At 36.2% G+C, this 72,089-nt stretch overlaps 2 protein-coding genes and 1 long non-coding RNA gene across 5 annotated transcripts; 2 read left to right on the forward strand and 1 right to left on the reverse strand.

Moving 5' to 3' along the window:
- Positions 1-4,198: 4,198 nt before the first annotated feature.
- On the reverse strand, positions 4,199-36,107 carry LOC121411450 (carbohydrate sulfotransferase 11-like). The gene is made up of 4 exons (XM_041604198.1): positions 35,940-36,107; positions 11,847-12,065; positions 9,074-9,208; positions 4,199-4,605 (listed from the first exon to the last, which is right to left on the reverse strand). Exons 1-4 carry the CDS (start codon positions 36,009-36,011, stop codon positions 4,243-4,245), a joined length of 789 nt encoding a protein of 262 aa, XP_041460132.1. The 5' UTR covers positions 36,012-36,107; the 3' UTR covers positions 4,199-4,242.
- On the forward strand, positions 13,353-18,007 carry LOC121411451. The gene is made up of 4 exons (XR_005969468.1): positions 13,353-13,717; positions 14,966-15,143; positions 15,784-15,940; positions 17,667-18,007. It is a non-coding gene; the product is annotated as an uncharacterized LOC121411451 (long non-coding RNA).
- LOC121411449 (histamine N-methyltransferase B-like) lies at positions 25,050-57,574 on the forward strand. Of its 3 annotated transcripts, none has more exons than XM_041604197.1 (5): positions 25,050-25,701; positions 47,612-47,816; positions 50,035-50,210; positions 53,402-53,564; positions 55,435-57,573. In XM_041604197.1, the coding sequence occupies exons 2-5, from the start codon at positions 47,633-47,635 to the stop codon at positions 55,866-55,868; spliced, it is 957 nt and encodes a 318-aa protein (XP_041460131.1). In that variant the 5' UTR covers positions 25,050-25,701; positions 47,612-47,632; the 3' UTR covers positions 55,869-57,573. The 3 variants fall into 3 exon arrangements, with proteins under 3 accessions (XP_041460131.1, XP_041460130.1, XP_041460129.1); XM_041604196.1 differs by lacking the exon at positions 25,050-25,701 and adding an exon at positions 35,054-35,328; XM_041604195.1 differs by lacking the exon at positions 25,050-25,701 and adding an exon at positions 43,430-43,528 and having other exon boundaries at positions 55,435-57,574.
- The last annotated feature ends 14,515 nt before the right edge of the window (positions 57,575-72,089 follow it).

Raw genomic sequence — 72,089 nt, forward strand, 5'->3', positions numbered from 1 at the left:
TTCAAAGTGTAAACTTTTTTTGATACGCACTGTAGTTAGCCACTGTCTAACGCGGCCAATGGCCACTTATTTTGCGTCCCTTGGTCAATATCCCACCTTCTATAGTGGCCACTGAAAATCAGCTGCACCAGAATTTATGACTCCGGCAGTAGTCCTTGCACTTGCAGCTGCATCTTAACATAAAATCTTACTCTTAAAATAACAATTAAACAATATAAGTGTATGGTGGATTGCAATACATGCAATAATATAAAAAAAATAACTCATTGAAACACATACTGTGCATGCATTTTCACTTCATTGCAAAATATCTCCAATACAGGGTAAATCTAAGATGCCCCTAACCTTTCTATAGTGGCCACCTGTCTATAGCATTGACCACTTTTGTTGTTTTCCTTCGATGGCCACTATGCACAGGTTTGACTGAATATCATCAAGACTTAACATTTTTTAAGCACATGCTAACAGTGCTACCCTATTAAAATCAATTTTATAAAACTTTAAATTTTGCTTCAATAAGTACTTATTGTCCTGTTTGATTTTATCATTTAACAAAATGTTTACAAGAATTTATATCCTAATTTGAACTGAGTATTCAGATAATCAGGAAGTCGTTATCATTAAACGTCTGAACCAAAGAAGGGGTTTATATCATCGTATCAGTTGCAAGTGCCTTTCAGGTTTTTATTTACAAAGAATTGAAACTATGACGAACACGTGGTCGTGCATATATGCATTAAAACGGATATTGCTGAAATGGTAAATCAATAATTTTCAGTCATAGCCCTAGAGCATTTTTACAATGTTTTTGAAAGCAAGTACGCTTTCCTTTTGTTACAGACTTTCGGTGGGCTGGCAACTTATCAAGAAATTTTCATCATAACAATAATATGATCAATAATGATAGTTAGTATTCATAGCAATAATAATGATACTAATCAAATGCGGAGGGAGCTTTATGCGGTTGTTTCAAAGGGAACAGGTGGGCTGACTTTTGAAAGTAAGTACGCTTTCCTTTTGTGACAGACTTTCGGTGGGCTGGCAACTTATCAAGAAATTTACATCATAACAATAATAATATTATCAATAATGATAGTTAGTATTCATAGCAATAATAATGAGAATAATAATGATGATAATAAAATGCGGAGGTTGCTTTATGCGATTGTTTCAAAGGGAACCGGTGGGCTGACTAATTAATGTAAACAATAATTCAAATAATTATGAATTTGAAAAAAAAGGAGCTAGTGTTAAAAAGGACAAGTTTTAAGTGAGGATCTGAAATATACACTCGCACATGGAGAAATGGGGCTGTATTCTCATACGCATGAACCAATAAAGGGTCATGTTAACGATAACCTTTTTAATAACATGATTTTTTTTTAATTGCATATGAAGTTAAGTTCAAGGTAGGGGCGGGGTGAATCCTTGTTTGAAGAAAATAATTTGACAATACCTATACCAGGATGGGATGTAGCTATTGTTTGTGACCCCTCCCCCTTCTAGCTTCTGACATAGCGACTGTGTATGAAACCAAATGGATTTTCGGATGCATGCAGTGAAAACTTATTATCAGATAGAAGAACATAATTATCTAAACACTTTTTTTTCGCTTGTCAATTTTTTTCGGGTACGAAACATTCTTAATTTATGGTTGAAAACCTGTTTATTTTGGGGGGCTTGTCAAAATTTTCCTCTGAAAAATTTGCTCCCCCCATGTTTTCGAGAATCCTGATCCGCCCCTGCTCGTCGTATTTTATACTTTTTGTTGTTACAATATATCAATGCTTTATACTAACAATAGGCCCCCATTGGAAATAAGCCTTTCGGCTTTCATGGGCTATCCTGTCAAGTTATTTTTCAATTTCATTGTAATCACCTGTGATTTTTTGACGAATATTTCAATCAATCAAAAAGACCACATAATCTAATCAGGGCTTTGTAACATAAAGCTTAGCGAGTGGGACTGATTTTACGATTGATCGTAAATATTCATTGCAATCAATCCTAGAAACCTGCCCCACGATCAATCGCTAAGCTATATGTTACAGGAATCGGACCATTCTCTCTATGCATACATGTCATGTATGCATAGACAGAGAATGGTTTAAAGGATCATTTTCAAACTTTGCTCATTGAGCAAAGTTTGAAAATGATCCTTCAAACAGTTCTCCAACGCTGTCCCTTCCAATATTGAACCGTGATTAAAGATGACCCCTCCAATCATGCTAATGGTTCTTCGGTTATTGACAGAACTGAAATATTTCAATATACATGTATGTAATGACATCTGTGACCTTTAACTTTGACCGGGACTTTGACACCCCTAAACCTATCAGATCATCGCTAGTCACCGATATATACATGATATATGCATATTGGACCAAGCTCAATGTTTTTCAAGTTATTGTGAAAACGAAACAGGGATGGTTAATGCGAACAACCTCCGGCAACCTCAGAGAGTGGACGGAGGTATAAAAATAATCGCGAGTGAAACTATAATGAACTTCAATTTATAACACGTTTTAGAATTTGATTTTGCAGTTTAAGGGTCTGTGACGTTAAGGTTTTACTATCAGAACGCTTACCGACCTAACTATAGTAAATACCCGTGTGGGTGTGGTGACATTTCAGGGCGCGGCAAAGTACGCCATCAGCGTCAGTTCCGTTATATCAAAATCAGTAATTCTTGTTGAATATCGTCGCCTCCTGATCCTGATCAAGCCATTCTTGCAGTTTCCTCAGGTTGTAGCCAAAGAGCTGATAGTCCAGGTGGTAATACTCTGAGAGTCGCATGGTGAGAACAGGATCCAGGTCGCCGAGGACTTCATGGGCGATATCCTCAGAGTTGGAACGACTGGCAGGGAATGGGAAAGCATCTTTACTGAGACCAACCCGGCGCATGATCTCCCGGGCGTCAGTCGCTATCGTCTCATAGTGTCCGATGTAGTCGTATTCAACCTAAAGAAATGGTAAATAGATAAGATTTAAAAAAATCATTTACATCCTTTTGGCTTTGATTATCAAGAAAGGAACCTCCCATTCAGAGGATAAGTTACATAAAGTTTATCAGTACATTGGTTTATCGCACTCGTGGTTGTATACGATGTGAGCAAAACAAATTTTCACACAATGTGGACAATAAAATGAAATTGAATTGAAAATGTAAGTGAAAATTATGTCACATATTCTCTCCATTTCAAATGAGTTGTAAGGGGGTATATAATTAGGGATTAATAATACCTTTATATTATTTGATTTTATTTTATTACATTTCATAACAATAAACATAATGATAACAAAGTGATTAACACATTTTCTCTATTTCTAATGATAGTTTATTTGGGTAAATAATTAGGGATTATAAAAAACCGATATCATTTTATTTTATTATCACATTTCATGGCAATGATAATACAATGATTAACATACATGTAGTATTGTTCTAGATCAGATGTCAATGTTGAAACATGTATATAAAATTATAAACTATGAAATAAAATGCATAAAGTATCGTAGATTATAAATGTGGGAGACCGCTTTAAGCTCGGAGTTTGAAAATGATGAAGGCATTGAAAGGAAATGGGGGGGGGGGAGACCAGACTATACGAGAGAAAACCAAGCGAACTTGTTAAAAAATGTCATTATTTCTTCAAAATTAGGGGTACAAAGAGAAAGAAATTGGCACTTATCAGGAACAAAAATGATATTTCAGAAAAGAAAAAAAAAGGAACAAGATGTGTTACATTTAAACGTGCAAATGTTAGGATGGACCAGTTTGCCCAATCAACACTCATGTTGATCAGATGCAAGATGACAAAGGAAGAGTTTCATCGGTAAATGAATTACCGATCACGGTGCAACGTATAACTCGGATATCAAAATATCAAGTCGAAATTCGCACACAAGGATGCACTGCTATAAATTGATTCAGTGAACAGCCCAGTTTCTTGGACGGGTAGCTGTTTGCCCAACATTTCAGATAGAAATGAGTCTCACCGTCGTCAAAAGGAGAAGAATTAAAATTCTTTGGAATGTATATTTTGTATTTTAATACCTGAAATATATATTTTGCTTTTTTTAAAGAATAACCAGGGGCCGGTAACACAAATTTACTAGCGATTAATCACTAGTTAACAATTCTGTTTGATTCCTAAGCAGTCTAAGCAGAATGTGCGAGCAACCGTTGCAACGATGATCTTGACAGGCCGTTTCACTGAGCAATTAACGCTAACCTTTTTGTTACGGGGCCCACGAGTGAAAACTTACCTGACACGGCTGACAGCGAGAGTGGTAAGTCTCCCAATGCATATCGTTCTTGATAGCTACCGGTCCGTTGATCAGGAACCGCGAAAAGTCCTCGAAAGATATCCTCAGCCTCCGACCTTCTCTCAGTCGTGAAAGCAAGTCCGTTCCTGTGAGTTCGCCCTCGTCGACGTGATCGTGTCTGCAGAGCTCGATGTCGCTGACGTTCCGACCTGCGAGACGGGCGATGTCACATCCATAGCGCATCAAATAGTTTAGGTGATCTCGGTCGTTTGTTCTGACGAACTTGTCGAACCAACCGGAGACCACCCGGAGAATGGGTTCACGCACGAACATGATCTGACGTCACAAAGATAAATGAGAATAGGTGAATAGATATTCAAAATAAGCCAAACGTAATACGTAGTATGCCTATCAATTGAGCCTTCGAAATCATTTTTGGAATGCTCCCCAGGGAGTGGAGAAACTGCATACATTGTGTGGGCATGTCGCATGTCAGGAGCCGATGACTGGGGTAATTATACTTGCAATGTAAAGTGCTTAGAAACTGAGGACCTTTTCACACGTGAATCTTGAATCATCATCGTAATGATGATTGCAATTCGTATTGAGAATCATCGGACCTTTCACACGGAAAATTCGTACAGTAATTTGAGAGGAAATCCCCTCCGGAGTAGAAGTTGAATTCGTGATTGTGATTAGCGTTTGTGATTCTAGTTTGGTTTCACACGTGCTAAAGAATCGTCATTAGCCTTATTTATCACTGGAATGATCATTCAAATTACAATTTTTTTACCGTGTGAAAGTATGGAAAGTGTATTAAGCGCTGTATAAACCATTATTACTATTATTATCTAATCTGAGCTACCATAACACAGTGGGCCTTTTCACGCGTGAGTCTTGAAATTCGTCTTTAGTATCATCGGACCTTTCACACGCTTACTCGAAAATTGTGATTTGAATTCGAATTCCCGAGCAAAGGCGATATGTGTCCTTAGTGACTTGTCAATCAAAGCACTGCATCGATACGATGAGTACATGACAATTGTATTATCTATGGAAGTGCTTGAAAAGACACGTAAGCTCCGCCCCAAAAGCTGTTTTGGAGGTCAAGCCTTTCACACGTAAAACTTGTAGGGGAAGGCGGGGTAAGTTGTGCCAGTTTTTGCTTTTTGCATGTTAGAATTGATATGATTAATAATCTTGTCGAAATAAGTACCTTGCCTTGAAATTTAATTCTTCTGGAATATTTTCCACCTATATATAACTTTCTATCCCCACACTGAAAGTCATCGTGACCTTTGAAAAAAAACGATGTCAAATGGCTCAACTTGCCCCATATATGGGGTAAGTTTGAGCCACCTTCTGGGGTAAGTTGAGCCACAAAAACTATGTACAAAATGAATGGGGGAGAACCAGCATGTCAATTTTTGTTTAAAGTCATTTCACTTGCTAATTCTCTATAAATACTAACATCCTGTAAAAGGAAAAGAGCAGTCATGTAAATTTGCTCCTTTCAGCCTGCATTTCAATCGATTTTTATGGTTTGTTTTTTTTTTAAGATACATTACTATAGGAATTACCATGGCTCAACTTGCCCCATGCTGTTTGGCTCAACTTACCCCAGTCCGAACTTAGTGCGATAATTTTGTATCCACACATTTATAATGCATCCATCATATAAAAGACTATGACAAGAATGAAGATCCATACCTGGACTAATAATGTTTTTATCATGTCTTTATTATATTTAAAGACGTGTGTGTTTATAAAGCACTTATCTATTTCACACTCTTTTTTACTTTTTGGGCTGAAATTCATATTTTTCCCTCTAAAAAAATACTTTTTGTTTCAAAGTTGGAAACAATGTGGTGGGGTTAGGGGTTATGCTATGGGTCATCAATACATGACACCACCACAATGTCTGACTCATTCATTATTGGCCTGGGGCTGGTGGATCAACTTGCCCCTATGCTCAACTTACCCCGCCTCCCCTATTGTAATTTGAGTGAAACTTAACTGGAATTCACAAACGGAGTAGAATTTGAATTCGTGATTGTGATTAGCGTTCGTGATTCTAGTTTGGTAAAAAAAAAATCGTAATTAGCCTATATTCATTGGAATCATCATTCAAATAACTATTTATTTTTTACCTTGGAAAGGGCGGAGTATAAAACACATTGATAGTAGTTTTTGAAAATTAATGTTACCGCTGATCATTAAACACAGACGCAGAGGTCTCGATTTGGGGGAGGGGGTCACCGCTTATTTAATGCAAAGGTTGAAGTATTGGAGAAAAGTAGATTTAGCATTTGAATGCTCCAAAAAAAAATATTTCTAAATTTGTCCATTCATGCCCCACCATAAGATCAAGTCCAACTTTGTGTTTGATTTAATTTTTCGGCAAGACCCTCCGTATTACTTTCAAATACAAATGTCATATTAGGTTTTTTTTTATTTGTTAAATCATGTTCCTTAAGTCTAAGATTATGTTATATATATATTATTATGTTTTGCAGTATTTTTGACCTTGTCATGTTATATTTATCATTCTTATGTTGTGAAACGGAAATCAATTAAATCAAATCAAATCAATTTTCTTTTGGATATCGATCGACAGTAACTCTTATAGTAATAAATAAATACATTTTTTTCTAAATACCCTCACGGCAAGAAGATTAGGATATGATCTTAATTCAATAATCTTCTATCCAATATCCTTTCCTATTCCCTCCCTTCGTTTATCTCTGCTTTCATTATTTTTTTTCGTCTCTTCTTCTTTCCCGCTCTTTCCATTCTCTTACCACTTTTACCCACTGGGGCGGGGGGGGGGGGGATTGCTCCTTGTTCAGCTTATACTGATGCCAATGTCCTCTTAGTCTCATGCATCGTCTTCTATTTTCATGTTATCGAGAGTATAATTATTTGGAACCAAAATCCACTTCAGCGTTGAGACGAAAGTAAACACTGTCTCAATTGGAAAATATGCACCCGACATTTACCTACCCACCCCCACATACGTGGTTCATTTCTCGTTTCACGATTCTTAGACAAATTTTCTGGGAAGTATTTGATTAGGCAGCTTTCCTTTTTGGGGAAGAAATAGCAAGGATCATTTTCTTAATAAAGGGGAAAGACCGTAATAACAGGAAACGTTTCGCACGCAGAACCCACAAATGTTAACGGATATGGACTAAAAGGCTTGATGCCAAAAAGGCTGGACCTCTAGAAAGAACAGAGCCATAATATCAATGGCTCTGAATAGAGTGATCCATCTGTACCTTTTCAAGTGTTTACATATTCATTTTTGAATAATTGTACAATGTATTTTGTTTTTATTTTTACACGGTGAATAGAGCCGAACCAATCATTTATCTTTCATAACTTGTTAGAAAGAAAATCAGCTAAGCCTGTCTAATTCTTGAGAGAATATTTGTAATTTTAACGATGAAATAGTCAACCACCCAAATTAATAGTAATGAAGATGAAAATGATCCAGATTACATTAAAAAAAGACAAATTCATACATATATAAGAGTGAGAGAAACAACAAAATGGAATCGGCTGGATAACTCATATTCAGCTGCGACAGGCACGACACTGCTGGTCTTCCATGGGGTCCAGAAAAGAAGCTAATTAGAACTGTTATATTTACAAGCAAAGAATAAAAATAAATAGAAAGATATGAGTGTACATGAGTAATCTATAGAATCTTAACGATAAAAGACATGATCATAACTATGCTAGCAATATAATGATTAAAAAAAGTATTGTTAAATACTGTACTGTTAAATATCACAAATGAAAAAAAAAAATGAATATGTGGAAGTGATTAGATGAGAAATGAATAAAAATGATAAATAACGTGTAATAAAACATCGACGTTCATTTAGTTTGTTATAATTACATAAATTCATAGCAAAAGTCTTCGTTTCGTTAGATTGTATTCGTGTCAAAACTTTCAAACAGCCTAACTCAAGGGCATGGTGTTAATATGTAGAAATTGCCCTTCAGTTTCATTTTAATCATGTTAATTGTTTGATTTTTTCTCACTTCCAATAAAGAAGAACTGATCTTTACACTGTAAAAAACGAAGTGCTAATTTAGCACTTACAGCATTTGTATAGTGACTGCACTACGAGTGCTGATTTTCTTGTTCAAATTTAAACCAGAAAATCAGCACTCGTAGTGCAGTCACTATACAAGCACTGTAAGTGCTAAATTAGCACTTCATTTTTTACAGTGTAGTTTCATGAAAATGAACAATTAAAGTGGAGCACGTGACATATACTAATTATAGATTTTGAAACTAAAAGCAATCCAGCTTATGCGAGCATGTATATGTATGTTCAGATAAAAGTTAATCATAATTGCACGTAGGCCTACATGCATATCTATGTTTCCTTTATTTTTCAGACTTCTTTAACATACGATTGGGTCTTTTCCATTGTATCTTGTAAGTTAGTTTTGAAACCAATAAAGCTTTAAGTATCTCAATATGAACATGTACTCCTTCATGTATACTTTTAAATAATTTATGTAATCTACTTCATTATACTAATATTGTAACACCGTCAACATGCATGAATGAATAAATACATTTATAAATCAATAAATGTGTAAATGAATAAACAATTGTCAGTACATAAATACATGTATACTAAATCAGTCGATATATAAATTAATAAAAAAAATGAATGAAACAATGAATAAATTAGTAAGTAAATGAATAAATAAATATATTCGTTAGCAACCAGGTTCATTAGTTTGTATCATAACCATTGTAGTGAGCCCTCTATGTTCTCACCTTAGTATAATGTTTAAGTCTGTAATTTCTCTCTGTTGCTGTGTACGTGCTCAGTCGTTGAATCTTGTGACTGCCTTTCTTATTGGCTGCTTCATCAAGGACTTGACGCCAAGTAATGGAGGCAACTTTGCGAATCTACAACACAAATTAAATGAAAAGTTCCGTTAGAAGGTTATTTGGGATTTAACTGCGCGTAATTTTTTTTCTCAAAAGGAGAATCTAAACAGTGCAATGGACTTTCACGCTGGAAAACCTTGGTTGTTAAAAATGGACACCAATTGATGTCGGACCACACTCAAAGGTGTTGACATTACACCCTACAGTTTGAACATAACACCAACGGGTGTTAAACAACCATGGATGTTGTTTAGCACCATGGTGTGTTATACAAACGTCGCAAATTTAGCACTGGTGTAAAATGTTGTCTTCGCCACAGTTATTACTGTGTAATGATAATAATAAAAAAAATGATTGTACATATGGTACTCAAATGCGCATAACATCAATGTTATTATTATCATTAACATCCCGGCTATAGCCGTGCTGCCGACAGGCGCTCTATATAGCATTCGAGGAATTTCTTCCTACTGGGTATCCATTCACCTTACCTGGGTTGAGTGCAGCATAATGTTGGTAAATTTCTTGCTTAAGGAAAACACGCCATGGCTCCAAAATCTAATAATAATAATAATAATTGACATTTATATAGCGCTTTATCAATCTACGACTGTTCAAAGCGCTTTACAATTATTATTACCCGGTCACTGGATTCATAGCAAATTCATAGCAAATCTTCAAGTAAATGCACTGTGACTCTAAGTTTGGAAGTTATTGATTCTGAAGATCAGTGCCATCAGGCCTATTTTTCATTACCAAATGTCTAATCTAAAGTGTGATGTGGAAAATAATAGAGTAAAACATCAATGGCGTAACAGGCAGGGAGCAGGCTGTCCACCCCCCCCCCCCCCTCCCACCGGCGGATTTCACCGGGAAAAGTTAAAAAAAAGGAAAAGGGAGAGGGAAACGGAAAAGTTTAAAGAAAACTATATGAAAAAACATAAAAAAGGAAAACGGAAGAATATTGAGAAAAAGAAAGATATATGTGAGAAAGAACAAATCATCCCGAAATTATCATACATTACCATGATAAATAAGAAAGGGAAATAAATTTTAAATATGATAAATTAAAAGCAAAGAAGGGAAATGAAGATAGAATGCAATGAATCAAAAGCTAAATTGGAAAATAAAGAAAAGGGACAAGAAAGCAAAAACGAGGAGAACTTAATAATACGACCGGGCTGCCGAGTATTGAAATTAAAGAACGGAAACTTTAGAAAGATGGATGGCATATAACGTTTTGTACATCGGTGTTTGAAGTCTATTAAAAGCTTGCTATAAATGTTATGCAATAACAGTCGCAATCAGGACAAAAAAGTTCGTAGCCAAAGATATGTACCTGAGTAAAGCTACACGCTGTACCGTAAAAAGTCTCTTAATTTTCACTTTGGCTAAATCTTCAAAGCTACCTAGGGATCTGCCCAGGCCCCATGCAGTAGGGGCTCTTAATATGTAACCTCCAAAGGGCTATATAACGGGGTGGACCCTATAACGGACCCTTCCTGCACTAGGTTTTGTGCTGGGGGGGGGGGATTCCACAGAAAAGGAAAATCAAAGGAAATAAATTAAGGAGGCAATAAAATGAAATGAATCATTGAAAAAATTGAATATGTTATTTGCTGCATAAAATGTAAAAATATGTCACATAATTAAAATGTCATTTTAAATGGCAAATTTTTTCTGGCTCGCTGCTATGTTATGCACCCTCACAATATGTGGTTTATTGCGCAACTGCGTTAAATTGTGTAAAAGCTGTATGTACATACCCACGATTTGATTAAAAATAGCGGTCATCTGTAAGGTTTAAAATGGCTTTAATATATCAAGAGGTTTCGGGGGCTCCGCCCCCGACCCCACCAGCATTGCATTGGCATACAGATGGAATGGTTTGGGCTATGGCCCCCAAAAGTTCTACAACCAAGATAACAAAGAATAGGAGGAAAGAAAGAAAAGCAAAGTGCAAGATATGTTATTTTCTGAATATCATATAAAAATCTATTTTTTAAGTTAGATTCTCATAAAATGTAATTTTTTCTCGCTAGCTTCGCTCGCTCGGGACTTACATTAAGCAACTTTTTACCACACTGTGTACCCTCTTTTCAATATTTTTTCTTTACTCATCAGGCTACTGCCACGTAGAATCCTAATGCTCGCGCACAATCATAATTTGTTTTTTTTTTTTTTGCCTCATTACGCCACTGCCTGTTCATGATATGACTGAATTTTTTTTTGGCTCTGCCCCCCCCCCCTCCCTGGCCACCGACCCCTATAACGCCCTTGTAAATTAAGGAATTCCATTCCCACAAATCCACAACGTTACAAAAATGTTGGTATTATACCATAATAATGCTCAAATGCATTTACATACATCTCTATGAGGAAATCTTATGAGCAGAATATTCGAAGGTTCCCTTGTTCTTATTCAACTTTGTAATTCACTTGACGACATAATTAAGATTAAATGACAATCACATCGAAAAACAACAGAGAAATGTGATGAAACACAAGCAAAGAAAAAAAAGACCCCCCAAAAAAAGAGAGAGAAAAATATATATATACACGTATATATGAATAAATAAATGAATACATAAAAATGAATAAATAAATGAAATGAAAATCGTTCTCTCGTCCTATCAAAAAGGGTGATTATAGATACCTGACAAAAGATGAGATGGTGATTGTCATCAACGAGGAGATGTCCGGGGATCGGGGGCTTGGCCCCGTATGCATTTTCTTCAAATAAGGTGCAAACATTGGCTACAACGTTCTTTCGTAGTGACTGTGCTTCATCGAACGGAAGCAAGGGCTTGTTCATCGGGTACATCATGGCGTGGTAGTTCATTCGAATCAGCTTTGCCTGCTGCTGACGAAGTTTCTTCGAGAAAGCAGTAAGTTATCATAATAATAATTATGCACACTCAGACAATAACTAAGCGGTCAAACCATTCAAGTTAAATAACCAAAGCTAACCTTCCAATTTAAAGGGGTAGTTCACCCTGACAATAAGTTTATCAGAAAATTAGTAGAAAAAAATATTATAAATATTGGTGAAGGTGTGAGAAAAATTCATCAAAAAATTAAAAAGTTATTAGAATTTTATTTTTGTGACGTCATGTGCGAGTAGCTTTCCCTATATCGTACGGTAAAATAAAGTCAATGAACTGCTAATTTCTCAGAAAATGGAAAGGTTTTTTTATCGTACCTTCAACATATCATTAGACAAATCATTTTACACCTGCTTCTGGAAATAAAAAAAAAGAAATGTGAGTCATCACGAACCATTAAAGATCTGGAAATTTGTGCATTTCATAATACATAACATATGGGGGTGCTGCTCGTGCTCGTATATGAGGTCACAATTCAAAAACTGAAAATTATAATTAATAAACTTTTTTAATCTTTGATGGATTTTTCTCAAACCTTCACCATTTTTTACAATAAACTTTTCGTTAGTGTGAACTTCCCATTCGAAGGGGCACCCTTGACTAAATATAATATGATTTTAACAGACAGGAGAGCCTTGAGCACCTGAAGAAAGATGGATACGTGCAATATACAAATATATACATGAATTGTCGTTATTATTATTTTTTATTTTTTTGATATCATTTTTTAAGTAAAATCAGACAAACTATAAACACTGAATATTGCATCAAAATCGGACTATGCTGGAATAACAGTTATGACATTTCAAAGTTTTGCATTACTTAAGTGAAACAGTTCTATGCATGTCTTATGCAATGAGGAAGATACCACCACTTATTCGTATGTATTTCGTATATGAAATTAAGTTTACTCAAATTACTTTTAAAAATCCATTTTATTTTTATTTGTCATGTCTTAATCACGACTAAAAAATAAATCAACGTTCATATTTGTGAAAGCCACTGTTGTATCGGTCAGGGGATTGCTGCGACCATGTAGGTCCATGCTATAAGGATGGACGAATATTTCAGACCGATGCGTTCCAGTCGGGCGAGACTTCTAGATAGGCCTTCGGGTCAGTGGATTATAGGTGCCACGCGCGTAAAACATTCTCCATAGACTTGGGTGTTAAAATGGCACTTTTGAAAAATTCATAAAAAATAAAAGTGAAATTAGAGGGTGGAATGTTTACTACCATTGGATAGGATATATATCTGACCAGGAAAGGACACCGTACACAGTAAAAACGCTGTACAAAATATCGCTGTATAAGAGGTGCTGTATAATTTTTTGAACAGCACATGTTTAAGCTTTGATAAATATCGGTATAAAACACGGCGAATTGACCTGTTTAAGGTCCGTAGACAGAAGGCTTGAACAGGGGGTTGTACAAGATACCGGCACATGTAAAGCGCATGCGTACGCGTGCGCAGTGCTATGCTAGTGGTCGGAAGATGGCGTTGAGTATGTTCGACTCGGAGACTGCTGCTGCAGTGCACTGGAAAAATCGTGTTTAATCTCCGTTTTAGAAAATGAAAGATTTGGGGGTGACAAACCTGCTTCAGGAGTGGGACCTTCCACATTTAGTTCCAATCTTTAGAGGTAAATTCATTGCTTGATTTCGAGTGAATGTTCATGAATAATCTCAAAAGTCAATGCATTGTTACCGTTGTTGCAGTGCTTTTATTGTGTGTGCATGTACGTGTGTAACTCTATATGATGGTCGCCAAGTCAGAAATATAGGCCTATGATTTTATTGGAAAAACCTCGGCTCGGCCGGCAGTCATTTTGAGATTGAAAAAAAATGGTGCCCCAGTCTGCGCACCCATTCACTTTTGCACGTGATTTGGAGATTTTGATGAGAAAGGCTGCATTTTGAGGCTGTCATAAGAAATACCCAAATTTCATTATTTTTCCACCAGTGAGTCGGATTTTGCAATAAATATCTGTCTATGCATTAGATGTGTAAAGTTTGCATTGCGTATCTTAAAGATTCTACTAGAATTGCGCAGATACGCATGTGCGCAGACTATGGTACAAGGCTTGAGCGAAGTTCGTGCAGGATCCACTCCACTTAATTACAAGGGCCTACACCATGCTCAACTTACACGAACTTCGAGACCATGAACTCGATCTGATATTCTGAGTGACAAAAGGTGGGATTTTATGGGGGTGAAATAAGAAATTCATGCAACATCACGATCTTTACACAAAGTTTCACTTCTTTCCATGCTTCTATTAGTATTAGTCTCAAAATTGGTGATTTGAATTATAGCCTACATGAACTGTGATGATCATCCTCACACATAAATAATTCACTGCCGATGATCGCATGCGGATGCGATATGCGCGAGGTACCGGGTCCGGTACAAGCTCGGGCCGTCCTCAAGCACATAGCCTACGTGTAATGTAGGCCTGGCTAGATCTATTTCTAGTCAACTTTATTCAATTTTGTACGTCTACATATGTGTATGTTAAACCCCATTAAAATCTAGGTCTATACTATAGGTCCAAACCTAGATCTAAATCCTGGCCTAGCTTGGCCAATAGTCCCTTATTGGCCAGCCTAGCGAGGACAGGCTACATGCAAATAGCAACAGATCTAAATGTTACATTGTAATTGCAGATGTATGTACAGTTTGTGAATGATCAGAAACTAATTTTGAATCTGAGATACAGGAATTACATTTAGGTTGACTTCATGTAAATTCCCACTGTGCACAGGGGAATTTTTTATTGAGAATTTCTACAATTTATCCACTTATTCCATCAGTTCTCTATAGAATAGTCAGATAACTTGTGTAATAATTAATGTTACTATTCTTGATCTTTGATTCATGTTTATCACAGTTAAATGTTGCAGAAGATGAGCACGAAGAAGACACCTACTGGATGCAATATTACTCATCACCTGACAACATTGTTGTTAATGTGACGAACCACGGTACCTAGATATGAGTTGACTAGAGGAAACCCGCGACCAAGCACAGCAGAAATTCTTGACAAATATCTACAGCTTTTGGGAATGGTAAAATAACTTGATTAGTGCAGTGGATTCGCATTATGAAAAAAAAAATTAAATTTAATTGTTCGAAGTTGAACGAAGCATTTTTGGTTATGAATTTCCAAAATTATTCTCTTTCTTGCTTGAGAATATAGTGCAAGATCTTAGGATCACTTACTCGATCTGCCTCAGTGTTAAAAATTCAGTTGCATCTTAGTTGTCATATTTCTATGATTAGTGGAAAAGTTGTTCTGAAATCCGATTGGAAAGATTAAGTTATGTTCTTTCCATGAATGTCAATCTCTGGCGGGGGGGATATTAATTTCCCCACCTAACCCCCCCCCCCTCATTTTGCAAATACTAAGTATTTTTCTCCAGTGGTTAATTACTCCAATAGTGATCAATATTTAAAAAAATGTGATAAATGGTTAGAAATAGAAAGGTCAATGTCAAAGCTCACTAGACTTTACTTGATTTGTGCAGTGTGTGCATGTGACCTAGGGTTTTTGTTACAAACATTGATAAGTTTTATTTTTTTTATTTAATGAGCAATATTTAGCATGACTTTAATTACAATGTACCGGTAATGTATGAAAACATGGTATTGCTGGTAATTGTATTATGTGTTATACAGCTTATATATAAATACTTATTTCATTTTCAGATTGATCAAGACTTTGATTTAACAATTGATGCAGCTCCTGGTGCCCTTTTCACAATGTGGCCAAAGTTGTCCAGGCAGACTTTGGAATTTGCGGAGAAGATTAATCCAGGGTATAGAAAGATCCTAGGGGCTGGAGTGGACCAGAAAATGACGCAGAGTAAGTTTTAGTCTTATAGTTATACTCAATTCAAACTTACAGTAGCAGTGCGAAGACTTTTACAAAGCTGCATCAATTAGCATTTAAACTGCAAAAGAGGATATTTCCTCTCCAGGTGTGTAAGAATAACAATGCTTACAAGTGAAATCAGTGTTCTTATGTACACCGAATCCTGTCCAACATAATTAGTATAGTTAATGGACCTCATCGAAACAAGCAAGTGATGTTCTACAGTAACATACACCAATTCAGAGTAATGATTTCTGAAGAGGAAGTAACACAGACCCTTTTTTTACTATCGTGTTGCACAAGCCATTAAAGAGAGATAATTGACTCTCAACATAATACCAGCTGAACACTGCGCACAGCATTATCAGCATTATTCACCATTATTGCATTATTGTGTAGGGGGGGGGGGGGGGGGGCACTCAGTATATAATGCATAGTGGGTATGTGCAGCGGAGGGGACCCCCATTTTTACACTCAAATTTCCGTTCCAAGGCATAGCATTTTTAGCCTATTAAGAAAAAGAACAAAGAAAGCCACTCCAAGGCATAATATTTTCTTCTCGTGAAAAAGGAATCCGCTCCAAAGCTTCGCATATTTTCTGTTATGCCGTTCCGATCGATCTGCTACAATGAGTCGTAATTTTGAAAAAGCAGCCGCTGCAATGAACGCTGTCTGACCATTGCCTCTGTGCTAGCGCACCCGCCGCCCATGCTGCCGGTCTAGCTGCATGCACGTATGCCCGTTCCATAGGGATGCATGAAGGCACTCACATGCAGGCGACTCGTTCCAAGGACCCCCGATTTCACCAACATTTGTAGTTCTGAAGCCCGTTCCGAGGACCCTCCTTTTTACAATTAGCCCACTCCAAGGCCCCCGTTTTTTGTTTCGCCCGCGGCACACCCCCACCAATTTTGGGTCGAGTGCCCCCCCCCCCCCGGATTGTGTAGCAGTAATGCATTGCAGGAATTTCAAATGGGAACACTGACAAAACTTGAATAACTTTGTACTCAAGGCTTTTAATCCAACTTGCAGAGAAGCATGGTTATATGCAAATTTATTTCAATTTTACCAAACATGAGGGTCACGTCATGGGTCAGGCTGATGATGAGCATGGGTCAAAGTTAAGCCTATTAGGGCAAGTTTTGTATTACAGCTCATAACGTTTGATCCATGTACAGTGTATGCCCATTTTTTTACCAAACTTGGATGGTAGATGTCCCCGGGGAGTGGGTTGAAGGTCACCTCCAGGTCAAATGTTACAGCAGGGGTTGAAGAACTTTTGGAGCTCATTGTTAGGATTTTGGTTTGTTTGTTTAAATTTCTATCATCACTCATAAATTGTTACCAATCTAAGAGAGATGATGTTCTTCAGAGATTTGAAGGTCACCTCCAGTTCCAAGGTCACAGGCAGGGGTCAACAAGCCTTTTGAATATAAAATGATTTTGTTGTATATTAATGGGTGATACACATTTTGGCTGAAATCACCATGGTGAATCCCTTTATTACCTTCAATCCTTATAATATCTCAATTATATACTTGTACCCATTCCACTTGTAAGATTGAATCTCACTTGCAGGCAAACACATTTAGTTTGAAAATGCTGATATCTCCTCACCTTCATCTTTCTTTCCTATTTTCTTTGCTCCCATTCTTATTTTGTTTTCCCTTCCTTCACCGGTCACTTCTTTGCTCAAACCGTATTTTCATTTATACAGGTCAACAATGAAGAAAATTTGGCTTTCAGTACTTCCTGGGATTTTGATCGGCAGAACGAAAGGGGAATGAGGCAAATTAATGTGCCGTACTTCAAAGTCTTGAATCTTTCATCAATCTCCAATTAGTAAGTATTGATTATCATCTTACTTTTTCAAAGTTTTTATTTATTTATTTATATATTTATTTTTTGGCCAATTTAGGTTAAAGCTCTGATTTTCCTGAACAATATTAGAACGTTACTGTTGGCAATCTTTGAGAGCACTTAGGTTTGACTGTAGCGCATGCTCACTTGACCAAGGCAAGTGAAAATATCAAAGTGCTTAAGTTGCTTACCCAAAAAGGTAAAAAAAAAAATTAATGTGGGCAAGTAAAATTTTGACCCCAACATTGAAATCTGTTCAGGGCAGCTATCTGACTGTATTTGTTCTATCTAATAATCCTGATACTAAATTAAGTATCTCAATTCTGTAACGCAAATCATAACAACGGAATAAGTTCACACAATGACTTAGTCAATACCTATTCTGCATGTATGTCATGGTTGTTGGATGTCTATGCAAAACTGCACATCTTGCGAAGACTTGAAATCTCCTTAAATGCAGTTCTCTAAACTCAGAAAAATACCTCCTATGGTTTTACCTCAATAATGTAATGAGATCAACGCTGATTCATGTTATTTATTTTGTGGGGGGGAGCAATAGAAGTCCTTCTTAAAGGGATGGTCCGGGTTGAAAATATTTAGAGTAGAATTCACTGAGCAAACTGCCAAAAATTTCATCAAATTGGATAACAAAGTTATTGAATTTTAAAATTTAGCAATATTTTGTGAAAATCGTCGTCATGAATATTCATTAAGTGGGCTAATGATGTCACATCTCCACTTATTCTTTTGTATTTTATTGTATGAAAATAGGTTTATTCAATTTTTTTCCTCCAAGAACTAGAAAAATTGGATTGACATTTCATTGAGTGCATTAGATATTGATTGCTGCAACTTATTTCATTATAAAGGAGACATACATTGTATTAGTCACACAAGTATGAAATAATGAAAAAATATGGTTTTATGTAATAACATAAGAAAACGGAAAGTGGAGATGTGACATCATCAGCCCACCTAATGAATATTCATGACGACTGTTTTCACAAAAAATTGCTAAACTTCAATAACTTTATTATTTGTCATCCGATTTTGATGAAATTTTCGGCATTTTGTTCAGTGAATTCTACTCTATTTATTTAAACATGAATATTTTCAGCATTTGACAATCCCTTGAAGTATTGGCTAATAATACCACAATTAAAAATCTGAGCCGCATGATTTCCCATGCTGAAAATCGTAAGTTGACCAGATTCACTTGCCCATTTCATTATACATGATGGCCCAAAAAGAATAGAACAATTTAGATCTTTAATTTCAGTGATATAGCCAAAGTGTCATTGTATTGGATATTTCTTTTTTTTGGTAGAATGATGCAATTGTCATGTTTTGTGAACCTTGTCATTATGATTTTCGAAATATCATGTATTTCCCACTCCTGTATTACCAACCCTGCTGTTTAGTATGTAAGGTATAATACAGATTATCCAACTAGATGTCTGTGTGATTGGTCTTCTACCCCCTTCGATTCTTTGTTTTGCACTTTATTTAGGAAGGAGCAGAAGAAAAAGAAGATGAACAGGAATTGACAACGGCGCGTTCCATACCTGGGAGTGATTGCACAGTGGCACCCTTGGACCTAATTTCACCCTGACATCAAGTTGGTTTTAAGGAGAACCATGAGAGAAATTAATAAATTAAAGTTTGCCGAATATCAAAGAATAACAGAGTTATGAGGCTTCAAAATTTTAAATTTGTGACATGACATGCGAGCAGCTCCCAATATGTCAATCATGTAATAAAAATCCATAAATTGCCATTTTTAATGGTTTTTTCATGATAATTAAATGGGTTTTTATCAGAAGCTTGTATGAAATAATGTTCTGATAACATTGAATCCACAGGTAAAATCATTTTCCAATTTCCCTAGAAAAGGCACTTGTATAGAATTGATATCACATAAAATATGGGGAGCTGCTCGCATGTGAAGTCACAAATTTAAAACTTCATAACTCTTATTCTTGGTGGATTTTCACCAACTAACATGCAATGTCAGGATGAACCTTGCCTTTAAACCTTATATTGGCAGCCTTTCATTGACATTTACATACAGTATTTTAGGTTTTGTGAGCAAGTATATGAAAAAGGTGCTAATTAACACCTACTTTCCCTTCTTAACCCTAAACAGGCCGGGGGGGGGGTTTAAAACAACCTTCCCCAACATTTTCTGCGATCATTCCTCCGCGGGAGATTTGTTGACCCTGCCACTCTCAGAGTTTATACTAAGTCTCGCGCATCTTTTGAGACCAAATTTACTATGCCCAGGTACATTGTCCCGAATTATGCAACATTTCGTAAGTTCATGTCTGACAAAAAATTGTTCCAAAACGTGATTTCGTCCACAAAGTCAATGCAAATTGAGTTTTCGCATCTATTCATAAAGCTATGATTTTTACTTTAAACAGCAGAAGTCAATTGATTTTAGCATAATTATATGCTTCAAACAGGCTGTGCTATAATATAAATCTGGTGAAAAAAAGGTTGAAAAACAAAGAAATTCCTAAAACAATAAAATACATAAGAAATTGATTTCCAAACTGAAGTTTTTTTCAATTGCGATTGTTAAGAATGCTACAAAGAATATTTTTACCAAAAATTAGCATTCTGGGAGCTTTATGATATGAAGTGAATTAGAGCAAAAAAAATATGATTTACCCATAAATTAATTCATATAAAATAATATCATTATTTGGAAAATTTTACCATACAGCCTTGTAGATTACATCGCACACTACCAGCGTGCAAATTGCTCGCGTGATCGGCAGGGGGGGGGGGGCACTTCCATTCACGAGTGGATACCATGCGCGACCATGGGGTCTCGAAAAGCACCCTAAACACGTAATTTCCATATTCGGAACATGCACCCCTTAACAAGTATTGGCGTGTGAAACCCTACCCTTAACAACTATTGGAAACAAAACGATACTCTTGGCAAATATTCTCTGAAATGAACCCCTAAACAAGTAATGTTTTATTGTTACGGGTCCTTCGGTTGTCTGCTTTACCTTAGTTGGTTTGGTACGACCCCATCTTCTACTCTACGTGCAAATCAGACTCTAAACACGAAGTGTTAGGGCAAAAAGGACATCCTTTATGAAACATTTTTATTTTGTTTTATCGTCCCCGCAAATTTGACCCTAAACACGTGATTTTCCTAGCGAAATAGATACCCTTTTTTCATTATATTTGTGTTTTTTACACCATTATCACGTTACGTACGCAACGTGAAATGTCGTTAAAAAGACATCCTTTTTACCTGTTTTTTAGGTCGCGCATGGTATCCACTCGTCAATGTAAGTGGCTCCCGGGGCAACCCCCCCCACAGAGCAGCCAAAAAAGCTTGGTCTAGTTGGGGTTAAGAGGAGTGCTCGTTTGTTATTCTATTGATCACATGTAAATATTTTTAGGTCAAATGGCATTTTTTATGACGGTTGGCTAATTTAAAGAGTTGTTTGAATAATTTCACCTTTTGGTGCAGAAGAACAGTTCTTGTTATCTTTGTTGTAAGAACTTTAAGTCCAGTACACATCATCTTTCCAGATTTCATGCAAATACAAGAAAGAATCTTCTAAGGCATGTCTGAAACATTTAGATGACAATCTTTATTCCAACTTGTTGTGCCAGGATAAATTTGACTCATTTCGATACTTTCTCAATGCTAATTATGAATGTTCCATCGTTGAATTTATTTAAAGGTCAAGTCCACCTCAGAAAAATGTTGATTTGAATCAATAAAGAAAAATCAGACAAGCACAATGCTGAAAATTTCATCAAAATCAGATGTAAAATAGGAAAATTATGACACTTCAAAGTTTCGCTTATTTTCAACAAAATAGTTATATGAACGAGCCAGTAAAATCCAAATGAGTCGATGATGTCACTCACTATTTCTTTTGTTTTTATTGTTTGAATTATACAATATGTCAATTTTTACGAATTTGGCAATTAGGACCTCCTTGCCTGAAGCACAAAATGTTAAAATAATGGAATTCCACGTGTTCAGGGAGGAATGAAACTTCATTTCACATGACAATGATGAGAAAATGAAATATTTCATATAATAAAATACAAAAGAAATAGTGAGTGAGTGATGTCATCAACTCTCATTTGGATGCAACTAGCTCGTTCATATAACTATTTTGTTGAAAACTTTAAAATGCCATAACTTTCTTATTTTACATCAGATTTTGTTGAAATTTTCAGTGTTATGCTTTTTGAATTTTTCTCTTTTTATTCAAATCAAGTTTTTGTTGGGGTGGACTTGTCCTTTAAATATTCAGCAACTGAACATTTGCTCAATGCATTAAAACCGAAGGATCTTTTGTACCATAATTGGATACCACCCTCTAATTTTTCATCCATTGCACACTTATTTCACTTTGGCCTGCAGTAATGCTGAGCTTGGTTCTGTAATAGGACATATATTTCATATTTGCTTTGCTCACATAGTATTCAGTGGCTACACCCCTAAATAGACTGGGCTATTTCGACGCCTAAGAAGACGGGGGGGGGGGCTAATTCAGCCCCCCCCCCTACGATCTCCGCCGTGGATGGCGCGATCGAGACGAAAATTGGCACACGTGTTACCCATGGCATTATCACAAAACTATAACATCAAATTCTGCAAAAAATTGCATGTCTCATTAATTATGATAATTTATGCATAAAATCATAGATAATGCCCCTGAATTGCTAATTTTTTTATGTTTCACATACTCTAGATAGGCATCTGATCAAATTTATTTAAAAAAAATTTCAACATCACATTTATTTTCTTATGTGTTCTATTGTTTTCTAAATTTCTTTTGTTTTTCTTTGTTTATCTACTTTTTTCAATGGAAATTGTCGGAGACTTTTGACCATAAAAAAAGATAAAATTAATAGGTTTTAAGCAGTAAAAGGAAAAATATTGATACATTTATGAATTTTGGCTAAAAACACTATTTGCATTGGATTTGTACACAAATTCACGTTTTTGATTAATTTTGGGTCTGCATGCACTTACGAAATGTTGCGTAATTTCGGAACGGCGTACCCGGGGTCACAATTTTGGTCTCAAGAGTTGCGCCAGACTTGAAAGTAAAAAGTTAGTGAGCGACATGGTCAAAAAATTTTGAGGGGAGCTGAATCGGTCCCCCCCTCGACATTTTTTTTGTAACAAAGCTGCCATGTAAAGTTTTTTGACCGCGTCGCTCACCGACTCTTTACATTCAAGCCTCGCGCAACTTTTGAGACCGAATTTCCGACCCCCGGATACGCGGTTCCAAAATAACGCATTTCGTAAGTGCTTGCAGACCCAAAATTTAACAAAAATGTGAATTTGTGTACAAATCCAATGCAAATAGAGTTTTTAGGCAAATGTATCATTATTTTTCCTTTTACTGATTGAAATTTATTAATTCCATCTTATTTATGGTCCCCGACAATTTCCATTGAAAAACAATAAAAAATTGAGAAATACATAAGAAATTTAGAAAACAATAAAATACATAAAAAAAATTAAATGTGATTTTGGATTTTTTTTTGTACATTTGATCAGATTCATATAAAGTGTCTGTGTACCCCAAATTTGCATTTTAGGGGCATTATTTAGTTAGTTAAAGCAAAATTTTGATTCTACGCATAAATTAGCATAATTAATTAGCAATGAGCTTGTTCGCAGAAAATGATCTTCTAGTTTGTAGATTATGCGACGGGTAACACTCGTACCAAGTTTTGTTGCGATCGAGATCATAAGAGGGGCTGTATCAGACTATCAGCCCCCCCCCCCCCCGTCTTAGGCATCAAATAGGTTGAAATAGATGTAATATTTATGAGTCTTGTTATTTGCAATGTTTCATGAAATTGTAATGACATTTTTGTCTAAATTTATCATGCCAATATTCAATGTAATTTTCATTAATTTATGTATCAAATAGCTATTTGAAATATGAAAAAATGTGAATTCTTCACTGTTGCAAGTTAGTTATCAGAGTACTTCTTAGATATAATGCCTGGATTGAGATTTTCTGCATACTTAAGATCACTACAAGGATCCCCATCTTTTTAGGATAATGTTAATCTTTCGCATTTGTGAAAGCACACAGGTGTCTGATTTTCTTGTAAAAAAAGCGGGGGGGGGGAATAAAATAAATTACTGTTACTGAAACAAGTAATAAGAAAATTTCTGCTTTTTAAAAATAATATTGATAACAAGAGGGCAGCAAATACGTCAATGATAAGTTATGGACATTTCTTCATATTTTGTACACATTTCAAATTTTCTACCTTTCCCTGTGCAGGATTGAATCTACTCGTCCGTGTTCCGATATCGTATGTCAGTCTTCCACAGTGTTACATAGTGTTTTTAAGTGATACCTTGTAAAAAAAGTTTTGGGAGTATTGCCTCCTATGTATGTAATGTAAAAACACGCATACTTTACTGTGCAGGTGTGAAATGCAAGAATAAATATCTTGAATGAAACTGAAAGCATAAAAGTTTCTCATTTGCCTTCTTCTTTGCCTCCTTCTTTTATACAACCATTTTTGAACAGTTTTTTTTTATACAACCATAGTTTATACAGTTGCACAAAATTTAATCAGTATTGCATAAAAATCTTTTTACAACCGCTGTATAAAACCAAGTTTTAAACATAATTTGTATAAAAAATTTATACAACCTGCTGTTTAAATTTTGAACAACCGAGGGTTGTATAATTTTCAAACAACAGTTGTAAGGTTCATATAGTAAACAGCGGTTGTATAAAATTTTATACAGGTTGTATAATTTTGTTTTTTCTGTGTAGCCAGCTTATTTTAAAAATAAATCGCAATTTATGAAGATAACTATGAATGGATCAAATTCATCAACTGAAACAGTAAAATAGCCCTAATTAGTCCGCCAGTCAATAGTTCCAAGTCATTTATTTATCTTCCCAATTTGGGCGAAGGAAGTTCAGTAGTTACCATTTCTAGAATCAATGTTAGATTTTGAATCATATTCATACATTTTTGTCAATCAGCAACATCAAATGGAAAAAATCGAATGGGTTGGGTCGAACGAATATCTCCAGTCTTCCTGATGTAATTAGGCTCGTAGCACAAGGGAGTTTTCGCAAAGCTAGGAGGACGCTTTCTGGAACGTAGAGAATCTATTGCCAAATGCTCTTCAAGTCTTTGTCGAGGGTCAGTAAATCTCCACAAATGACATGATTTTATTAGCGATTTTTCGTCAGCTCTGAAACGTCGGACGAAACTGCTGTTCCGATTTACCGACCCCCGACAAAGACTTCATTGTGACTTTCAGTTTCAATGTATTTGCTACTTTGTTGGATCCATTCTGCGTCGCTTAGCGAAAACTCGCTATTGATGAAGTTGGCGTATTATGCACCTTTACAGTAATTCAGTCAATCACAAGACAATCCCCACAGGTCTCTATAGCACGTTCATCACGTAACACATTCCTTTATTTCTATTCTATGCATCATCCCAGTGATAAAGTTCATCACAAAGTCATGCTACTTTACACATACACACACACTTTAGTAGTCAAGTGATAAAGATCGATTACGAGCAGGCTCCAAATTTCTGAATGGTTTCCATGGGGGAGGAGAAATGGCATTCGTGTTAGAGGATCTTTACGGGGATAGGACTAAGCAAATACGGAGAATACGCTTCACCCAATCCACATTGGCAACCGTTTCTCCTCGTTATTATGATCTTTGCTTAAGAATTGTACCACCGACTGTTTATTCAAGACGAAATGACGCGCCTCCAAAATTCATAAAAGGAACTTGTACACCAGGTTGATTACTCATTGCAAACGAACAAAATACCGGCGATCTGACAAAGTCACTGGGATACGGATTCGAAGGGCAGGAGCAGTTTACTGACCGGTAAGTCAATTCTGAAGTCATACTGTTTTATAGTTTTGGGGCAGCTACTGAAGCAAATTAGGTACAGCGAATTTTGGAAAGGCCGTCAACTCATCCAGGCTTCGGGTGACTACTGAATAATACAATTTGCATAATAAAGTTCCAGTAAAAAATCGACTATACAGCACAAAATATCATAGGGTCTTTTCACACGTGAATATTGAATAATTGCATTGTTATCGTCACTGTGATTAGTATTCGCGGTTCTAATCATGTTCTAGTTTGGTTTCAAATTACGATTTTTTTTAACCGTGTGAAAGGGCGGTTAATTGCGTTTAAAGTGGATGTTTCTCGTTTTGCAAGTCATTATCTTCGGTCAGAGTTGAAGGCTCCACGTCCTCTTGAAAACAAAAGAGTGCAATAACAATAGTATTGGACGTGACACTCGCAAAGTGTTCAGCGAAGAACAATTGATTACGTAATAGTAAACCCCCCTTATGTCATGTTATTGTTCATTATTTTTCGTGCTGTTACAAGCGGTGAAAGCATTAGAGATGAATGTCACTGAACTCTGGGCCTTTTCACACGTGAATCTAAAATAATAATTGATTCTGATCATGTTCTAGTTTGGTTTCACACGTGCTAAAAATTCGTCATTAGCCTTATTTTTTACTGGAATCATTCAAATTACGATTTTATTTTGCCGTGTGAAAGGCGTTTTGTGTCCCTGCTCTTCCCCTGCATGCGCAAACTAAAAGCAAAAGTACTATGTGGTTGGAAAGAAGTAACTGTCCCCAAAAGCGGTTTTAAAAGTGAACATCAAAGTGGAAACGGCTCTTAGGGCCATTTCACACGTGAATCATTGAATCATCATTGCAATGATGATTGCTATTGTTATTGTTACTGTGATTAGCGTTCTTGATTCTAATCAAGTATAGGATATGCCGTAGCGTTCTCAAAATACATGCAGCAACCTTTCTGTACATTGTTTTAGAGCATTTGTTGTCAATTTAAATTCACAGTATAAAATTGACAGACTCACTCTTTGAAAAAACTGACGGTAGCAAATAATACAAAAGACCCATAAAAGTATAATGCGACTGACGGTGGAATCGCCCCTATATAAAACCTTGCTGCCATGGAAAACTATGAAACTTATAAAAGTTTTCGGAGCAGGGTTGTATTTAGGCCACAATGGGGGCCAAATGTGTGTTATTCATGCTCAACCTTTGACATAATTAGAACAGGGCTGGACGAGACTTCCTCTACACATGCTACATGAAATCATGCATCATCGCCCTTATCAATGAACACATCGGGTCTACTTGACTCAGAAGACATTAATATATAATCTAATTATTGTTAATCAGGGGTCCGTTGCAGAAAAGAGTTGCGACCAAAGGTAACTCAAGAAATCTTTCGCGACTTGATTATCAGCCAATGAAACACCCGTATTTGGGACTTGCGCTTGATATTTTGACTTGCGTTTCAACGCAACTCTTTCTGCAACAGGCCCCAGGACAGGCAGAAAATCTGAAAAGCGCTGAAAGTTATTTGGTTTCCTTGGAATAATCACGCACTATACCATTCAATCAGTCAGTCACTTCGAATGAAGATGGGCAATTACTCGACAGAGAGCAATATAGCATGAGTGTATCGTGTTAATGATAACGATCTCTTTAAAAATACTGGCCTGTCTTTAGATTTGGTAAATCCCTCAAAAAGTGCATGTCACCATTCAATTCACTAGATTATAATTGCATGTGGCCACCCCCCGCAAAAAAACCCGGTTGTGGTGTGAAGGATATCAACAAGTAGAACTAGAACTAGATCCATAAAATTTCAAAGTTATGATGAAAAATTAATAAAGTTTGTTAACCCTAAATGACCTTTGATCTTGGTCAGGTGACCTGAAACTCAGGCAGAATGTTCAGTGATACGCCATTGCCTTTATTTTCTTGAACAAGATCCATCATGTCCATAAACCCTCAAAGTCATGACATTTAAACAACGTAACCTTGTTTAAGTATTCAATGTTGACGATCCTGTATATACCACATACTGTATTCATGTACTTACGTCTATTAATTACCATTATATCCCTCTTATGAATATACATGAGTATTCTTGATAACTTGGTCAATTAATTCGCGATCATGTGACGAAGTATAATTTCATAGGAAAGCACATCGGTGTAAAATATCTCTGTATAGTTCATGACTTGACCGGATCCAAATCCGTACCGATATATCCGCAAAAATAAGTAAATGAAATAAACTACAAGCTCTCGCTCAAATTACTTACCGACAATATGAGAAGAGAGAAAAAAAAGTGTGGAATTGGGACGAGATTGTCATGCAGAAAATATTATTCCATTACGGCTATTCATACATGATTGTTCAACTAATACCTAACAAGGTGAGTCAAGATCCGGGATCAAGATTCGATAAGTTAGCCTGTGCGTTTAGGACAAGTCAACCCCAACAAGAAGTTGACTTGAATAAAAGGAGAAAAAATCCAATGAGTATAAATTTCATCAAAATCGGATATAAAATGAGAAAGTTGAATCGAGACAAATACTGTTGCAAGTATACCCACACAGAAGAAAATATTATAATTATAATGATTTTGTAACACGATGATGCCTTGACTTGCAAAGAGCTATACGCATTTATTTATTGTTCTGGAGTTAAGAAATTTGCACATCGGTCACGGTGGTATGGCGGGCAATCCTCGTTACTAATCGAAAATGATCACACAGTCGCGAAAGTGAGGGTATGCCAACTGCTCGGTTGTGATCGTATCTATTCGACCAATCAGAGAGGCAGATTAAACCTCTCCAAAGTTTCCCCCCAACAGTGTAGCTGCTTAGCCAGTGCCGCCAATAATAAAGAAGTCTTGTTACCCGAGTTAAGCCCCAGTCACATAGACCCAGACCATCCCGGATCTGATCCGGGGAGAGATCCGTGTTTGCTTCTTGGGCAGCCTTGGAGGTCCGTGTTCGTCCTTGAACGTCCGTGAGGCCAACACTGCAGTTTTTGGCTGTCAAAAACATCCAGCGTCATCCGTGGACTGTCGTGTTGGCAAAACAATACAGGATGGTCCGTGTAACTGCCGTGTAGATTCGTGTAGTTGCCGTGTGGCTGCCTGGAGTATCCTTGGCAGTCCGTGTCTTTTTCACATCAATTTTATACAATGCTGTTTACTTTATGAACTTTCCAGTGACATAAACATGCTTCGTTCATTTAAAATTAAATATTCAAATTTATAATTTAATGTTTAAAGGGGAATGAAACCTTTGGAACAAGTAGGCTTGTGTCGAAACAGAAAAATCAAAGAATAAGAACAGAGGAAGTTTGAGAATAATCGGACAAATAATGAGCATTTGAATATTGCAATTACTAATGCAATGGAGATCCTCCCATTGGTAATGCGACAAGGATGTGTGATGTCACAGGTGAACAACTTTCCCTTTGATAGACTATAACATACATCCCAACTGTCTCTTTTTGCTTTTTCTTATGGTGATACAAACTCTTTATCCACGATGTATTCTTTAAAAATTTGTATTACATGCCCACCTATAGAAAGAAGACATGATATACTGATAGATGTGATTGAAGAAACAGTTTCAGTGAAATACATGTATATGCTAAAGTAATGGGGAGAGTTGTTCACAAGTGACATCACACATCTTTGTCGCATTGACATCACACATCTTTGTCGCATTGCCAATGTGAGGATCTCCATAGCATTAGTGATCGCAATATTCAAATGCTCATATCTTTCTTATTATTTGTCAAATTTTTCTCAAATTTTCGTTGATCTCTTTCTTAGATTTTTCTGTTTTCACCATGTTCACACAACCTATCTTCTTCCAAATGTTTCATTCTCCTTTAAGATTTCAAGCACTCAACTGTAAATATAGCAAACGGCGTTGTATACATATTATATACGTTTCTACTGTGTAAGGAAGTTTGGAAAATTTTGTAATTCACTCAGAAAACAATAACGATGTTGATGCGACAAGGATGAGAAAAGAATTAAGTAAATAAAACACAAGTGGAACGCCTCTGACAGTCTCGCCTGCATTACGTCATTCAATATAGCAGCAGTGCTGACTTTGAAAAACAGCTATATTGAATAGTTATTTACACAAGAAAAGACCACAATTCATATGATAATGTAATACTATGTTCATTGACACTAAATGACCTTTAACCTTGGTCATGTGATCTGAATCACAAGCAGGATGTTCGATGATACTTGATTACTCTAACGTCTAAGTATCATGAACTAGATCAACTTTCAAAGTTATGTTGGCAATTCAGCAAATACCTCCAACATGGCCAAAGTTCGTTCATCCTAAATGACCTTTGATCTTGGTCATGTGACCTGAAACTCATAAGTGATGTTCAGTGATACTTGATTACTATCATGTCCAAGTTTCACGAACCAGATCCATAAACTCTCATGGTCATGATGAAAATCAACAAATACCCCAACATGGCCAAAGTTCATTGACCATAAATGACCTTTGACCTTAAGTTATGATGCCATTTAAAAAAACGTAACCTTCGGTTAAGATTTTGACGTTGATTCCCCCAACATAGTCTAAGTTCATTGACCCTAAATGACCTTTGACCTTAATTATGTGCCATCAGACTCTGGCAGGATGTTTAGTAATACTTGATAACCATTATCTCCAAGTTTCAGGAACTAAGCCCATATACTGTCTAAGTTATAACATTTCAAAAACTTAACCTTCGGTTATTAAAGATTTGATCTTGACGATGCTGCCGTCGTCGGAAAAGATGTGCCTCATAGAGATGTATATATCTCTATGCGGTGCCTACAGTCTCACTCTGCTATGCAGGTTGCACGGGCCTAATCACAACTGGCAGTCCATATAGTATTCACTCGAGCCAATTTTTAAATTTGATTTTGCTGATTGACAAAAGTGAATGAATATGACTGACAATCTAGCACTGATTGTAGGGAGGGTACCTACTGAACTTACTTTTTTCCAAATTATTTTTACTGGCGGAAGAATTAGGGTAATTTTACTTTCTCAAGTTATGAATTTGGTCCCGTCAGGTGTAATCTTCATAAATGCTGATTTATTTTTATTATGAGCTGGTCGAGGTACCCTCGGGTCAGATATGGAATGTCAGACATTTATCCTCTCCACTGGTAGTAAACATTCAACCCTCGAATTTCCTCCTTATTTTTAAGAATTCTTTTAAGTGCCACTTTAACACATGAGTCTATGGGAAATGAATTAGGCCTGTGAGCCCTGCAGTCGAGACAAAAAATCTGCTAATTTTTTATAGCAGATTTACGTCTGCCGTGCTGATCAATAAAGCTGCCACGTTGGTCCGTGTATCTGACGTGTTGGTCCGCGTTGACGCACGGACTATCCGTGTAGACAACGTGCTCTGCCGGCATGATCCGTGTAGATCCGTGTGAAGATGCCGTGTGTGCAGCAATCAACGCTCGTCGACGCTTAATCCGGGGCAAAACTATCCCGGACCTCCCTTAATCATGCCGGCATTGCAGTGCTGATCCTTGAGGATCCGTGGATGTGACTGGTGCTTTATGAGGTTCTACGGATGCGTACAGTGTTTGAAGATTACTGTGAAGAAATACTGTGAATGTGCATCTGTTATCATCGTGAAATATCAATATTATCACTCCCATTATTTCATTATCGTTATTACGTTATTAAACATACAAATATCAGTACCGTCCCCCTTCTTTTCTTCCCTTTCCTTCTGTCTCTTCCTTTTTATTTTTTTTCTCGTTTTCTTTTCTCCGACACACCAACAAGCATAGATTCCCCAAATTTGATAAAAGTAGCAAGGACGATTACAAAAATAAAGTACCTGTCTATCGAGTTTGGTTCTTTGTAACATGCAAACATTGACTTTATATGACCGTGTTGATTTTTTCTTTATTCAAATCCAAATATATATTTTATACTGTTATATCTTTAAAAGCCACGAAAGTCACGAAGCAGAAAGCACAATATTTCGCTATGTAATCAATTCCTTTGCTTGTTCTTTACCTAAAATGAAAAAAAGAAGCATTTTTAACAAATCTTTTTCGTTTACTATTTACTTTTAAGTGATTGAAATAATTCATATAGACACCTTCTCCTTTTTCTTCTTTGATTGCTGCATGTACTTTTAAATTGGGGCATGCCTGAATTGACATTTGGAGAGGGGGACACATTTTATACACAATGGCTTGAACGCACGATTGCATTGTACTGATCATACACTTTGTATGCACAAGTTAATTGGGAAAGAGCAATGGTTGAATTAAAATTTGTCAAATAACGACAGACAGCTTACTGTTGCGTTTGAACATTACAATTTGAAATATGAATAAACTAAGCATTGTCATGCACAACAAATGAATTTATTTTCAAAATGAAATAAGTTGTGAAACGTTGTGAAGCATATGCGAGCATCTTGCGTCCAGATCGTGACAAAACACTTTTAATACCGGGGCATAATATGCAGGCTGGTGATAATAACACAAACCAATCAACATAATAACAATAGTAATGATAGTTACTATAACAATAATATTTATAATGAGTCAGATGATTAGGGTAAAAATGATACACTGAAAATTGTAGCAAAATACAAATTTTAAGCACGGACACACACACGCTCACACACTATGAATACGAGTCTGGATGTGATTGGTATTAAATATAAGATTGTCAGGAATGAGATGACGAACTTGAGCCCCTACATAGACAAACATTTGCTTATTGATAGGGAGGGTTGTAGGAAAATAATTCTAAAAATGCAGATTGGTTTCAAATGTTTTATCAATTAATTTGTTTGATGACGTTCATGTTTATAACTCTCCATGTCTTTGATTAAATTCAAGTGATACATGCATTATTGTTGTAAATTCGTTTTTATACATCATGCTGGTAATGTAAAAAAAAAAAAAAGCAATATTGTAGAGGAACTTTCTTGGTTGATCAAAACATATAAAAAAAACCCTGAATAGACAGTAGGTATAGCGTATAGTACATATAAACTGCACCAAATGGGTCTTAATTGCCGATATGGCCATTGCAAAGAATTGTATATTGAGAGTCCAAACCCCTATGACATGTATGACGGCCGCTGTTGTATTAAAAAATGAATAAAAAGAAAAAAATGTCTTCGAGATGAAATGTCGCATTTTTTTTCTGAGGAATATATTTCTAGACGTCATTACTTGTTCACCTGAAAGGGCAACGATCTATCATTTTGTACATAGTCAACAAATTGCAAAGTGTTGAATTTTTATCGCTTCGATTCAGCAAGCGCCAGATGGGTCATTAGTTAAGATCTCGAGCGCCCAGTGCCCATTAAGCATATAATTGATTCATGAAGGTGTTAAGAAATGGCATCTTTAATTGAATGTAGGTGTCACGTGGATACTAAAGAATACGTCTATGTACACTTTGGCAGTGGCTATCAGATCTATTTATATCTTTACACGATGGCCTACAGCTATATACGATAAAAGGGTGTAAAGAACGGTAGCTTTTAATATTTGACCTCATTTATATATTTTAAAGAATAAAAAAATATGCTTATGTCTGGTCGTCGTTTAAACATGCTCATAGCTTTCTTCGAAAATCATGATACACCCCCACTTTATCAGTTTTGCTAGTGTATTTTTCCCTTGAGTGGGTGTATTTGCGTGTGTGTGCTTTTATGCCATAGACGAGTCGTAAACGTATCGTAGAGAGAACGTAGAAGAGAGTGGTAAAAATCATGAGCATTGTAGGATTCGTTACGTTTTGTATCGTGAGTCAAATTACGTAAAAAGGACTAAGTCAAATTACATATTCGGTTTGTCTTTATGTAACCCATGAAACAGTTATAATGATATGACACAACTGTGATGTACATCATCAGAATCATTGTGATATTTGTGTGTATGTCACATAAAGTGTCATATGACTCACTTGAGCTATTCATTACGTGATTCGACTTACTTGTTATATGCCCGAAAACAAATTTAGTTTATTTTATTTGTTCATGACAATAAATTATCTTGAATTTTTATTCTTATATGTGTCATTTGACTCAATTTAATGAGTCATTTGACTCTCATTTATTTTAAAGGGGGCATAATAACGAGTCATTGACCTAGAAAGATTTGTTTGTGTGTATGCACAAATAAGCCCACTACTATATAGTAACTGATCACTCTACTTTTTATCAATCATAATAGATTCATATGAACTACTTAGGTTGTAATACTTTAGCGAAAACTACTAGAGAGGGTTATTCCCAATACTTTATGACGAATTAACGTGAAACATGTATTCTATTTTCATTTGCGGTCATATATAGTAGATCATTACCTTAATTTGCCAGGTCATAGTGGAATATTTGTTTTTGTAAATTCTAGAAATCATGTTCATGTTCTTCCCTTTTGCCAACCCTTATTTATATATACATATATATATATTTGAAATTAAATTCAGTGAGTATATGACCAATACATCAGCAACAAAGTGACAATTTCACATTACGTTCTGTCAGTTACGAACGTCATTCAACCCCTTACATCTCCCACGATCTCTTGCTTGTCCTGCACACAATTCTTTGACTGTGAATGCCGATTGTGTCATTTCTTTTTAAAGTCACATATTCACACCATTTTATAGGTTTTAAATTAGTAATAATTGAGTGAATGACGGTTCATATAAGGATATTAGGATGGCAGACCTCATACACCCGTGACAACACATTGAGAACTTCAATGACGAGAGTGATGACTGGGTAACAACCAATCCTCGTCTCGGAATCGGTCTGACATGCAGGTAAAGGAGACCTGGGTTTCGTAACACAAAGGTTAGCGATTAATTGTACGCTTGATTTTAACGATTGATTGTACACTGTAGTCAGTGCAATCCATCGTTAGCAAAATGTTCTACGATGATTGCTAAACTTTGTTTAACGGGCCCTTGTCATGTCATGATAGGTTCTGTGCCATCTCGTAGACATGCCGCAACAGAGACTATCACCACTTCCTGTTCGCGATCCCAAACCGAAATCGGGCGTAAAGAGCTCATCCTCCCCTCAAAACGATTGCAGGGAGAGGGGGATTCCAGAAGCAATCAAATTTCGAACGTGCTTTGTCCCTTAAATAGGGGCTTTATTTAGGGTTTGGTGCGTATATTGACAATTCATTCGTTGCCCCTCAACCGCGGCATGCATGCATGATTTATCCAAATGTCAACCCGACTACCATATCCGCCGAACGTTTCGGGAGTTTTACGAGCCCTTACTTACTGAAACGACCACTGCAGCCAGCGTGTGGGCGGAGCACCACCTTTAAACATGTTAAAGAAAGGGAAAAAAATCACACCGAATCAAACTGCTCGAAAGATCAAACAAATCAATTACTCCGAGAGCGATCATCTTTAAACGAGATGTATGGAATATAAGGAGTTGGATCAGGCAAGACAAATGCACTCAAGAAAGGGGCATCCGCGGCGACCGGTCACTTTATTACTCGACTACCCGACTGTTTAACGGAGATCTTTGCAAAGTGTACTTTACGGAACGGTCTATTCATTTAATTAATATGCCTACTCCGAATGATTTGACGATCATTTTGGTGAGTAAAATCTTACATTATTTGGAAGAGGGTAGGTTAGGGGTTCTTGCCCTCTCTCTCTCTCTCTCCCCTTGCTCTTTTTTTAATCACAAAAGAAAATGCATTTGAAAAATAATGAAGTCAAACCAAAAGAAAAGTTTTGAAATTTTGGGAAAAGGGAACAAGTACAGGGCTTTATAATAACATAAAAGTGGCCATATTTATTGGGCCTTTCAAATGGATTAAATCGATTTGAGCATTATCTACAAAAATGTTATCAAATATTACAAGGTGTTTTTGATTTAGCAGCTCAATTAAAGAAGTTCGTGAAATAAAAAGCGGGAAATAGCAATTTTTGACAAATTTATATTTGTAAATGTTTTTCGGGATGAATAGGTACGGACAGGGATCCACTTTACCGAATTATTTTTTTTCGCGTTTCCGATATCAATGCGCCATTTACTTTCGTTTTGCTCTTCCTTTTCTCAATTCTTTATTTTCTTCTTCTTCCACTTCTTTTCTTTATTTTTTAAATACTCATAGTATAATTACATGTAATAAGTACAAAAATCCATTCAGAACCATAAATACTTTTTTTTAGCAGAACGACACGTTTCTATGGTATTACTCACCGAAAGAAATATTCCTTTGTGCATGTTGTTTAATCGCTCTTTCGAGTCATCTTGCATTAATCCATTAAGCATGCTCTTCTTGTCTCCTGAATAAATATAAAATTTATTTAGTTATCGAAATGAAAATAGAGGCGATAGCGAGAAACAGCATTCAGTACTTATATTCATTGACATCTTAAGATAAATCATAATTTTGTCTGGACAAAATGCTCGATTGCAAAATGGATCTGGATTTTGCCTCTAACGACATAACCGACTGTTTGACTACTAGCAATGATGGTATTACCGGTACTTAAAGGAGAATGAAACCTTTGGAACAAGATAGCTTGTGTGAAAACAAAAAAAATAAAAGAAACAGATTAACGAAAGTTTGAGAAAATATAGACAAATAATGAGAAAGTTATAAGCATTTGAATATTGCCATCACTAATGCTATATGGAGATCCTCAAATTAGCGATGCGACAGAGATGTGTGATGTCACTTGTGAACAACTCCCCCATTACTTTAGTATATATTTCACTTTATTGCCTTTTATACATCTAACAGTAGATCATGTGTTCTTTCGATATGAGGGCTTGTAATACAATTTTTTAAAGAATACATCATGGATAAACGTGTGTGCGCTCTACAAATATACACTATTATTATAAAGATTTTGTATCACCACAAGAAAAAGCAGAAAGAGACATTTTGAGGGTATTTCATAGTCCATCACAGGGAAAGTTGTTCACATGTGACATCACATATCCTTGTCGCATTGCCAATAGGAAGATCTCCATAGCAATAGTGATTGCAATATTAAAAAGCTCATAACTTTCTCATTATTTGTCTGATTTTTCTCAAACTTTATTTGTTCTTATTCTTTGATTTTTCTGTTTCAACACAAGCCTACTTGTTCCAAAGGTTTCATTCCCCTTTAAAAAAATCAGTTACTTGGATTCACTCTATATAGAGAATGCATCTTGAATCACCGGCACGCTCTCTAAGCTAAATAACTTTAATTAAGTATATTTTACTATAATCCAATCCATAAAATACAGAGCAACCAATAGCTAGAACAAAATTCATGGAGCTATTAATAGACAAATATCGACCGGGAGTTTAATTAAAGAAATTCGTAAACTTTGATTATAATCATATGCTATCCGCTATCCCAATAATAATTATCATGCTTATGATAACTTTTTTACCATGACACATTGACCTTATATTACACTTATGTAATTGATGATCCTTGATATCAAGATGAATATTGATCCAAGTTTAACGGATTATAATTGCAAAATTGATTGGGGTATTGTTTGTAATGTTGAATGTAATTATTACCAGTTATTATCAATCATAAAATGACCTATGACCATGGAGATCCATGCTATGACTTTGGTCTTGCAACAATAAATTACATAGGCGGCGGAAGGGGGGGGGTGGGGGACAGGTCCCCCCTAAATTTGAGGTGGGGGACGGTTCCCCCTCTAAATTTTTAGTTGATAATTGTTTACATGTACCCATCACAAAATTTCAGGTGGACACCCCCCTAAATTTTTTGGCTTCCGCCGCCAATGATAAATAACATTCATCTGCAAATTTATTAAACTTTCGAAATCATCATGAAAACTTTTTAACATATATAAATGACGTTTTAAAATCCTATGGCGCAGTAACATCCCCCCCCCCCCCCGGCGGCCGTACGGCTAGTCCAAAACGGCCGTTTTCGACATTTTCTTTAATAGCTGCATGAAGGTGGTTTAAACAAAAATTAATAAAATGGCTGTTGTCGACTCGCAGTAAGGCCGCCATAGGGGAAATGTGACTGCAGCATTAACAACCTTTGTTGAAAATTTTATATTCAACGCCGCCGCGATATAGCCGTTGGAAGAGCGATTATGTCGCTTTGGAGGTGAGACAAAATCACTGTTCTCCCCGATTTTTTTACGACTTGGTTACAAAAGGCGAAATATGCAAAACAATATCAGACATTCCTGTGCCGTGTTTTGTGTCGTTTGGAATTCTGGTAAGATTAGACAATCTCGAGATTTGAGGCTATATTAGACCTCAGAGAAGACGAGGACATGGAAGTGAACAGAATACGGGAAGGTGGATTCTGGGAAAACATAACTTTCAGGTCATTAAATAGGAGTAGATATTCTGCTTGCGCTTCGCACTCGCATTATGATCTCAGTCCTAAATATCCTCCCATGCATTCTTAAGGCGTATAGAAAAAATTCAAAAGTCGGAACATATTCTTCGTTTTCATTGATCTGTTGATCATGTATTTGCATATATAGGATTGGCAGCATATAGACACCATTAAAATATTTGTTTATAAACACTAACAGCTCATTTTTTTTATTGTGACATCATGCCCATAGCATGAAATATGCGCAGGTAGATGCTGAGCCTATTTTAGGCCGAGATGATTATCATAGATTTGATTTGGGATTTTGATTTTATTTAACTTATCAACAAATGGCGAGAACATGTAAGTTAGTCTAGATATAGGCCCTAATGTTAGATCTATCTAAAATAAATAGAACAGTTAAATTTAGCTGGTGCTATCTATTTCATAAACGAGAATTTTTCTCAAGTGACCCAAAATGTTGAGAAGAAAATTAGGTAGCTAGATCTTTAGAGAATGATATTGAAAAAATAAAAAAAAAAACTCTGGTAAATCTTATTCAGGCCATAGCCATAGGGGATCGCAACCGACCCCAACCCTCACATATTAGGCCCTCTGGCATCCCCAAACACACATCTTTTTTCGATGAACAAGATGGTAAAAATTATCATCAGCATCAGATTATGAGTTTTAGCATGGTTAGCCTAGACACGCCCCCCTTGCGTAGCTAGGATTTTTTCGGGGGGACTGGGGGTCCTTGCTTTTTAAGGAGGGGAGGGGGGGGGCAAAAATGTTTTTCTGTGTGTGTATGTGTCACAGGGACGGATCTAGCTTTGCCAATAGCCGGGGTGGGGCCGAAATAATTTTTACCCATATTTTCCCCGATCGGCCGCTAAAAGTCAATTTTTGTCGATGTTTGTTTGAAGGGGCAGTCCTGTCACAGTCACTTCTTTTTCATATAAAACATGAATAATAAATAATCCCATAAGCTCTATATAAAAAGTACGAACGCAAAGCGTGAGCAACTTTTTTGTGGGGGAGGTATTTTGTCCTGAAATTTGACATTCTTGGCAAAGTTTGTGATCTTGAACAATGTGCATTATGTAACTAGATAATTACTGTGACTGAACGCCAATCGCGAGTAAAAATTTCAATAAACGTTCTGGTCTGATCGAAAAGGGACCTGCTACGGACTGTTTGCAGTTACTCATAAAGACTATTCTTATTTCAACAATTAAATAATGCGAGTGCGAAGCGCGAGCTGAAAACTTTTGACATTATGTCCTAAAAATAATGGTCGTTCTAAGCACTATTTTTAATCATGAATTGGATAGGTATGTAACTAAACAATAGACGCGAGGGCGAGCGAAAGAAAAATTATATTTTAGACCTAAATATGGCACACTTTATGACTGTTTGTAAATTATGAATAGGATGGGTAATTGGGTAATTTCCTACATCAATAGAGCGTGAATCACGAGCAGAAAATTATTGATATTCTTGAAACTGGCTAATTTAAGCAAATCTTAGATTTAGACTCAGAATATGGGCATTCTGAATACATTTTTTAATCATGAAGATCAGTAATGTGAGATCGATGGGCGAGCTGAAAACATTTGATTTTCCGATCTGAAAAGGGTCAATTTTAACTACTATTTCAAGCACTGTGTAGGAAAGTGTGAAGTAGATATGGATCACACTTAATAAATGATGCGAGCGCGAAGATATTTTTAAATTATTGTTTTGACCTAGGACCGGGACATTCTAAAGACATTTTGTCATCATATGAAAATGATGACTATCTACTTATTATTCCTAAATGAGCACGAGCTTAAACTTGTCGATGTTTCATTTAAAAAAAAGGGCCAGATTAGTTATGAGTTCATGAAAATGTTATTTTCTAATCTATTAATCAAAGCTTAATGAAAACAAATTCTATACCGGTGTAGAATTAGTTGATATCAAGCCTTGAAAACTTGACATTTTAAGTATTTTGTAAATATGAATAGGAAGCAAGGGTTAATTCATTTTTAACAATTAAAATCGAGAGCAGATTTTTTTTTATAAACTGTAATGAAAATGGGATTTTAATTAGCTTGTTCTGTCTATATTATAGGCCTGTAGATGTATACATACAGTGTATTAAAGTCGCCGGTCAAATTATGCGAGCGCGCAGCGGTAACTGATAATAGGCCTACGATTCGTTAATCCCACCTGAATAGGAATTTTTTGAGAACTTTATGGAATATACGAAGACATTAGGAACTTGGCAAATCAAATAATTTTGCTCTGCAATTTTTTTTCAGAGGGCACTGGGGGAGCACACCACATCTCTAGCCCAGGCAGGGGGCACGTCCTACACACATCCAAAACCAAGCATTCCGCGTATCCAACAAGTTCACTGTTCCTGAACTAACAATAGAGATATAGGTCTAGGCCCTACGTTAGACTAGCCTACCATATACCTCGAGCGAAGTTCGTGCAGGCTCCACTTCACTACCGCTAGGCCTAGGCCTAGCCCTAGGCTAGGCCTAATAATGCTCCACCTACCTAGATACTGGTATAGATAAACGTGTACTAGGCCTAGGGCTAGGCCATAACGTTAGATCTACCATAAGTCAATGGCAATGTTACAAACCTTCATGTGGTCTTCTACCGTCCTGAAAGTATTCAAAGTCGATTGGTTCCCCGCCTTTTGCTCTGTGGAGACTGTGCGGTCCGATTCCGGGGCCAATGCCTGAGGCCGAGCCCCAGTTGATGTTTAATGAGTGCAAAATAATAAGTGTCGAAAAGAACGATAAGGCCAAAATCAGTAACATAAGATAGAAACGCCTTTCAATTCTGCTTCTCCCTCCAGGATGCTTAAAGATGAATGGCACTGACATCTTGGCAAATTCGCGATCTCGCATCCAGCCAAAGCAATAAGATAAGACAAAAAAGCCAAAACGTAGTCGTAAAACTATGGCCGGTGTAGCGGCGGGGTCCGGTAGCGAGGCGGAACCGGTGTTTGGCAAAATACGGTTCTCTAAACGCTATCTGACATCGACAGCGGATCGTGTTCCAACTCCGGCGAATTCAGTACCAATATCGTCGTTGCCACTAACGTACCTATGGGGGGGGGAGCACAACCCATGCAAGGGCCGATTTGCCCCCCCCCCCCTGTGGAAAATCCTAGGTACGCAACTGGTAGGCCTACTTGCTATCGTTTCTCGATATATCTGCACACACGTACATACGCACGGTAGGACCTCCTCCAAAAGAAATTCAGGGCCTAAAGACGAGGGGGGGGGGTTCATAATAGGATTCCAAATTAGGTGCCCCATTCCTTCAAAATTATTTAGGACCTACCACATTTTATTTATCTATTTTTAATAGGAAATTTTGGTAATTTCACATTTTTCTACTATACTTTTATTTGGACGATTCTGCTTAAATTGCTCACAGCTAGAGTACCTGCACTACTCGTTGTGCTGAGGGCCCCCTTACTTTCTATATGTATATATATATACATATTGATGAAATTGATTTATTTCGTCTTTCTCTCTCACTCTCTCTTCAAAGTTTTATTGGTTCTAGAATTGTGGGTTTATGTTCTTTTTTAGTGGAGAGCAAATCTACCCACTTGCTGGTTAGTTCAAGACACCAAGTAGATTTTTTTTTTCTCGCATCTAATCTGGAGCAAATATGACTACATGGACCTAATGCATAAAAACATAGGGGAACTGCGCATCTGACTATGCAGTATATATGGTAGTGGATCGTATTACCGAACACTTTTCATGAATTTGATCATATCAAACACATTATTCCAATAAAATTCACCAAACTTTCACCATAAATACACAAATACCTACAAAACATAAACATGCAGAAATTTTGCCGAAATTGTTTTTTCATTTTTACGACATCAGCTTCCAATCGACCCCTCTTCGCAAGTGAAATATTTTGGTCACTTGAAAAGGTATCGTATTACCGAACGTGTGTTTTCTATGGGAAAAGTTGGGAAAACAGCAAAGTCACTGATGAGCTATTTTGACCATATTTTATTGTTTTGAGGATATAAAGACTTTGAAATTGTGTTTTTGATAATTTTTCATCATGTTTCTATTTAAGTTCCTTTGGAAGGAAGTTGCAAAGTTTGAGCGTATTTGATTATTTTCTGACGCATATGGATGCGCGCGTTCGGTAATACAAGGCCGGACGGTAATACAATCACTCACTATACATACATTTTTTTGAGAGCGAGCGAATCAAGCAAACACAAATGTAAATTTTATTTTACAGTTAAAGTGAAATCTATGTCATTTTCACCAAATTTTGCACGGAGTTCCTTTAGAACCTAAATATTAAAAAAAAATGCAAAAAAAAACACGGGCTCATGTGATTTATTTTTTGGTATCGTCCACCAAAAACACCTCATTGACAGTTACGCAATCAAAAGAATTGGGCAGTTTTAGACCTCATAAGATCACAACGCTGAGTTTAAACCTCATACTCACTTAAAATCCGCATAAATTTCATCAAAATTTTAAAGTCCAGTTCATATATCGAAGATTGAAAATTGAATTATATTGATAATCATTTGCTCTTTTAAGGTTAGAAGCACATTCATCAAAAAAGGCTCGTTATTAAAGTCATATTTATATGTGGTACGAGTCTAAAAACCGGTACGTGTCTTTGTGGCTTTTTTAAATTGAAGGAATTTTTTTTATTTTAAGGAATCATAGGTCCACATATTTCCATTGTCTTTTTGAATGGATAAAAGTAGAGCCAAAATCTGGGTCGAGTGCGAGACGAATGGTATGGCCCTTTTATCAACTAGAGTCTTTGGCAAGGACATCGTATTAGTAAACTTAAAATCAGATATTGCATTGAGTTGCCCCTTATAAAAATAATAATCATAGTTGTGTTAGGGTGATACAGATCTAAACACTCTGCAGTAGTCGCAATTGAAAGCTTCCACCACCCTAAGGCCCTCGGGTCAGGAGCGAGTTCAAAGATATTGAACAACTCTTACAGAGGATGGTTCTAATCCCTAACACAATGACCCACAATACCGCGCTAATAGCATTCGAATTACACTCCTACAAATCACTGGCCAATATTTTTAGTCAGTTACTCTCAAGAAATGTCCTGCATGGACTCTAGACACAGTGAAGAAAGGACATCTTCAAGTAAATAGAGTTTATTCGAGCAATTATTTCACATTGATCAGGGCAGCTTTTTTTTCAAAATACTCAAATATCACTGCAATCATGGCTATACTACTTCTTCTTCTTTGAAAAGTTAAGCATCGACATCACGGGAGAAGGGGATGCTGTTTTATACTGGTATCAAAGTGAAACAATTTTTTTAACATTGTTGCGACGTTTGGTGTTCTTTTATGTCATGGATCAGGAATGTTTAACTTGTCGAATGGGTTATCTAGGAGCCGATCTTGTTACTGAGGAGGAATTAGTAGATCCAGTAATAGTAAGTTTATGCTCGATGCACTCTGATTTTGGCAAAAAGGTCTTCTTGGTTGGTATATGTCAATGTTTTTGTTGTGTTTTGGGTTTACATTCACTTCGAAAAAATGTACATACAAAATGAAATTAAATAATTATTCGATGGGCGAACGACACAATAGCGTGATTTTAATAAAAGAGGTATTTCTGATGGACTTTATTTCTTCTCTGAAAAATAACATGATTTCGGGAAGTTTTGGATATAAAAGTGAACTGGAAAGGGTCTGCTGTTAGAGAAGTAATGTAACTGAAGTGGCTGCCATGGGAAAAGAAAGCGTTATTCTATTTTTATTTGTATTATTACTATTATTATAATCATTGTTATTATCATTATTATTATTATTATCATCATTACTTTTATTATTATTATTATCATTATTAAATTGTTATTACTATCATATATTATAGGTTTTCCCGTCCAATTTCGTCAAAATTTCAACCGATTTAATGATGTAATAGTTCAGTTTGCAACTAATTCGAATGACCTGTGAGATCAGCATCTAAATACCCAAATACTTTATTTAATTTAATCATATTGGCACGCGATTTCATGGTTATTTCATTTAAACAAGTATAAAGATCGATCAAATTCAAATAGCCGAAGAGGTGTTTTCAAATTCGCAACGGTACCCTCCTTGCGAAGGTTTATGAATTCAAAATCATTAATATGCGATCACTTATAGGATATGCACAGTGTTTTTCGTTGTTTTATTTCTTTTTTTTTACTTCATTTGAATGATTATGGAAATGGGTTTACTTCTTAATTGGATGTTTACCATTATACTGAAATGTATCATCCATCTGAAAAACCATCATCGGAACAACAACTCGTATTTCCACTTTCATAACTATAGATCGTGGTCAATACCATCCCTTCCCCACAACGATATAATTAACAATAATATGAAATAAAAAAAAGAACAAGATGATAAAAAAACCTACCATTGGCATAGGTCATCCACCCACTCACTGACGGATCCAGGGGGGCACACCCGGCTCGTGTCCGTGCCCCCCCCCCCCTTTGAGAGCCACAATTAAAAAAAATCGTGGACCGTCCCTTATTCTTTGGTTAAAAACCTTCTGTTTTGCTCGTCAAATTCCTAGGGAAAATGCCCCCCTTTTTTAGAAATCCTTGATCCGCCCCTGCACCCACTCATTAATCACTAAAAGAATAACCGTTCACAACCATATCCTATAAGTGTTGCATGAATTGCGTCTTTATCAAACATAATGGAATAAAATTATTCTAACTGAAAGATCAGAAAAAAAGATTGTAAAACGTTATAAAAGAAAAATGAACACAGAAACATATCTGAATTTGGACGTTTAAAGTGCAAATATGTGTGCCGATGAATGAAATTGAAAATGGTATTTTGGGTGAAATTAAACGATCAGTTCGTCGTTGCGAAATTAAATGACAACTTTTGGCCATTAATTTGAACGAATTTCTCCCTGAATTGAATTTCTACCAAATTCAAAGGAATGATATAGAACGGAATTAAATGATGAATAAATGAAAATGAACCATGTGTGCAGAGGGTTGACAAAATATTTCGAATTTGAAAGTCCTTTCATTAATCTAAATGCAACCCTGATGAAATTGGACGGGAAAACCTATATTATTACTTTTGTTTTTATTATTATTATTATTATTATCATCATTGTTATTATTATTGTTATTACTGTCATCATCATTATTATTATTATTAATTACTTACTAGACATAAATATATAAATAAGGAAGTATTTTATTCATGTCTATACTAAGCATGCATTATCGACCAACTATGTACTTGGTCGATAAGTAAATATAGACATTAAACTTTCGTTTTATTCTGCAGCATGATGGGGATAGGGTCAGAAGTATTTTACGGACTTCCGAAATTTATATAAAATATTGTACAATGTTTTGCTCCATGCACCCACCCCTTTTCCTCGATCCGATCGGTACAAACCCGCCACACACCTCTATCACCTCCTTTCATTTTCCCGATAATGGGTCAGATGAATAAAAAGTAGCAATATTGCTTTAAGCACAAGCAAGTGCTAGCCATGCAAAGATCACGCCTCGGCAATTTCTTTATTTCGTATGCATAACCCTTTTCTTGCCTTCAGAAAGCAATTGCTAGCTAGTATGCTGTGCAAACCTTCTCTCGAGTTAATGGTCTGAATGTGCAGCCTACTCATGCCTTCTCTGGCCCTCTCGCATCCTGAATTGAAACAATAAGTTTTGTACGTGCTAGTCTTTGCGTGGAGACACATCAAAGTTTCATTCAGGGTCTGTGCCTGCAATCTATATATATAGCCTAAATATTAACGGTTTTAGCAATAGCGACGTCACGCTGGTGCGAACACGATTCACAGAAAAGGCAGGACTTGAAAGCAAAGGAATGGCAGAGCAAATTACCTCTGCTTTCATAAAACATCTTTTCCCATATAAGACGTGGCGTCAAACTAACTTGTTTCATTTTAATGAATTTATGCATTAGACATTTGGTTTACACCTACGAGGAAGAAAACATGTTCATGTACACCGTAAGCTTCTCTCAGGTGTATAAACATGATTAAAAAGCGCGGAAGCCCTGATAAACACTCAAGCTGCTCTGACGGAGCTTGAAAAAAACAAAGAAAGTGCTTAAACGCACAATTTTAATACACTTTTAGCAATAGCTATATCGTCAAGGAAAGCAGTCAGTTAGCGTTGGTTTGAACTTACTTATAGCAAAAGCATTTGATCGCTCATCTTTATGCATATAGGAAATGAGTACAAGCCAAGCAAAAGCCTAGTAAAAGCAAATGCTACTTTTTATGCATCTGACCCATCATCAGCTAATTTTGGCTGACTTTGGTTTTATTGATGAAAAAGAGGAATTGCGCTACGACGTAATAATATGCATGCGATAACGTTTGCGCATGTGCATAAAAGCGGTTATTATTACGCAATACTTGTGCGCAAATTATGCAGGGAAAACATTGTTCATAATAATAAGAAATCATAAGGCTAAGCAATTTTTCAATTTACATTCATTTCAAAATGAATGACATATTAATTACACTGAACAAATAAAAAACAAATTTTAAATGTGCGAGATAGCAGATTGCGAAAGAATAACAAGAATTTATGGACTGATATATTACGGTTACCAAGATGAAACATCAGCTGAAGGAAGGAACCATGTAAGGGTAACCATGGGAAACGTTTGCCACAGCTGTGCATGTGGAACTTATGGCTGTTCTCTATGTGATGAGGTAAGGGAAACCTAAGGACAAATATCAAAATTATATATTTTTATTCTTCCTAGGTATCTGGACTCACCTTATAACTTTTTGTGCTTCAATTGTCATTTCTATCAAGTTTTCCTTGGATCAAACTTGCAGTGAAATTCAATTCTCTATACAAAATCCGTTTATATATTGATCCATTGACATAATTTGCGTAATGTTATGATTTCAAAGTTATCAAAGTTATCATCACCATTGTCATCATCATCATCATCATCATCATCATCATCATCATTATCATCATCATCTTCACCATCATCATCACCATCATCATCACCATCATCATCATCACCATCGTCATCATCACATCATCAGTAGCATCATCACCACCATCATAATCCGAGTGTATTGGTTTCACGGTACACTATGTATCTTTCGTTGGCAATTGTTGGCAATCATAATCAGCATTCATTTATTTTTGCAGTCATAATCATCATTATCATTATCATCTTTAATATCTTCATCACCATCTTCAACCCCATAATGATCATCACACCACCATCATCATTACCATCATCACCATCAAAATTATCATTATCATCATCATCATCCTCATCATCATCATCATCATCACTTTCACCTAATCGCCATCATCATCACTTTATCATCATCAATTCCAATTCGGTGGTGTTGATACTGATGACAAGGGGGAAACGATAACAACTAAAAGTGAAAAACTGACCCGTCAATACTCTGGCCCAGTCAGATTGATTAAATTTTTATTCATCGCTCAAATAACAATAATTATTATGATTTTTTTTTATAGTCGAACCGACGTGACAGCGGTATGACCACGATCAAGGAAGACCACTACCTCGATGCCCTGACGGAATTCATACGACGATGTGACCAGGAGGAGGTGATGTTAGCTTGGATCAAGAAAAGGTGCCCCAATATCCTAAATGTGCTTCCCATCGTAGAAAGCTCACCGAGTAACCCTGTCAGGGTAATTGGTGTAGGATGCGGGAATGGTGAGTATCGTGTGAATCGCCCTTGGTGTGACAAGGGCGCACGTACATACCCTTTTCACAACCAATAATCTTGCACGCGCATAATAGAGCAATTACACTGATCAAATCATTCGTTTCAAACGCCAAGCAAACCTCAAAAAAACGTTTAAAGATTCCTCCATGTAACTCCAAATTAAATTCCTAATCAATGCCCGATAACTTATTATAAATGGTGTATATTTTAAATTTGAAATGTAAAACTATTTGTATCGATTAAATGGGTGACTCAATGATTCAAATTCCCTCAAGATTGTGGTTATATGCAGTCAACAAACATCCCCTAGACAATAAAAACCCAAAATGTATAGAAAATGAATGAACATATATGTATAAATGAGTACGAAATAAAAACATGACAATCTTACACAATTATAACATTTTAAACTTATGAAAAACGTCATATTTTCCCTTGGTAATGGAGGTTTGAATTATTCAGTTATTTCACCGAATTCTATGACAATGACTATCGATTATTTTTTTGTCTTTTGCAATCTCCTACAGCAATAGTCTTAAAGGACAATTCCACCCAAACAAAAGAAGAAAAAGAGAAAAAAATTAACAAGCATAACAGTGAACATTTCATCAAAATTGGATGTAAAGTATTGAAGAAAGTTATGACATTTAAAGTTTCGCTGAATTTTACAAAACAGTTAAAACAGTTATATGCACATCTTGTTCGGTATGAAAATGAGGAGACTGATGCCGTCATCCACTCACTGTTTAATTTTATTACATTAAATATTATGATAATTATTCTCATCATTGTCAAGTAAAACAACGATTAATTCCTCCCTGAACATGCGGAATTAGCATTATTTAAATACTATATGTTGCAGTCAAGTTGGTCCTTATTGTCAAATTTGTAAAAATGAAATATTGTATAATTCAAATAATACAGAAACAAAAGAAATAGTGAATGAGGGACATCATTGACTGTCTCATTTGCATTTCACAGAGTTTTGCATATCACTGTTTTGTGAAAAATAAGCGAAATTTTTAAATATCATAACTTTCTTATTTTACATTCGATTTTGATGAAATTTTCAGCTTTAGGCTGGTTTGATTTTTATTCAAATCAGCATTTTTTCAGAGTAAAAAAAAGTGCAAAAAAACTTGTCTCAATGGAATAAGGAAAAAATAAAATTTGCTTACAAAAAGAAAGGAAAAAAGAAATTGCATCAACCCAAAATTCCAGCCCCCCCCCCCCCCTGTAGCTAATGGTAAGTCCCAAAGTATAAAAAAATCAAATAACGAATAATACACAGCAACTGGACCCTTCTCAGACTGTTTGAACTGTGGGTTTGTTTTGTAGACATTTGCCAAAGGCTATTTAGTGTTCGGCCTTCCTTCTCATTTCTCATATTTGTTTAATTTTCAACGTATTTTTTTTTCTTTCCCATTCGTATTTTCATTCAGTAAAACCTACCTACGTCAATCCAAATTCCTTACCCCAAAACTCTTCAGATTTATAGATATCCAGTGACAAATTTTATATTCGCCTCTGTCAAAGCGGTATTCGAACAATTTTAATCTCACTTTATATACTTATAATATATCATATATCGGAGATTTTGCTGATTATTAATTCGAGATGAATATTTCGTATATTCATATTTCTCGGCCTATTGTTAAATTGTTTTCTCGCCAAAGGCTTGGCATAAAAATGTCTTTCAAAAGTTTGTTGTCCATTTGGCCGCGTCGGATGTAGACCTTGTCAACCAAGTTTCACCACCAGGCATTTATCTGATGATTAATTCCTCATTTTGAATATTCTTTGTCCCGATATGGAACACTGAAATTATTTCAGTTTAAACCCCGCCAAATAAAGGAATTCTGCTTCCGGAAAGGAGATGGAGGGGGATGAGTCAGCCAAAATAATGAATCCTACTTTCTGATAAATGATATTGAAAATCCTTATCTCGTTTTCAATTGATCGAAAACGATTTTTTTTACATTTTTTTGACAGTCTGATTCAGTTGTTCCCCATAATTTTCGAACAAAATATATATACTCATGCGTCTTTAACAGCTCTACTAAAGGAATATAGTGCAGTTTCTATAAGTAAATAGGGAAAATTTCTAATTTATAAGATTTAATCTGATTAGAAAGGTGGGGCTTTCCATTATCCACTATCGCTCAGTGATGCAAAAATTAATTTCTACGCTATACTATCGGATAGGTATAATGGATGTGCAAGTTCTACGAGAGATGAGTTCGTTGAGTGCCTTTACACAAGAGATCGCCATTGAGCCGAATGATGCCGAACTTCTCCGATTCAAGGCGAGGATAGAAGAAGACGAAAGACTAAAATCGTTTACCTTTGACTGGATACATGCGACGACAGAAGTTTTTGAGGTAACTAGCTCCGATCTACGTATATGAAACTACATTTTGACATTATTGTTGTCAAGTTTTATAGAGAAAGACTATAATTGTTTGTCCCTTTAATTTTTTTTCCAATGACAAATTGAAGATCACATTTATCTTCACAGTGGCCTGATATACTTGAGATCGTAAACATAAATACTCGATAGATAGATAGATAGATGGTCTATTTGATAAAACTCATACATCATGGCGGCCAAGCCGAATTGTGATGCATTTACTTATAAATTGAAATAAATCAATATATTAAAAATGGAATACATATCATTGAAATGAATGATAATTAATAAACGCAAGTATTGTTGAATATAAATATGTAATAGTGACATATACTGAAAAAAATGAAAAACTGACATTTTCAAGATCCTTCTAGTTGCAAAACATTTAACACATCCGTTCATCATCGCATGAGCCTATATAACATTTAGCCAATTAGCCACGAGTGTTAATAGTGTTTGGGAACCAGGTTTCTTATTCAATTTTCTATTTGCAGAAACGGTTGCCTAAATCGGAAGACAAATAGCAGAACAATTTAGTTTCCCATTGTAACTTTGCTCTCGGATAGGTGTGCACACAAACCAATTTGAAGTTTGTAAAAGGAAGGGGATTAAAGGTGTATTGCATAAATGGCTATTTTTTGTTAGCCCCCCCCCCCAAAAAAAAAAGAGAGAGGGAGAGAGTGAGAGAAACCGACTCATGCACCCTTTTACACTCAACATAAATGTTACAGTCGGGTCGATATATTTAAGCTCCCGACCATGCACAAACTGTGCTTCTGCTTTGGATCATTTCAGTCTAAAGATGTTGATGTCGAAGAAAAAAGTTTGTACACATTTGAACGTAAGGTGCACCCCACCCCCCCAAAAAAAAACCCCACAACAACAAAAACAGTATCGATATAAATATGTCTAAGATTCAGGAACTTTATGACAATTTCTGTTTTGTATGATGAAATTCACTATGATACTCGTTATCGTACAAATTGATGTGGGAATGATTTATTTTCCACAAGGCGTATCGAGATTGCAAAAAAGGCCTAAATATATTATTTTTCGACGAATAATCATTATTGCAATCCAGTTTGTTTGAAAGCCTTCATAAATTTATCGCTGTATTTTTAAGACGCCTGTAGATTACTTTTGTATGACCTTTTCGAAAGCAAACAACAGAGGACATTTTGTCATTCGTAATAATCAAACATACTTTCCTTCATTTTTTTTCAATTCTGTTTCTATTTCTCAATTTGTTTCTGTTTATGGTAACTACCGTAGGAACTCGGCAGGATATAGCGTTTTGCTGGTAAACGCCAAGCTGGCACCATTTACCTATATATATGAAACATTTTACGTCAAGTTTAATCAGTTAATTCATTTATTTTGCATCAATTAAAAAAAAATCAATAGTATCAAATTTACATTCACCGATCAAGATCGTTGTGTGATATAACATTGAATATGCGTTTTATCCTGATATGTAAATGGTGCGATTTTATTGTAATGTGTTTTACTCAGCAAAAACTGTGGTGTTAACCGGTGTACATAGAGGACCACACCAGTTATTTTACACCGGTGTTAAATTGGTGGTGTTAGTTTTACACCTATAGGTGTTATTACAACACCTTTTGTTATTACATTTACACTCTCTGGTGTTATGTTTAATCTCTAGGGTGTAATTTTAACACCTCAGGGTGTGGTCCTCTATAAACACCAATTGGTGTCAGTTTTAACACCGCAGTTTTTACAGTGTACGTCTTTGAAAATATCGTTAGAAGGGAGTTTTCGAAACACTACGCAGACGTTTTCTGGAACGTTGAGAATCTATTCCAAAAACCCCTTCATGACAAAGAAGTCATTGTCGACAATCGATGAATCAAAACAGCAGTGTCGTCCAGGGGGCGTTTCATGAAAGGACTTGTCGTATCCGACAAGTCCCATTTTATCCGACAGTTATCATATAGGAACAGTACATCTCAGCCAATCATAATCATGGAAAGATGTCAGATCTGACAACTTGTCAGACAAAAATGTTGATGAAACGGTCCCCCAGGGGAGCGTTTCATGAAGGGACTTTGTCCGACAAGTTCTGTTTTATCCGACAATTACCATAGTAACAGTACCTCTCAGCCAATCAGAATCATGGAAAGATGTCAGATCTGACAACTTGTCGGATGAAAATATTGATGAAACGCCCCCTGGACTCTGGACAAATGACATTTTTTTGCAATTTTTTGTCAGCTCCGAATCTTAGGACGATCTGCTGTTCTGGTTCACAATTCTTTTTTTTGGCAAAGGCCTGTACATGCTGTAAGCTGTTCATTGAGATTTGACGGGCATTTTTAAAATAGATTTACTGTGTTGTATATCCCCGTTGCAATCGCGAAAAATTTGCTATTGAATATACCTGAGAGTTTACACCAACATCGATATCTATCAGCCTCTTTTCTCTCCAAAGAAAGGGGCGTGAACGCTGTTTTATTTCATGCAATTAAGAAATTCAAATTACGAATCGTCTGGGGTTCTTTTTTTAAGAAACACAGAAAATGGCAGCCAAGTTTTCCTCGCATACTCCTTGCTTTTTTTTTCTTTGTTACTCGCAATTATGAAAAAAAAATCAGTTTTTTTTTACCGATATGAAAATGATACAATACTCAATAAATATCAAGTTTAGTTGTTCAACCTGGTGTCATGACGACAACGTATTCCGAGATTGAATTTGAATGCCATGGGCCTTTCAGCTCAACCTTTTGTTCCGATAAGTACGTACGGCGCCAATCGGGGAAATATCATGCTGCTTTCCTACATCATGTTCTCACATTGCTCGGCCCTAAAGCACAAAAGGTCTATGTGTATTTATTTTTCCCTTCATACTTTCTTAGATCCCTATCTATTAAATTTTGCTTGAATTCATACAATTTAAAAAATTTGTAATTTAATCTGTCATTTTCTTTTTTTCTCCACAAAGCCCACATTTCCCTTTTGTTGAAAATTAGAGGGTATGGCATCTTTTTTTTGTTTCCTCTCCTTGTTAGTATACGTTTCCTCTTTCGAAACCAAAAAGCAGTTTCTTCAGACTTTTTTCTTTCCTTAATTTGTTAATTTGCTTTGTTGCTGTCACATTTCAAAAGACAACACACCAGTATAAATATATTATTTCAATTTCAGGTAACTATGAATCAACTTGTCGCAGAAGGCGCATTTCCAAAAGTTCATTTCGTCCACATGTTGCAGATGTTATACCATGCACGAGACATGGAATCTACCATTTCTAATTATTACAAGGCACTGCTTGATGGTGGAGTCATGCTCATCACGATAGCTTCAAAAAGTGAGTATTCAAGTAGAATGAGATTCATTCGTTCGCGTTCGATAAAAATAGAAACAAATTAGTTAATGATAGTATCAGTACACTCTTAGAGTATACCACATACAGATCAGTGGAGTACATGTGTCATGCTCGTCGTTTCACTTTCTATCCTCGCTTTGACAAAGTTTAACTATAAAAACACTCAAATGATAAAATAAGGGCAACAAGGCTTTTCAATAGACGTCAGTACATGTGGAAGATAATATGCTTCACTTTGAAATAACTCCTTCTCATATAACTATTCTACACATAGGCCCTGTGCCACATGTGTTTTCCCTCTACAGTAAACATGGTAAAAACACTGTTAAATGTTCTATACACATGATACAATGATTTACTATATGAACTTTACAGTAATTGTTTAAACAAGTATTTAAAATCTAAAACAAAGTTTGAATTGAGATATTTGATATTCAATAAATTAAGCATGATTGTTATACTGTTAGATAACTTCTCCAAAGTTCATATTGTTAACAACGTTGTATAAATTTTAATCAGCGTTTTTACTGCAAAGTAGTGCGTTATAATTCTTGTCACTGCTTGGGAAATTTCAAATCAATAATGGCTGCACGAGATTGCACTGTATAGTGTAGGCATGAGAACCTCAAACTGTATGTCTTATTCTAGAGTCAGGTACATTATCAATGATCAAGGCTATGAACAGAAAGGTATCCTTCCCCATCAGCACAGCATCATTAATTTGATACCGCGGGTTTTTTCTTATCAATTTGCGGCATATTCTTAGGACATTTCTTTATCTATAGTCCTTCTAAAAGCACAAGAGGTATCCGAATGTGTCATTTTCAACGAATTATTGGTATGCATTCTGATACTTTCTTTCCGTGATTCAAACGTTGTCCATCCCTCTCTTTTTTTTTCTACCCTGTTTTTTTTACTGTTTGAAAAAAAAATCTCCCCATGGATTTAAGTTGATAACAAGAATTGATTGCTGTCAGAATAACGTATCTCGTGATTTCATGAATATATTGATTGCTTTCTAGTGTCCCTGGAAAAATAATGATTGTTTGATAGACTATATTGTAATAGCCTATACATTAACTCAAGTTCAGATAAAAACCGACTGCGCTGGCATTTTTGCAAATGCAAGTGAAGCATGTACTAGTTTGTTCAATGTCATGCATGGGCGTCGTTCCGCGGGGGGGGGGTTATCCCCTTCATATTTCAGGTGGGTGGATGGCTTGTTATTCATTCCCCCATCACAATATTTATGATGAATCATATGACAGGTATGATGACGATAAGAAAAGTTGGCCTACATGCTGACGGATCGTAATGGTAACATTGATTGTCGTGGTTCCTATAGATTATTTTTTTACCAAAATTATCCAGGATGAAATCAAAATAACATGCCTAAGCGCTTGGGTCGTTTTTTTACCACCATTTCAAATATCATTTCATTTTTGTTAGTATTCTTTATCGCGATTTATAATGTAAAATGGAGAAAATGAGGATTTGAAATTGAAAAGAGTGTATAGAAGGGTAATGACCATAAAAACTGACAAAAAAAATTATCGAAAGTGCTCATTTTCAGGTCAATGATTGGGGGAAAAACAGCCCGCGCTTCGCGCTCTCGTTTACTTCGTACTTATACGTCGTCTTGATGTAATTATAGAAATAAAGTAATTTGTCCTTAAAACTGTAATCTGTAGGACTATTCCCACTGGCATGCAGATGTGGGGCTAATTGAGGACTATATGGAAGAAAAGGGACGAATTCGAACCATGAACACTGATAGACACACATGATGTCAAGATAATATCACCAAATGTTTTATTTGATGCTTTGATTTTTGTGTGTGTGGTTATTACAGAGAATAACGACATGTTCAAGTCTTTCCTTGACCTCGAGCCAAAGCGGAATAAACAAGCCCCAAAGAACAAGAAACGCTACAGTGATGACGTCACACGTGTCCTGCGACGTCTGGGCCTCAAGTACGACATCGAGAACGTCATCTACCATCTGGACATCACGGAATGCTTCAAGGAAGATTCCAAAGGTGGCAAACTTCTTCTGGATTTCATCTGCCTCACCAACGCTGCTCAGGTCTACCAGACGCTGACGACCTCAGACAGGGACCGACTGATGAAAAGGCTGCTGGACCACTGCGAACAGCACCCCGACGGCCGGGTTACCGTCCGGCTAAGCTTCGATGCCATCGTGGTGACAAAGAGCAGTGAGCAAACTTTACTAGTTCCATCTTCAGCCGATAGCAGCGCGGATGGAAACAAATTGGACGCCCAATGAAGTTTGTCGCCCTCTGTAGTCTAGGAGTACCCATTTTCGGATATGACCGATATGTATATTTTGATCAAGTAACTTATATATTAGGTTTTACCAATGTAAAATTGGCTATCGTGATCATCGTTATATTACTGATGGTCACGGTTGAGAAGGAGTTTGTCATTTGTATTGTATTAACTTATTTTAAAAGGTTCGTGTTATAGGAAAGGTATACATTACCAGTTGCTTGTTATGTAGAGAACCAGTTTTGATTATTGAATGAACGATATAGGATGGAGTATTAGCCTGCAGTAGTCACATGATTGGGTTCGAAGTTACTTACCCGAGTAATACATTTTTCAAAAAGTATGAAGAATCAATCCACAAAATAGACCCTATGCTATTGACATCTATTGATACATTGAAAATCAGGGCAGCTGTTCATATTTGTGTGTCTGTTACAAGAAAAAGAGGCTTTGTTTGATATGTATTCAAAAACTTTGCTTACTGTGTCATTGGTGTTCATGTTAGCTATTTTTTCCTTGCACTCTGGCAACCACTGTAATCACTTCCAAAGATACATTATTTTTGGTTTTAAAGATTTGGTGCTCGGGTCCGTGCGAAATTTACGACGAAAATTAATAATTCGAACTTGCCACTCTTTACTCCGAATGGTACTACTAAATAATAATCTCGTATTTATTCAAAGCTGCGCCGAAATCGAAATTCTCCCGTAAGAGATTTTAAAAAGGTAATAGAAAGCATTTTAAACGCTCTTTAAAATAATGCCAAAATATCGCATTTCAGACGAGAATTTGAGTCCGTATGGAAATATTTTAGCTGAATGTATATACCGATCTTCTGTTTGGATTGTGGTATGGTATAATGACTTTTTGAAATAAAACACATACATTTTTGGTGCTGATATTCAGCTGTACATCAATCTAGGGTTTTTACTTTTTTATTTTATGTTATAGTAAGTAAAGAGTTTTTAGTCATTGTATCACTCTTGGTCAGCAAAGGTTTTCTGTCGTTTTAGGAAAACATGTATCATTGTATGTACATTTACATGAATTTTAGATATAATATAATTTATTATTTATAATTATGTTTACAGGGTCAAAGGGTTAGACTTTCGAATGTATATAGATGAGATCATGATTTAGAATTAGTTTTGACGAAACACAGTACCGCGTGGACAACCGTTTGATCATTCATTGACGAGGTGTTAAAAAAAACATTTTATTATGAAATGCCAATGGGATACTTAATAGTTTCTCAAGACTTTTGATGAAATTTGACTGCAATTCTAATATCATCTCTATTTCAACTATTTCAAAATACTATCAATTTCGTTTAAAGACTTTAACAATAGGATATTCATTTTCATATAGATTTAAGTTGAGTTGATGATATTTTTTTATATAATGATGAACAAACACCTTTGGCTTGTCATATCTCGTTCTTTTGGGAAATCATGATAAACTTTACTGATCTGCGCATTGGCCAAGACTTTAATGAAACATCTTCTGTTTGTCATGCCACATGGGTGTGCTTCATGCAGTGGCTTAATGGGCCAAGAATTTTGAGAGGGCTAACTTTGAAGTATATAGGGTGACATTTAGGATAGTTGCGAGTGAGCGATGCGAGTTAGCAAAAATGTTTACATTTTTATTACAAATATCAAATTTTGTGATAGATTTGACAAAATATTCAGAGAATTATATTATATTTCACCCTTCTCTCTTTCGATTTCTTTCCTTTTCTCTCTTTTTTTAAGTCGTGATTTCTTTTTTTTTTTGGGGGGGGGGCAAGAGCGCCCCCCATCTGTACTCGAGTGGTTCATAAAACAGTTGAAATAAGTCACGAGCAACCAGAAATAACTGGATCATATGGTTTATATCTTGGCTCTCCATATTTAAGATGAACGGTTCATGAAGGTTGTCAGCACTGACAAAATCATGCGACATTGTCCGACAGTCAGTAAAACTATCAAAGAACTGTGCTTACCAGCAATTTCTAAACAAAGAAAATATTTCAGATCTGTCCACTTGTAAGACGACGAAATTATGAACCCCCGTGTATATCTCGTTCATGTCTGCACGATATACTTATAAAACAGCACCCTGTTGAGATATTTTCGTTTTTGTATCTCCTTGATTAAAAGGAAGCTAGTCTGTGTTATCAACTTTTAAGCAGTCAAAATAGCTTAGTTTAGACGATATGCAGCATCATAAGAAAATTAACATGATTTTGCTTATATTCCAAGTTGCCAATTTCTGCGTAAGCTTTGATTATTTCTCAAATTAATTTAGTATCCTCTATTTCAAGTGTGGATGCTGTGTTTCACATTTGGTTCAATTAAAAGTGGTGTATCCAGATAACTGGAAATTAGATAAATTCGGCGTGCTCCAGTTTATCTATGAAGATATGACATTAATTATCTCGTTGCATTGTGGTATGAAATGAGAATAATGTCATTCAGTAGTATACTCAAAGTTGAAAGGTCTCGGTACCTTATGATTGTAATGAATAATTAAGAATTAAGGTGAAACTTAGCATTCCATAGAAGTGTGGGCTAAATTTCTTGGGGTTAAACATGGATTTAATTATCAGAATGTCACAAAAACGTAGGTTTACCACTTTTGAAAACTACTCCATATGTAGTGTGGCATTTGTCATGTTTGATAGTATTTTCAAATATGCAGAATTTTTATTTTTTCCTTAGAGTGTCTGGAGATGTGATAGTGCTTATCGAAGACTTATTTAGAAGTTTTTTTTTATTTATGAACTATATTTGTTTGTTTAAGAGTAATGTAGTCAATAAACATGTATCTTTTTTAGTTATTAAACTTTATAAACGCTTCTTTGAAAGGGACATAAAGACGATGCATTCACTATTTTATTACATGTAGTTGAAGAAATCCCCATCGACAGGTTTTAAGGTCAGTCAATAGTGGAATAGATTAACGTCCTTAACAATGTTTTATTTCTCATCCAAAGTCAACTGATCACTGACAACAGCCGATATGGGGCCCGTTGCAGAAAGAGTTGCGTTTAAACGCAACCTAGAAAAATCAATCTCAAGTCCCAAATGCGCGCTTTTGATTGGTTGAAAATCAGGTTACGCCTAATTTTTAGAGTTGCGATTGATTGCAACTTTCTGCAACGGGCCCCAGGCCTTATTTGTAATCTCTGTAATTATAGAGTTCGATTGTTGAGTACAATTCGGAGAATCCAGTTTCTATTGTCTATTTGCTATATCTAGCAAGCCTCAAGCAAAGCAAGCTTTCAAGTTCCAACGAGCGAAAGCTGACGAGAACATAATTTATCTGTATTATGTCAGTAAACAGCGCGATGTTTATAGGAACTGAAACAGTGCAGGTCACACCGGAGGCTCATTACAGAATGAGTTGCGATCAAACGTATAACTTGAATTTCAACCAATGAAATGCCAGTAGTAGGGTCTTGCGACCAATTAGATGTGCGTATGATGGACTTGTGCTTGATTTTTCAAAGTTACGTTTACACGTATAACTCTTTCTAAAACGGACCTCTGGACTTTTTGTCTAGTCCTCAAGCTCAGACCCTTGGTTTTTGCAATACACATAGTGCATACTGCTAAGCCTGACGTAGTAAGACTAGATTCACTATGTAATGTGGCATGCTCTACTTGACACGGACAGATCCCTGGCGTCTAATCTTCATTCTAGATCTGCTATTGGCTGAAGTGTCAAATGCAAAGACGTTACTATGAGTCTGTGCTAGCAGACTAGTTTTCGTCAGTGTATGACGACCTACCGTAAGTGTGACAGTCCGTTTTCTCTTATAATCCTATTTCATCAATCATTCAATTTTTATATCAATAATTGCATTTTGACAACAACATAAAACATCAAGTAATGAAATTCTTGAAAATAAATCATTTCTTGTCGTTAAAAGGGCAATTGTTGATATAGAAATTGGATCAAGACAACGACTTGTCATAGCCTACGTACGTCGGCACATGCAGACAAAAATGTTCAGGGCTCCTTAACACAAAGATTTGCGATCAATCGCTAAATGAACTGACCAATCAATATCAATGTTACACGCGCATTTTGGTTTAAAATACCGACCAGGGACCAATCAGTGCGGTTCTTTCATATTTGCAATTCATCGCAAACCTTTGTGTTACGGATCCCTGGTGACATTAGCGTATTTTCGCGAACAGTACGCAAATGCTTTCCACAACGCACCTATTCCTTTGAAAGTGGAAGGGTCAAATCACAATGGACCGGGATAGCAGATCGTCCGTCCGAAGATTCGGACCGGACGAAAAATTACAAATAAGCTGCTTTCAGAGTCCAAGAGGACACTGCTGGTTTTAATCACCGATTTTCGAACAAGGGTAGTTTTATCATCATCGAAGGACAGTAGCGGACCGTGACCGGAGAAGACAAAGCATTGGGGAGGGGCACTGCATTGTTTGTGAACAATGCCGTGCCCCCCCCCCACAATGCTTTGTCTCCTCGGGGTCACGGTCCGCCACTGTCGAAGGGCTTTTGACAAAAAATATCTGCGTTATGGAACGCGTCTGCGCAGGGTTGCGAAAAGGCCCTATTTCCATTAGATTCAGTTACTGACGAGAGGGATAGTATAATTGACCAATGTCGTTATTGTTCCGAGTCTTTCCTTATATTTTATGTAAAGACAATGTCTTGTATAGCTAATATTTAGTCTTATTGTATGAAAATATATCTAAATCAATGTGTACATGCAATATTACCATGGTTGTGGAACTCACAATTTTATTGAGCATTTTATTGAACATTTTATCGAATAAACAATTCTATTTATGTGAATACGTCTATGCTTGTCATTATTTTTTCAACGGATCCTCTACATGATATCATGCATGTTGTTGTCATCAAGACGGATAAGGATTTTCCAAAGGGGCGGGGCACATTTTCCCGAGAAAAAAATTTACAAGCAAAAAGAAAAAAAAAGTTTCAACCAAATATTACGGACATTTCGTCCACGAAAACATTTGACAAGCAAACAAATTAAAAAAAAAACTAAAAAGGGGGGCACGCTTGTATTCACTTTAAAAATGTTCATTGTGCCTGGATCCGCCAGTGGTTGTCATACACGGCAAAGTATAGACAACACCTGACATTATTTTAATATTTGATGTCATTGTGTGAAAAGAACCCGGGTGAATAAAAAAAAATGCCATCTCGCCCTTAAAGGGATAAGAATAGAGGTAATAATGGCAATACATCCTACTGAAAGTCATATCAATTATTATTCATTAAAAAGGGAGATGTGTGGGGATGTGTGTGTGTGGGTGTGATATTGTGTGACATTCCTTATATGAATACTGATGAATTTAGTTTTTTTTACCCGAGAGGAATGCCATACTCCGCTCAAACTCGGCAATACAGTCTAAAAAAAACAAACTTTCAAGCCGACAAGCACAGCGTAAAAATGACACAAAATAACGCTTCCATTTATTCGTTCTTGCGAAAAATGGAATTCCATTTGTATTTACGTTTTGTTTTGGTCATTTTTGTCAAATGGACATTGTCGTCAAAAGAGACCAGATTTCTTAAAATGGCCGTCCCTGGATCAAATTTGCTCAAACAAATGGTGAATATGTTTTATATTGAAGTGAATTTAAAGTATTGAATATATTATTATATACATTATATTGACTTGAATTGAATAAATCGAATCAATACATTGAATCAATAATTAAAAATCGTATTGTTAACTAATTTTATTTAAGCAGACAACTAACCCAATCGCTATCTCTCCAAGAACCAGTCTTCACTTATCCTCAATTATAATTACATTACACAGAAATGACAGATGCTAATTTGTATGAACAATTCTGATTGGTTCCTAGTCACTCTACAGAGCAAACTGCGCATGCAACGATGAATTTGATTGGCCATTTCATATAGCGATTAATCGCCAACCTTTATGTTACAGGGCCCTGATTGGACCAAAGCTATGTGACTTGCAATACCTGACCCACTGCCAATCCACTCATCTCCCACCCGAATCCACCCTAGTCTGCAGGCACAGACCCTCATTGGAACTTTGATCAACAATATTAGTGTGCCTCCACGCGAAGACTAGCACATACATAACTTGAGCCTTCAGTACACAAGGCATGAGTAGGCTGCACATTCAGACCCTTGTTTCGAGTGAAGGGTTTGCCCAGCAGACTAAATCCACCCATGGCCCTGGGAAGCGAGGGTGCTAATAAGTACAACGAGCAAAGAAGAGGAAGCATCTCAGTTTAGCCAAAGCCTCGAAATGAGTTGTAAAAGTTGTGAAGCAACAGCTATGATATCGTACGAATAGTTCCCTTAACCATGTTAACCTTCTTTATCTAAAAACGCGAATTTATTGACAATCGATCTAATTTAAGGGGAAAAAAGAATTCAACATTTCACAATGTATTGCCAATGACATAAATTAGCCTGTATATCTTTTTAAAACAATTGTGACATTTTCAGTGAATTCGATTATTTTCCGGATAATGAATTTAGTAGCTACATGCATACTAATTAGTAGCTAAACCTCCAGAAGGGAATTTCCCGGGGTTTTTTTTGCCGATACCATACAAAGACAAAAATCTGTTGGTTCTATCTCTTTGGAATGAGAATTAACCAACGGCGTACTGGTATTCGGTTAGATGAGGACTGCAGACCCCCCCCCCCCCGCTCTTCAAAGAATCACAAAATTTTATCAAGTTACATCAACTGTACCTTGAACATCATTACTTCTGACAATGTTTGGTCGATGCGACGTCTTACACATAAACTGTGACATCATTAACATGATTAAAAAGCGAATATGGGGGAAGGGGTAGGGGTAGCTCACTCTCTCGACTCGAAACTCATCTAATGCTTGTACGTATTCAAAAAGCTCGGCCATTAGTGTTTTTCAGTTGTTTGGTCTCATTATGCCTCTGTCAGTCGATATAAGTAAGTACTTACAGTTTCCGTAATCTCAGTACTTGGTTTTCGATACCAACCACAAGTTTCTTCATCAAACAATATCTCAGAATTAAATTCAATGCATTTTTGATGAGGAAGTTAATGAAAAGATCAGGGCCCCGTCTTATAAATAGTTACGATTGATCCCATCAACCCCAACTGTATGGAAATCAGCAAATGTCTTATTTTTTTCTACACAGAAAGTTTGCATAATGTCTTTTGTAACTAAAGAGAAGCACACGAAATTTACAAGAAAACAATGCAAGTATGAATATCATCCGATCTACAAAATAATTTGAACAAACATGCATTTTAGATGTTGACGCTGCTGGCTTTCCATAGTTGTGGTTGATCAGATCAATAGCAACTCTTTGTAAAACAGGGCCAAAACATTTAAATTCGAAAATCAATCTCGGTGCTGACAAGTGAATGTATGTCAGTTTAAACTTTACTTTACCCTAGCAGGCATAGACTTCGATAATTATAAGTTGGCTGTGATGAGAGAACTAAAATCCAAAGCTAAAACGAATAAGGTAGAAATGTGATCATCGTATTGGCGCTACTTTATGAAGAAAGCGACTTCAAATTGTAAAAGTACATTGACTTGGGTTAAGCGAGATAAACATGGGAATTTGTCATCTATCTTCAAGTTTATGGATGTGTGTGTCTGTGTGTTTAATGTTTTCTACTGAGGCCTTCATGACTGTGAGAAAAGATCTACAAGTTGGGAGTAACGTAACACTGAATTGTACTACGGATTGGGATCCAGATATAAGTTTATATTGGTATCGAGCGAAGGTAGAATCATCACATGATGAATACATCGTACGAGCTGATCTAAAAACTGAGTACTTGTACAAGTTTTTATTATTCCAAAACAATTTACGTTTAACATCAAGCTATAAGAATGTTTCTTCAGTCGAGAGAAAAATTGCTTTCGCGCTTCACATTTCCGACATTGCTGAAGAAGACACGGCCAATTACACTTGCATTTCATATAAGACTACAGAAAGAAAGACACTGTCCAAATATGATATCCTAGTGAATATTTCTTTAGACCAGACAACCATGCCATCATCACCACAGAATATGATTACGGTTATCCCTACAGAGCCTAGCACGTCGTTTTTACTAAACGAATTAACGGACCTCGCCACCTTTCCTAACCCAACCTCCACAGAGAGTGTGTCGACTGACGTTTCCACTCTATCTAATCAGACATCCACACAATACGTGTCGACGGGACTATCCAGTCAGCCGAACCCAACGCCCAAAGAGAATGCGTCGACGAGTTTCCCCACCAGTTCCAGGCATAATAGCCCGTCATCGACACAGGATACGTCGACACTTTACAACACCCAGCCTAATCCGTTATCCCCGCAAAATGTGTCGACCGGTTTCACAATTAAGACATCCACTCAAAATGCGTCTCCTCATGATGATTCCACCCAGCCTCTCCAATCATCCACACGGATAACTTCTGCCCTTCTAACTGATCACATCTTTACCGAAGAGACAACTCGGACACAATACGATCCAACAGCAGAGAGAGGACTCTTCACCAAAATTGTACTTTCGCTTTCTTTTGTTATAAGTTTTAGCATAGGATTAGCCGTTTTCATAGTAGCTGTCATGGTCTTACGCAGATTTTTTTTTGCTGGGCGGGGGCAGGACGCGTAATTTTTTTCTCGAAAAAACTGAGAGAGATGGACAGAACAGACCGAGCTCCTCAAAGGGGAACTTTTGTATTTTGTAAAAATGACATTGAAAGATTTCATGCATATACTTTTGGTGAATTTGAGGTTAAAAAAATGTTTGTAAGATAAGACAATAGCGTAATGTTGACTGTGTCATCAGCAAGAGGTTGAACTCACATAACCGCTTGTGTAAAGAGAAAAACAATACCGGGGAAAGGCACCTTTGTAAGCGGTAACAGTGCTTCATTGATTGGCCTTTACTTATGTGTTCGACTTCTCAAGAAATTGAGTACGCATCTAATCAGTTTAAGGTCTACATTCTTTCGAATCAACTTGTGAGCCAGAAGATGGAGAATCAACGTGTGAACCAGAAGACTTAAGTCTTCACTGTATATAGCTCTTCATATATACGCAGGAAGTGTATCTCGCTAAAAAGGATAATGAAAACTGTCATCGCGCGAAGTATTTTGACTGGAACACTGGATTTGAAGCCCAACCCAACAAATAATTTACTTATCTCAGTCAATTTTCGTTATCTCAGTTAATGCGAGAATTTTGCGAAATTTTGAATTTCCTAAAAGATTTGTGTTAATGACTAAAAACTGTTGGCAGCTAACAGTGAATGGATGAGAAATTTTTCAAAATTCAAAGAACGAAAGTGCTATTTGGGAACACTTTACAGCTTTAATAAAATGCTTATGACAACATTTACTAACAGTTTTTTATTTTTAAAAAATTTCTTTGGGGCAACTCACTTTGGGCAAATGCCCCCCGTGCCTCCCAAATTGGTGCCGCCACTTGGCAGGGGCAGAGCCCCCGCAACCTCGTTACATTTTTAAACATTACAGATGGCCCCCTTTTTATCAAATTGCGGGTACATACAAAACACATAATTTCAACGCAGTTACGTACAATAAACGAAATATTTTGAGACAGCACATCATAGCAATGTGTAAAAATTTGTAAAAAAAAATTAACAAGACAGGTCTCCAGCGAGCGAAGCGAGCTAGAAAAATGTTTTTATTGACATGATTTTGAAATGAAATTCTAATTATTGTAAAAGTAGCTTGGAAATTTAGCCAAAGTAAACATTAAGATGCTATTTATGGTAAATCTAGCCAACCTAAATCTTTCCTTAGTCTAGGACATAATAAAGAGGAATAAAACTATCCCATAGCTTAGTATTTTTTTGTGTCATTAACGTGACCATAAAATTTAGCAATCTTATACAATGTTATACGCCATTCATCTTTCTTCCCGTTCTTTTTATTTTTCATTCCTCGGCAGCCTGGTCGTGTTATCAAGTTCTTTTCTTGCTTACTTGTCCCTTTTCTTCATAATTTTTATTCTGATTTTCCAATTTAGCCTTTGTCTCGACCTTATATTTTGGCTCTCTTTCTCTCATTTTACCGCCATTCTTGCCTGTGCCGTTGAGATATATCTTTTAATTCTATGCAAATCATGCTAATGTATTAGTATTTCATGATATTTTATACTTTCTCACATGTTTCTTGACCTCCTTTCTTCCATTTTTCTATTTTTTTTGTCTTTCCCTTTCTTTTCACTTGTTCCTTTTCCTTTGCTTTCCTTTGCTTTCCTTTCATTTTTCCTTTCCTTTCCTTTGCTTTCCTTCCCTTCCCTTCCCTTCCCTTCCCTTTCCTTCCCTTTCCTTCCTTTCCTTTCCTTACCTTACCTTGCCCTTTCCTGTTTACTTTCTTTCTTTCCCTTTCCCTCCCTTTCCTTTTTCGAATATTTTCAATTATCCCGGTAAAATCCGCCATGGGGCCGCTTGCCCCCCCCCCCAGCCCCCGTCTTTTACGCCACTGCTCAACAGTAACATCGTTAGTACCATTTCAGAGACAGCTATACAAGACAACCCACGCCGACAAGATACCCCCGAATGCAGCACTTTAGTAATTCGCAATCAGTTTCTGCTCGTGTAGAAACTCATTCTTAGCAAATATCTCGACCCGAGCAAGAAATCGACCGCCAAAACCCTCTGGAGAAGGAGTTGTTGATAACGACCTATATAAATCGGTTGATGAAATTTGAAAGGAACCGGCAACTTGGGTTAGTTACACAAATAGAACTTCTCAATTATTGTTACCGATTAAAACTGAATTTTAAAAAAGGAACACATGATGGACTATCAGGGCATTAGACCAAAACAGAATCCAACGAAATTATACCCTAAAAACATGAATTTTCCCAGATAAATTTCTTGGGAATTATTTCCCAATTGGTTAACCGCTTCCTTGTACATGTTGTACCTAAATACTTTTACTTTGTTCTTATCCAAATAATGATGTGTTTGAAACCTTCAGGATAGTGAGACTAACATAAATTGATTTATTAATTAATGAGATTTCCGTTACATCACACATTAACTTGTTATTTGAATCGAATCCTAATTAGTGGTTAAAATAGTCAGATAGTCTCTCATAAGATATAAATGCATAATGAAACAATCACCATTATTAACGACAAGTCGCATTATACGGTTTCATATACTGGTGCCCGTGTGTTGAGTAATTCATACACTTTTTTTCGTAATCATCAGCAAGAATAGAAACAAACTAAATCAAGGGTTTTATCGTTTTAGTGTAAATTTACGATTATTTTTCATGAAGGTTCCATTGATATGATAATAAAGAGCAAGCATTCGGGGGACATTTTACCGTCTAGTGCGTGATGATGTAGGGTGCTATTTTGTTTCTAGATCATTTCGGTTCATGCTATAGGATTAGCTTAGTAAAAATGAGATAAAATATACGTTAAGTCTTGTGAAATTAATATTCCAACCTTAGAGAATTTGGACAGACATTCAGTTGCGACGTTTTTGATGTTCATGTATATACATCTTCATTATACGAAATTGATGGAGAATGAATGTGACTGTCAATGAAAATTGCTATTGGGTTCTTACTTATCTCAATGTTCTTAACATCTGTAAAATGAAATCTATTCTATTCTATTTCTAATCACTATTTGGTATTCTAAAGAATGTCTGAAAATTGTTTTCGCTAACGATTTTTTTATTATTATACTGTTATTGATGATTAATGTTGTATATTGATAATTGATACATATCAACCTGAGCACTGTTTCGATCAACGCTTTTATTATCAATATTGCGTATTGAAATGAAAAACTAAAAACCTACAAAACAAAATAAATGTCACATTAAGTAATTGAAGTACACAATCACATTTTTGTAGGTCATAATTCAGTAGGAATCTCTGAGTTATATACAGATCTGACGAATGGATTACTATTTTACGATGGCAATTAAAGTGAGGTTATAAAAATACCGTTTGATTGACAATCATTAGTTTCATTATTCCGTTATTGGAGAGGATACTGTCCATCTAGAAATTGTATACAGCAATAATAGAAAACAAATGACTTTTTAAATTGAGGTTAAATATCGGTTAAGAGGATGACAGTTTTTATTTCTATGACATGGATGAGAAGCCTCGGCCCACAATGACTGATGACCGACATTAAAGAAAAACATTTCGTATAACAAGTTTCGATAAAGTGAACTGTTTTAGCATGAATTCAGTTCATGACCATGATTTAGTCCGTTGCCCCCCCCCCAAAAAAAAAATATATATATATGCATGTATATATATATGTATATTTACATGTATATTTATATTGAAATAAAATAAAACAAAACAATGACAGTGTAAACCCTATTATGCTCCTGATCTTTTTTTGTCACTTATATAGCTTAGTATAATGAGAAAGGGCGAGGTAACATCTTAGCTTGACTTTGTTTTCTCGTCACTGCTAAAAAAAAACAGATATTGTTTTTCCTCCCTACCAAAACGTCGAAATGGGTTGTAAAAGTGGTGTAGCGACAGCTATGGTATGAAACAAATATTTCTATAAACTCTCTTTGTCTATATTAAAACGCGAATTTAACGATCTGGAATGCCATTATTGAGGATTCATTTTAGGAATGGTGTTAGTGGTACACATCAGCCTGTATTTGATGATATCTTTATTGTGAAATTCTCGGTTAATTTCGATTATTTTTTTCCGGGTGATATTAGCAGAATAAATATCTATACCGCCAGAAGGAAATTTCCTGTTTGGTATTTCGCAGATACCATACAAAGACAAAATTTTGTTTGTTCAATTTCTTAATTTGCTTTGACTGAGAATTTAACTAAGGGTGTACTGGTATTCGGGTAGGGGAGGCCTGAAGACCCCACCCCCCCCCCTAAAAAAATCACAAAATTGTGTTAAGTCAAGCATCATTACTCTGTCAATGTTTTGACGATTAGACGACTTGAACATTTTAACAAGAGCACATCTAGTTACCAAGAATGCATATAGCATTTTCATTTATTTGAATGCAGGATGAAATGTACCGCGGCCGGGGATCGAATCCCGGACTTTCAATGTACAGCAAGGCGTCTTAGACCACTCGGTCGAGAGTGATTATGGGGGACGGGGTTCGCTCACTAGCTCGAAAGTCATCTGATACTTCTACCTATTCAAAACTCGGCCATTATTTTTTTTGTGTTGTTGTTGTTCGTCTCGTTAGGCCTCTGTCAATCCATATAAGCGACTACTTACGGTTTCCGCTTTCTCTGTACTTGGTTTTCGATACCAACCATAAATTTATTCATCAAACAATATCTTAGAATTACGTTCAGTGCTTTTTTTTTATAAGGAAGTTATCAGACATTGAGATTCGAAATTCATTTTTAGTACTAACCACTGATCTGTACATCAGCTTGTATATTAGGCCTATTACTCTTGTACGGACTTCGATAATTAAGATAGAGAACAAAATAAGAAGCTAAATGGAACAAGCTAGGAATGTGATCGTTATATTGGCGCTTATGTGATTTCAAGAGTACATTGACTTGGGTTAGGCGAGATAAACATGGGAATTTGTCATCTATCTTCAAGTTTATGGATGTGTGTTTCTGTGTGTTTAATGTTTTCTACTGAGGCCTTCATGACTGTGAGAAAAGATCTACAAGTTGGGAGTAACGTAACACTGAATTGTACTACGGATTGGGATCCAGATATAAGTTTATATTGGTATCGAGCGAATGTATCATCATCAGATGACTACATCGTACGAGCTGATCTAAGAATTGAGTACTTGTATAAGTTTTTATCATTCCAAAACAATTCACGTTTAACATCAAGCTATAAGAATGTTTCTTCAGTCGAGAGAAAAATTGCTTTCGCGCTTCACATTTCCGACATTGCTGAAGAAGACACGGCCAATTACACTTGCATTTCATATAAGACTACAGAAAGAAAGACACTGTCCAAGTATGATATACAAGTGAAAATTTCTTTAGATCAGATAACCGTGCCATCGTCACCACAGAATATGATTACGGTTATCCCTACAGAGCCTAGCACGTCGTTTTTACTAAACGAATTAACGGACCTCGCCATCTTTCCTAGCCCAACCTCCACAGAGAATGAGTCGACGATTTCCCCCACCAGTACCAGGCATATCCCGTCATCGACTCAGGATACGTCGACACTTTACAACACCCAGTCTAATCCGTTATCCCCGCACAATGTGTCGACCGGTTTCACCATTAAGACAGCCACTCAAAATTTGTCCCCTCAAGGTGACTCCACTCAAACTCGCAAATCATCCACACAGTTACTTTCGGCCCTTCCAACTGATCAGATCTTCACCCAAGAGACATACACAACTCGGACACATTACCACCCAACAACAGAGGATGGATTCTTCATCAAATTTGTACTTTCGTTTTCTTTTGTTTTAAGTTTTAGCGTAGGATTAGCCGTTTTCACAGTAGCTGTCATGATCTTACGCAGAATTTTTTTTGCTCGGCGGGGGCAGGACGCGTAAATTTTTTTCGAAAAAGTGAGAGAGATGGAGAGAACAGACCGAGCTCCTCAATGGGGAGCTTTTATATTTTGTAAAAATGAAATTGAAAGATTCCATGCATACTTTTGGTGAATTTGAAGCAAAAAAAATGTTAGACAATAGCGTAATTTTGACTGTGTCATCAGCAAGAGGTTGAACTCACATGATCGCTTGTGTAAAGAGAAAACAATACCGGGGAAAGGCACCTTTGTAAGCGGTAACAGTGCTTCATTGATGAAAATTGGCTTTTACTTATGTGTTCGACTTTTCAAGAAATTGAGTACGCATCTAATCAGTTTAAGGTCTACATTCTTTCGAATCAACTTGTGAGCCAGAAGATGGAGAATCAACGTGTGAACCAGAAGACTTAAGTCTTCACTGTATATAGCTCTTCATATATACGCAGGAAGTGTATCTCGCTAAAAAGGATAATGAAAACTGTCATCGCGCGAAGTATTTTGACTGGAACACTGGATTTGAAGCCCTAGCCAACAAATAATTTACTTATCTCAGTCAATTTTAGTTATCTCAGTTACTGCGAGAATTTTGCGAAATTTTGAATTAAAAAAAAATTGTGTTAATGACTAAAAACTGTTAGCAGCTAACAGTGAATTGATGAGAAATTTTTCAAAATTCAAAGAACGAAAGTGCTATTTGGTAGCACTTTACAGCTTTAGTAAAATGCTTATGACAACATTTACTAAAAGTTTTTTTATTTTAAAAAAATTCTTTGGGGCAACTCACTTCGGGCAAAGTCCCCCCCCCTCGTGCCTCCCAAATTGGTGCCGCCACTTGGCAGGGGCAGAGCCCCCGCATCCTCGTTACATTTTTAAACATTACAGATGGCCCCTTTTTATCAAATCGCGGGTACATACAAAACACATAATTTCAACGCAGTTACGTACAATAAACGAAATATTTTGAGACAGCACATCATAGCAATGTGTAAAAATTTGTAAAAAAAAAAATTAACAAGACAGGTCTCCAGTGAGCGAAGCGAGCTAGAAAAATGTTTTATTGACATGATTTTGAAATGAAATTCTACTTATTGTGAAAGTAGCTTGAAAATTTAGCCAAAGTAAACATTAAGATGCTATTTATGGTAAATCTAGCCAACCTAAATCTTTCCTTAGTCTAGGACATAATAAAGAGGAATAAAACTATCCCATAGCTTAGTATTTTTTGTGTCATTAACTCGACCATAAAATTTAGCAATACGCCATTCATCTTTCTTCCCGTTCTTTTTATTTTTCATTCCTCGGCAGCCTGGTCATGTTATCAAGTTCTTTTCTTGCTTACTTGTCCCTTTACTTCATAATTTTTATTCTGATTTTCCAATTTAGCCTTTGTCTCGACCTTATATTTTTGCTCTCTTTCTCTCATTTTACCGCCATTCTTGCCAGTGCCGTTAAGATATATCTTTTAATTCTTTGCAAATCATGCTAATGTATTAGTATTTCATGATATTTTATACTTTCTCACATGTTCTTCTTTCCCTCCTTTCTTCCATTTTTCTATTTTTTTGTCTTTCCCTTTCTTTTCACTTGTTCCCTTTCCTTTGCTTTCCTTTCATGTTTCCTTTCCTTTCCTTTGCTTTCCTTTTTCCTTTCCTTCCCTTCCCTTTCCTTTCCTTTCCTTTCCTTACCTTTCCCTTTCCTGTTTTCTTTCTTTCCCT

The sequence above is a fragment of the Lytechinus variegatus genome, chromosome 3 (assembly GCF_018143015.1).
Source record: "Lytechinus variegatus isolate NC3 chromosome 3, Lvar_3.0, whole genome shotgun sequence".
NCBI lineage: Eukaryota > Metazoa > Echinodermata > Echinoidea > Temnopleuroida > Toxopneustidae > Lytechinus > Lytechinus variegatus.

What these genes read in the sequence shown, in the direction of transcription:
- LOC121411450 (XM_041604198.1), bottom strand. Translation starts at nt 36,011, where the DNA reads ATGCTTAATGGATTAATGCAAGATGACTCGAAAGAGCGATTAAACAAC. An exon ending in ACAAAGGAATATTTCTTTCG is followed by an intron (nt 12,066 to 35,939) that starts GTGAGTAATACC and finishes GCTTTCTCGAAG; the next exon opens with AAACTTCGTCAGCAGCAGGC. An exon ending in ACCATCTCATCTTTTGTCAG is followed by an intron (nt 9,209 to 11,846) that starts GTATCTATAATC and finishes TTTGTGTTGTAG; the next exon opens with ATTCGCAAAGTTGCCTCCAT.
- LOC121411449 (XM_041604195.1), top strand. Translation starts at nt 43,445, where the DNA reads ATGGATCAGGAATGTTTAACTTGTCGAATGGGTTATCTAGGAGCCGAT. An exon ending in AATTAGTAGATCCAGTAATA is followed by an intron (nt 43,529 to 47,611) that starts GTAAGTTTATGC and finishes TTTTTTTTATAG; the next exon opens with TCGAACCGACGTGACAGCGG. An exon ending in TGGTGTAGGATGCGGGAATG is followed by an intron (nt 47,817 to 50,034) that starts GTGAGTATCGTG and finishes ACTATCGGATAG; the next exon opens with GTATAATGGATGTGCAAGTT.